Source organism: Halichoeres trimaculatus, unplaced genomic scaffold (assembly GCF_033239565.1).
Source record: "Halichoeres trimaculatus isolate MK-OKI-2021-1 unplaced genomic scaffold, fHalTri1.1 fHalTri1_scaffold_3, whole genome shotgun sequence".
Lineage (NCBI taxonomy): Eukaryota > Metazoa > Chordata > Actinopteri > Labriformes > Labridae > Halichoeres > Halichoeres trimaculatus.
The window spans coordinates 33219275-33281940 of record NW_027437181.1 but is presented as its reverse complement, the minus strand read 5'-3'; the positions used below and the strand labels follow the sequence as shown (position 1 = coordinate 33281940).

Here is a 62666-nt window from a genome sequence, read left to right as displayed (position 1 = left end):
TGAAAGTATGGAGACAACGATACAGGAGCAGGGCACTGAAGAAAGACAGGTTAGTACAGAGGAGACAAGGAGAGAGGACAGGAATCAAGAACAAATGGAGAAGGAGACACCAAGACAGGAGCAGGAGACAGAAGAAAGAAAGGTAAGTATGGAGGAGACAAGGAGAGTAGACAGGAGACTAAAGCAAGAAGAGAAGGAGTCACGTGGACAGAAGAGGAAGACACATGAAAGACAGGTAAGTATGGAGGAGACAAGGAGAGAGGACATGAGACTAGAGCAAGGGGAGAAGCAGAGAGCACAACAGGAGCAGGGGACAAAAGAAAGACAGGTAAGTGTGGAAGGAGAGGGAAGGACAGAAGGAGGAGAGGAGAGAGGCAGGAAAGGCTTGAGGAGAGACATTGAAAGTATGGAGACACCAATACAGGAGCAGGGCACTGAAGAAAGACAGGTAAGTATGGAGGAGACAAGGAGAGAGGACATGAGACTAGAGCAAGAGGAGAAGGAGACACCAAGACAGGAGCAGGAGACAGAAGAAGGACTGGGAAGTAAGGAGGAGACAAGGAGAGAAGACAAGAGAAAGAGACAAGAGCCAAAGGAGCTGGAGGAACCAAAACAGGAGCAGGGCACTGAAGAAAGACAGGTACGCTTGGAGGAGACAAGGAGAGAAAGCAGGGAACAAGACCAAGAGGAAAGGGAGAAACCACTACAGGAGCAGGAGACAGAAGAAAGACACGTAAGTATGGAGGAGACTAGGCCAGAAGACAGGAGACAGAGACTAGAGCAAGAGGAGAGGGACAGACAGGAGATGGAGGAGACATTTAGACAGGACCAAAAGGACAGACAGGAGGATGTGAAAAGACAGAGACAGGAACAAGAGAAAAGACTGACACAGGACAGGGAAGAGGAGGACAGACAGGTGAATGGGGTAGAGGATAGACAACTGAAACTGGAGGAGGACAGAGAGAGACAGGAGATAAAGGAGACACTGATACAGGAGACAGACAAAAGACCAAAACAGGAGGAAGACAAAGGGCTTAGACAGGACAGGGAAGAAGAAAAAAGACAGGAAAAGATGGAGAGGAGAAGAAGGAGAAGGGAGAGAAGACAAAGACAGGAGGAAGAGGAGAGACAGAGACAGGAGAAGATGGAGAGACGAAGAATAAGACAGGAGAGAAGACAAAGAAAGAAGGAGGAGAAGGAGGCAATTAGGCTAGAGATGGAGAGACCAGTCAGTTTAGCAAGGATTAGATGGAGAGAGAAGAGACAAAGACGGGAGCAAGATGAAAGAGAGAGACGAGAGGCAGAGGAAAAGTTAAGACAGGAGCAAAAGAAAAGACAAAGGCAGGAGGAAGAGGAGAGAAAAAGACAGGAGGAAGAGGAGAGACAAACACAGGAAGAGGAGAGCCAAAAACAAAAGGATGAGGAGAGACAAAGACAGGAAAAGATGGAGAGGAGAAGAAGGAGAAAGGAAATACGACAAAGAAAGGAGGAAGAGGAGAGAAAAAGACAGGAGGAAGAGGAAAGAGTTAGACAGGAGAAGATAGAGAGACGAAGAATGAGACAGGAGAGAAGACAAAGAAAGAAGGAGGAGGAGGAGGCAATGAGACTAGAGATGGAGAGACCAGTCAGTTTAGCAAGGATAAGATGGAGGGAGAAGAGACAAAGACGGGAGCGAGAAGAAAGAGAGAGACGAGAGATGGAAGAAAAATTAAGACATGAGCAAAAGAAAAAACAAAGACAGGAGGAAGAGGAAAGAAAAAGACAGGAAAGGGAGGAAGCAGAAAGACAGGTAATGATGGAGAAAGAAAGAATCAGAAAAGAGAGAAGACAGGAGGAGATAGAGAGACTCAGAGAGGAGGATGAGGACTTGGCGAGACAGATAGGAAGACAGAAAGAAGAGGAGAGACAAAGACAGGAGGAAGAGGAGAGACAAAGACAGAAAGAAGAGGAGAGACAAAGACAGGAGGAAGAGGAGAGACAAAGACAGGGGGAAGAGGAGAGACAAAGACAGGAGGAAGAGGAGAGACAGAAACAGGAGGAGGAGGAGAGACAGAGACATGAGGAAGAGGACAGACAAAGACAGGATAAGGAGAGAAGACAAAGACAGATAGAAAAGGAGAGACAAAGACAGGATGATGAGAAGAGACAAAAACAGAAAGAAGAGGAGAGACAAAGACAGGAGGAAGAGGAAAGAAAAATACAGGAGGAAGAGGAGAGACAAAGACAGGAAAAGGAGAAGAGACAAACACAGAAAGAAGAGGAGAGAGAAATACGGGAGGAAGAGGAGAGACAGGAGAGGGAAGAAGCAGAAAAACAGGAGATGATGGAGAAAGAAAAAATCAGAAAAGAGAGAAGACAGGAGGAGATAGAGAGACTCAGAGAGGAGGATGAGGACTTGGCAAGACTTCTAGAGGAGGCAGAGCAGAAAGGAAGACAGAAAGAAGAGGAGAGACAAAGACAGAAAGAAGAGGAGAGACAAAGACAAAAGGAAGAGGAGAGACAAAGACAGAAAGAAGAGGAGAGACAAAGACAGGAGGAAAAGAAGAGACAGAGACAGGAAAAAATGGAAAGGAAAAGAAGGAGAAGGGAAAGAAGACAAAGACAAGAGGAAGAGGAGAGGCAGAGACAGCAGGAAGAGGAGAGACAAAGACAGGAGGAAGAGGAGAGACAGAGACATGAGGAAGAGGAGAGACAGGAGGAAGAGGAGAGACAGGAGGAAGAGGAGAGACAGAGACAGGAGGAAGAGGAGAGACAGAGACAGGAGGAAGAGGAGAGACAGAGACAGGAGGAAGAGGAGAGACAAAGACAGGAGGAAGAGGAAAGACAGAGACAGGAGGAAAAAGAAAAACAAAGACAGGAAGAAGGGGAGAGGGAGAGACAGGAGGAAGAGGAGAGACTAAGACAGGAAAAAATGGAAAGGAGAAGAAGGAGAAGGGAAAGAAGACAAAGACAAGAGGAAGAGGAGAGACAGAGACAGAGACAGAGACAGAGACAGGAAGGAGAGGAGAGACAGAGACAGGAGGAGAAGGAGAAGGAAAAGAAAAGACAAAAACAGGAGGAAGAGGGGAGACTAAGACGGGAGAGAGAAGAAGCAGAAAGACAGGAGATGAAAGAAAAGAGAAGAATTAGACAAGAAAGAAGACAGGAGGAGTTGGACAGAATTAGAGAGGAGGATGATGAGTTAGAGAGACTTCTAGAGGAGGCAGAGCAGATAGTAAAAAAAAAGGACAAGGGGAAACAAAGACAGGCAGAAGAGGAGAGACAAAGACAGGAGGAAAAGGAGAGACAAAGAAAGAGAGAAGAGAAGAGAAAAAGACAGGAGGAAAAGGAGAGACAAAGAAAGAGAGAAGAGGAGAGAAAAAGACTGGAGGAAGAGGAGAGACAAAGACAGGAAGAAGAGGAGAGAAAAAGACAGGAGGAAGAGGAGAGACAAAGACAGGAAGAAGATGAGAGAAAAAGACAGGAGGAAGAGGAGAGACAAAGACAGGAGGAGATGGAAAAACTGAGACAGGAAGAAGAGGAGAGGCTGAGACAAGAACAGGAGGAAGAAAGACGAAGACAGGTGGAGGAAGAAGAAAGACACAAAGTGATGGAGAGGAGAAGGCAGAGAAGGGAGAGGGAGCAGCAGGAGGAGAAACTGGACCAAGAAGTTGAGGAGATGAAGGTTGAAGGAGAGAAGGAAGAGGAAAAGGGAAGTGATCCAGCTTCTCCAAATAGAGGCTTTTTATCAAACCTCAAACTGCGCTTCCTGGAATACCGGAGAGACAAGACGGTCAAAGCCATCTCCAAGACCCACAAGAAGGAGGCCAAGATCAAGGCTGGAGGTAAGAAACCAACTTGAACTCTTTGTCTTGGTCATGAAAAAGGATTTCCACATTCTGTGATGACTTGGTGATTTTTCATGTCTTACTGAGATGGTAGAGATGGTTTTCTAAATCTTTTATCAAACACTGACACAATTTCAGCAAAAATCTGCCCAAATCAAGTCAAAGAAAAGACAATTATTCAACTGCACTCCAAACTTACCTTGAATATTCTCTTTCTTTCAGAGGACACTCCAGAGTGGAAGGAAAGGCTGATATGGAAGCAACAGAGGAACAGAAACAAGCTGGAGAAGAAGCAGCAGGACTTGGAGGAAAGGATCCAACACAAGAGGGAGAAACGGCTGAGGAAAAAAGAAAGGAAGGAAGAAGACAGAAGAGAGCATGCTTTCCAGCGTAGGGAAGTTTTAACCTGGGCACCTCTGATATAGGTGGTTTGAACAGAGCTAGGTTCAGACCTTAGACCCCAGAAGAGCACAGACAAAGACACGACGAAGAGGAGGGGCTAAGACAGGGCAGAGGAGAAATAGAAAGACAGGAGAAGTAGAAAGACAGGAGACTGAGAAAGACAGGAGAAGGAGGAAAAGACAAAGAAGACCAAGACAGGAAGAGGAGAAGACAACAAGACAAGTGATGGAGAACCCAGTAAATTTAGCGAGGATAAGATGGAGGAAGAGGAGACAATGACAGGAGGAAGAGAAAGAGGAGAGAGAAGAGATGAAGACATGGAGGAAAAATTGAGATGGGAAAAGAAAAGACAAAGACAGGTGGAAAAGGAGGAGAGACAGAGACAAGAAAGGGAAGAAGCAGAAAAACAGGAGATGATGGAGAAAGAAAGAATCAGAAAAGAGAGAAGACAGGAGGAGATAGAGAGACTCAGAGAGGAGGATGAGGACTTGGCAAGACTTCCAGAGGAGGCAGAGCAGATAGGAGAAAAAAGAAGGACAAGGGGAAACAAAGACAGGAAGAAGAGGAGAGACAAAGACAGGAGGAAAAGGAGAGACAACGGAAGAGAGAAGAGGAGAAAAAAAGACAGGAAGAAATGGAGAGACAAAGACAGGAGGAGGAGAAGAGACAGACAGGAGGAAGGGGGGAGAAAAAGACAGGGAGAAGAGGAGAGACAAAGACAAGAGGAGGAGAAGACACAAAAGATGCAGAGTTAAAGGAGGAGAAGGGAACAAAAAATTAGACAGGTAAAGGAGGAAGGGCTGAGGATGACAGAGATAAAATTGAAAACAAAAGACAAAAAGAAAATCAAGGGAAAGAGAAAGAAGACCAAGACAGGAAGAGGAGGAGACATCAAGACAAGAGACGGAGACCAGTCAGTTTAGTGAGGATAAGAAGGAGGAATAAGAAACAGAGACAGGAGCAAGGAAAAAGCGAGACAAGAGAAGGAGGAAAAATTGAGACAGGAGCAAAAGGAAAGACAAAGACTGGAGGAAATGGAAAAACTGAGACAGGAAGAAGAGAAGACAGAGAAAAGAGCAGGACGAGCAACACTGACAACTTTTCATGGAGAAGATGAGAAGAAGGAACGAGAAGACTGAGAGGGCCTGTACATCTGAGAAAGACAAAAAAACATAGAAAGGAGAGAAAGGGGTCCTAAAAAAGGAGGAGAAAAAAAGGGACAAAAAATGGAGTGGGGGGGGACAAAGACAGCATGATATATAGAGACAAAGACAAGTTTGATGAAAAAAAAACTTGATTCCAAAAACCCCCCAACACCCCCCCCCCCCCCCCAAAAAAAAAGAAAAAAAAAAAAACAAGAAACAAAACAAAAAACAACAACAAAAACAACAACAAAAAAATAAATAAATAAAAAAAATTAAAAAAAAACAATAACTCCGCCATCGTGCCTTATTGGTCACTTTGCCGGTCCCAAGCCCGGATAAAGGAGGAGGGTTGTTTTTTTTTTTGGTATATAAAGAAAAAATTGCACTTTTTCGTCTACACATCCAACAGGTTTCAACACAATCGTTTTTTCATCTTCATAAAATCAGTAATTTAGACAATTCTTGTCAGAGAGTGATGCTGAGAAACTAGTCCATGCTTTGGTTTCTTCCAGGCTGGACTACTGCACTCTCTTTGAACCGGTCGTCCTAATAAGTCTCCTCAGACTCTTCTGTGCTAATAAGTCTACTCAGACTCTTCTGTCCTAATAAGTCTATTCAGACTCTTCTGTCCTAATAAGTTTATTCAGACTCTTCTTTCCTAATAAGTCTATTCAGACTCTTCTGTCCTAATAAGTCTAATTAGACTATTTTGTCCTAATAAGTCTACTTAGACTCTTCTTTCCTAATAAGTCTACTCAGACTCTTCTGTGCTAACAAGTCTTTTCAGACTCTTCTGCCCTAATAAGTCTATTCAGACTCTTCTGTCCTAATAAGTCTATTCAGACTCTTCTATCCTAATAAGTCTATTTAGACTCTTCTGTCCTAATAAGTCTATTCAGACTCTTCAGTCCTAATAAGTCTAATTAGACTATTTTGTCCTAATAAGTCTATTCAGACTCTTCTTTCCTAATAAGTCTATTCAGACTCTTCTGTCCTAATAAGTCTATTCAGACTCTTCTCTCCTAATAAGTCTATTCAGACTCTTCTGTCCTAATAAGTCTATTCAGACTCTTCTGTCCTAATAAGTCTATTCAGACTCTTCTGTCCTAATAAGTCTATTCAGACTCTTCTGTCCTAATAAGTTTATTCAGACTCTTCTGTCCTAATAAGTCTATTCCGACTCTTCTTTCCTAATAAGTCTTTTCAGACTCTTCTGTCCTAATAAGTCTAATCAGACTCTTCTGTCCTAATAAGTCTATTCACACTCTTCAGCTGGTTCAGAACGCTGAAGCTGAGGTACTGACTTGGACCAGGAGTAGAGAGCACATCTCTCCAGTGTTAGCGTCTCTACACTGGTTACCTTCAAAATCTAGAAAAGAGTTTAAAATTCTTCTCCTGACTCACAAAGCGCTTAATGGCATCGGACCATCCTGTCTTAAAGAGCTCATCGTTCCGTATTATCCGTTCAGGTCACTGTGTTCTCAGCACACAGGTCTGCTCATGGGGTCTCTAAAATAAAAAGTAGTCTGGGAGGTGGAACCTTTAGTTATCAGGCTCCTCTTCTTTGGAACCACCTACCACTTGAGGTCCGGGGGACAGACACGGTCCCCACTCTTAGAGTAGACTTAGAACTTCTCTTTTTGATAAAGCTTTTAGTTAGAGCTGGATCAGGTCAGAACCAGCTCTTAGTTCTGCTGCTATAGGTTTAGACTGTCCAGGGGAAACTAACACACAGAGCTTCTGTTACCCTCCCTCCTTTATCTGTTGGTTTAACTTCTAGTCTTAATGTCCTGCTATAGTTACTAACCATACACCTCTCTGGGCTCTGAGTTTGTCTTGTAGGCTCCTCTGGATCAGTGATGTGGATGGCCTGCTGCTGTGGACCTGTCCGACTCCAGCTGCCAAGGCTTTGGATTGTTGCTGTGGACCGCCTGCTGTCTTGGACCCATAAGTTTCACCTTAACCATCGCCACAACACCAAACTACAGACTGTGTGCTCCTGTGTGTCTCTCTACTTCACTCCCTCTCCCTTCACTTTATTGTCACCAGTGGCGTGGTATGGGGATTTTTTTAAGGAAGCCACATGAGACAAAGCTTCTAATCTGTATGTTTTTTAGGGAGTGGGGTACATAAAAAATTATATTGCAGCTTGTATATGGCTATTTCATCTAATGGAATGATCTGTTAAGAGCGCCCAGAGAGCGCTTCTTTTACTTACGCATGCTTGTTATGTAACTGATACTTTGAACACCGATACATGCCCTTTCTCTCTCCTGCCCTCAGTCACTCATTCACACACCAACATTGTCCTCTTGACTTATCTTAAATATCTTAATTTACTTAACTGCCCACTCGAATGCACAATGTGCCAACCTCCCTGATTTCATTCAGTGGATTGATGATGACAATACTGTGATTTGATTGGTTTGAGGCCAAAGACCAGGTGGCTTGTCTTGATACAGTCTTGGCCAATCACAGGTGAGCAGTGTCATGACTGCAGCCTTATCTGATTGGTTAATCATTTTTGTGTTTTTTTCACCAAGGGACGCCAACTCAGCTTGGCCTCCTTGCGGACAACGGTGTGCAACATCGTATTTTCACCACTCATTCACTACATAACATTTGGGAGGGCGCTGTTTTACACATCGTAAAATGCTTAATAGGTAGAGGAGACAAATAAGGAAGAGATGACAGTGACAAAACACAGAAGAATAATTGAAACTGTTAAAAGGAGTATTTTCATTAAATCACCACTACAGTCTGAAAAAAGAGAGGCAGCATGGCTTCTCTTTGCCTCCGGGAGAAACAGCCACTGGTTTTAACATGCTGTTGCTGTTGAAGCATACATTTTCATAAAACCATATTCTCAGGCTTCATCATTTGCCATGCTAAGACGCTATCTTTGTTATATTTCCAATCAAGTATGAACCTCACAGTCATTGCAAAACATCAAACTCCTTTTATCAACATTTTGCTCAGCAGCAATACACCAGTCAAAACAATACGTAGGTGTCCTAAGGTGAGCTCAGGGAGGACAGAAACCTCCCGCAAAAGCTTGCTTGATCTTGATTTTCAGTATGAACACAGACCGTAAAAGCAGGGCCTCACAATCCTGACTTTTTGGCTTTTAAGTAGGAGGTGCCAGAAAAGTTACTTCTGCAGAAAAAAACAAGAGGTATCATCAATCCATTTCTAACATTTGGAAAGTGGAGAATCTGTTTCTTTTTAAGTCAACTGAAGTGAAAACCATAAAGTCATTACCCTGAAATAGACATTTGCCATCTACTGTTGGTGAAGTTCTGATCTATAATTGTCATTAGTAGGAGATGAAATTAAAAATGTAAGTGTAACTATAATGACAAATGTCTGTGGTTTAGGAAATGATGCAACGTTCCTCAAGGATTGGTTCAAAGTGCCCCAAAATTAAAAACCAATTTGAGTATAAATCCGTTGTGTGAGCTGTCGGTTCCCTGTACGACCGGTGCCAGAGCTTGGTCTGCATCGCTGGCAGTAAGTGGGACTTGTTTCCAGTGAGGGTTGGACTCCGCCAAGGCTGTCCTTTGTCACCGATTCTGTTCATAACTTTTATGGACAGAATTTCTAGGTGCAGCCAGGGTGTCGAGGGGGTCTGGTTTGGTGACCTCAGGATTGGATCGCTGCTTTTTGCAGATGATGTGGTCCTGTTGGCTTCATCAAGCCGTGACCTTCAACTCTCTCTGGATCGGTTCGCAGCCCAGTGTGAAGCGGCTGGGATGAGAATCAGCACCTGAAAATCCAAGTCCATGGTCCTTAGCCGGAAAGGGTGGAGTACCCTTTCCGGGTCGAGGAGGAGATCCTGCCCCAAGTGGAGGAGTTTAAGTATCTCGGGGTCTTGTTCACGAGTGAGGGAAGGCTGGAGCGAGAGATTGGCAGGCAGATCGGTGAGGCGTCCGCAGTAATGCGGACTCTGCACAGATCTGTCGTGGTGAAGAGGGAGCTGAGCCGGAAGGCGAAGCTCTCTTTTTACCGGTCGATCTTCGTTCCCACTCTCACCTATGGTCATGAGCTTTGGGTAGTGACCGAAAGAATAAGATCACGGGTACAAGTGGCCGAAATGAGCTTCCTCCGTAGGGTGGCCGGGCTCTCCCTTAGAGATAGGGTGAGAAGCTCGGCTATCCGGTAGGAGCTCGGAGTAGAGCCGCTGCTCCTCCGCGTTGAGAGGAGCCAGATGAGGTGGCTCGGGCATCTGATGAGGATGCCTCCTGGACGCCTCCCTGGTGAGGTGTTCAGGGCACGTCCCACCGGGAGGAGACCCCGGGGCAGACCCAGAACACGCTGGAGAGACTACATCTCTCGGCTGGCCTGGGAAAGCCTTGGGACCCCCCCGGAAGAGCTGGACGAAGTGGGTAGGGAGAAGGAAGTCTGGGCTTCCCTGCTTAGGCTGCTGCCCCCGTGACCCGACCCCTGATAAGAGGAAGGAAATGGATGGATGGATGGATGGATGGATGAATCTGTTGTGTTGTGTCATATTATGTGCTGAACTTCCCTTAAAACCAAAGCAAACACAAAGATATGAATATGACAAAAGTCTTTATTTACTCAGAATTCAAGTTTAATGTTTTCAAAAATATGTAAGGGAGACATATTCTCATTATTTCAAACATGTAATTTATACACCATTTCTCACATCAAGGTAAGGAGAATATATGATTTCTGCAAAGTGGAAAAGACAAATGTGTTGAACAATCGAGACAAAAAGTTAAAGCACTCCTCTGTCTATGAGACTGATGAAAAATGTAACCAACTCTCAGAGCTAAAGTCAGAGAGGCAGGAGTCAGCAGAATACAAGAGAGTTCTGGCATTACTAACACTTTTGTGTTAGAAAACGGTTGTCCATATGTCAGTCATTGCAAATGAATTTTCATGCAGTGCCTTGTTGCCTCCTCTGGTGTTATGTTACCTAACAAGTTTTGAGAGGTATGCATTGATCACCTGGGGGGAAAGAAAATGACTCATTGAAAATGTAACTTATGGGATACTAAAGTTAAGATACAAAGTTAAAGATGAGCAAAGCAAAGATGCATTCCTGATTGGGACTGGTCCTTTGAATGTCCAAATCAAACAACTTGTTTGGACCAATCCTTGCCAGCAGTACATGGACCTCTTTGCCTTTCCAAGCCTCTTTAATGTCCATCATTTAGAGAAACAAGGTTATGATTTTTTTAAATCGAGGTTTATCATTATAATTCTTAGAGTCAGATATAATAAATAGATTACAATGTGTATTTCGGTGATTTTTTTTTTATTTTTTATTTTTACATTATTCTGCATAGCTGGCAATGCAAGGGGGTTTGGGTGGAACTGAAGGCTGCTTTGGCTGGTGCAAAGGTTACTGTGGAGGTTGCCTTGGCTGGTGTGGAGGCTGCTCTAGAGACTGGCTTGGAGGACAGTGTAAATGTTGCTGTGGGGGGTCACCATGGCTTGTGTGGAGGTCACCATGGCTTGTGTGGAGGTCACTGTGGCTTGTGTGGAGGTGTGCTATGTAGGCTGGTTTGGAGAACAGTGGGGAAGCTGCTGTTGAGGTAGCTGTGGTTGGTGTTGAGGCCACTGTAGAGGTTAGTTTGAGGGCCCTTTGGAGGTCACTGTAAAGCCCCTGTGGAATCACTGTGGTTGGTGTGGAGGCTGGTTTGGAGGTCACTGTGGAGGCTAGTTTGGAGGTGGTTGTGAAGACAGTGTGGAAGCTGCTGATGAGGTCACTGTGATTGGTGTGAAGGCTGGTTTAAAGGTAACTCTGCAGGCTGCTGTGGAGGACAGTGCAAAGGCCCCTGTTGATTGGTGTTGGGACCACTGTAGAGGTAGCAGTTGAGGCTGGAGACAGCACAGAGGAAGCAGTGGAAGCTGGAGGCAGTGTGGAGGATGCAGTAGAGGCTGAAGGTTGAGGGTTGGAGGCTGGTGTGGAGGCTGGTGTGGAGAACAGTGAGGAGGGAGCTGTGGAGGTGGCTTCTGCTGATGTGGAGGTTTCTGTGGCTGGTATGGAAGCAGCTGTGGCTGGATCTGAAGCAGGCAATCCTCTTACTTTACCTGGAATCCTGGGGGTCTCCTCAAGATATTTTTTGAGGTGATCAAGGTTCACATTGCAGAAAGATTTTCCTGCACTGTCCACAAGGTCAACACTTTTCTGGGTCCAGCTTTCCACCTTTTCCATTGCTGGCTTCTAACATTTCTTCTCCACACCATGTCCACCCCTTGCAGGCTTTGGACAGGATTTTTTGCCTCCAGTGTCTTCTTTGTCCTCTGCTGTACTTTGCCCTGTTTTTTTTTCAACAATACTTATTATTTTTCTTGGCACTGGATATCCACCGCCACCTCTTTCTCTGAAAAAAGATCTTCAAAGAATCCATCCACCTGTAATAAGGAAAGATTGAACAGCAAACTTTCTAAGATTTAGATAATAAAAATCTGGAGTTAGCTATTCTTAATATCCAGAATTTCGATGACTGATGAATAAAAATAAAGTTTTCAGGTTGTATATTATTTGAAGTCTATCGGCTATAAGACAGTTTGTAAACAAGAGAACGAATAAGCTGTTTTTAGGCCATCTGTGTCTATCAGTTACGCAAATCTCTACAAAAACTCAGCACAGTCAGCTTTGACAGTTCAGTTAAAGGGCCAGTGGAACTGGCAGCTTTCTGACCCCTGCTGTATAAAAATGGAACCACAGGACACTATCTCACAGCTGACATCTGAAAGACTGATAAAAGATGCAGTGTGCAGTCAGCACCAGTTTGCAGAACCAGATAAGTGTAAATAGGAGACACTGTTTACGTAAGCTATGATGATTAAGCTAAAATAAGTTTACAATCATCCACAAAAAGTTGTCTCCTTTTTTCTTATTTATATTTTTATTTTCCAGAAACCACAAAGACAATGACAGGGTGTATTTGTTGAGCGCAAACTCAAAACTTATATTTTGTATCGATCTTAGACTGCATTTTATTGTATGTTATACATTTATCTTAGGTTAAGATTTTAATATATTTCAAGGCATATTGTTTTCAAAATATTATAGTTACACATTGATCCATTCAACTTTTTGTTTTAAATTAGTTGAGTGCTTTTTTTATTGAGCTATCTGTTATCACCCATCAACACATCTTCATCTTCTTTTTTTCTTTTTTTTAAATTGGAAATAACTATTCTCTTCACTGGTTTTATCTTTTAGTATTTATTGATGTATTTTTTTCAATTGGTTTTTAATTTAGTAACTTGGTTTGATTACTTTCAGTTCTTGTGTTTTTACATTCTAATCTTTTTTTAAAAAATCTGTTTCCTACATCTATCTGGTGCCGTTAAGTCTGATTGATTGACTGATACACCCATCGTCACGTAGGTTGAATGTGATTGTGAGAACTTATTCTGTATGTGTTTACCTTGGCCCAGCTCAGATGTCTGATGATGTGTGACTATTACTGCCAAATTTTTCTCTTGCATGCCATTTTTTTGTGCCTACATTAGGCAAACAAACCTGGTTCCCTCTCTGCATCGTACAGTCTATGGTTCCCGTTCATTTATTTGTTTTTACCACCAGGGGCCGTCCAAACCCCACCAGCACTACAATCCAAGCAGTGCCACGGACAGTACATTTGCCAGGGTGCAAGAATAACGCTCTTCCTCTTTTGCTTTTCCGGTAGCACTTTAGATTACAGCCCGCATCTTACAGTGTAGTTTCCCGTGTCTTACACTGTAGTTTCCTCAACTGTTGAGGTAACTCTCACACATGTACCTTGACATTTTGTGGTATCTATCAGGTAGTTACGCTCTCGTCTTACAGTTTAAGTCCTGGAGTCTTACAGTGTAGTTTCCTCAACTGTAGGTGTAACTTTCACACATGTACCATGATTTTTTGCGGTATCTATGGGGTATTTACGCTCTCGTCTTACAGTGTAAGTCCTGGAGTCTTACAGTGAAGTTTCCCGTGTCTTGCAATGAACTTATCAAAACAGTGCAATTTTCCTGGGCATGAATTGATGAGTATATGTTTCACACAATAATGACGAGACTTGCAGACGTATAAAATATCTTTGTTTTTTTAAACACACAGAGACCCCACATAGTAATTCACCTTTTAGGTAACCCGGCCATTAAGTTTACACTTGTCTTTGCTTACTGTCTAACTGTCCAGTACTTTCACTGCGACAACCCACTACTTCACCTGTAACTACTGGTCAACATCTGGAACCAGGCTGGATTATAAAGTGCACACTTGTTGGCTGTACTTAATGTTTAACTACCCTCTACTAGTGTGCACTCTATAATCTAGTCCAGTTCCAGGTGTTGACCAGTAGTTACAGGTAAACTGCTGGGTTGTTGCAGTGGAACTGTTAAAGCTACTGACATCTGTGTTTCTATGATGAATAATGCTGGGACACTTTATCCACACGATACTACAGTTAGAGAGTAAAGGCAGATACACAGTTCACAGTTCAGTCTTTTATGTATCCTTTCAGTAACAGCATTACAGCAACAGCCTGCCAACTTCCTGAAAGAAGTGGGCCAGTGTACGGGAACTTTCTCCTGTTAATCTGGACTTCATTGTTTTTGTCCAACCACCCGCCCGACGAGTGGATGTGCAAAGGTTTTTACTGTTCCTGATGAATGTAATAAAGTCCTAATTGATGAATAAATGTAAAACTCTGAGCTGTGGATCATTAAGCTGCGTTATAAAGCCTCATACACACTGAACAGTCACTGATGTTAATACTGATGTGTGTGACAACCCCTCCTGCTTCTCCTTCTCCTCCTTTCCTCTCTGCCTGTGTTTTACTCTGCTTTCTGTTGCAGTTCTGGGAGGAGGTGGAGTTTTGAGCTGGGAGGGGCTGTTACCTGAGAGAGGCGTGGCCATCAGGAGGCATAAAGGCCTTGCTGGTGGCAGTAGCTCTCTCTCTTAGCAGGGCCTGGTAGGCCTCTACAGCCACCTTCTCTCTGGGTTTGCTTTTCATTCATCATCCAACACAGACACTACCACATGCACATCTTTGACAATATTGAACTTAAATATTATACATTTCATTATTACATTTTATTTTTGGTTTTGTTGAAAAATAAAATGTAAACAGATTTTGTTGTGTGCTGCCTCCCTTTTTGTTGTCTGCCCTGGCTGGCAGTAACATGTGTTCTGTATGTGTATCATTTGTTCTGCTATGTGTTGTCCTGTTATCAGAGGCTGGAGCTTAAGGCATCACCTGACACACCTGAGCTGTTGCTCATGTTCAATAACATGTTAGCTATCGATAGCATAATTACATGAAAGTAATTAATTTGAGATTTGAAATGTAAAAACATGAAGCATATCTCATGCAGTTAGTGGAGTAAACTGGTCCCAAGTTAATTTTGAGTCAATTGATCACATGACCTGGAAGCTATTGAGCATCAGCATTTTTAAAGCTTCTGGGTCATGTGATCAATGTCCTCCAAATCAGAGTGAGATCAAAGTGCTCCTGTAGCTGCATAAGATACACCTCTTGTTTTCACATGTCAAATCTTAAAATAATCTCTTTCATTTTTTTCTATAAAAATTTTAGCATTTTAGCTCGATAGCTTCCAGGTCAGGTGATCGATAGAGGTGCTTGCATAATGAGGGCAAGCATTAAAACAACAGTCATATAAGAAAACTGGATCTGCAGAATCACATCTCTGTGATAGTTATTCTGCACAGCAGCACAGTGGGATCCGCTCACACACACACACACACACACACACACACACACACACACACACACACACACATCAGGAGAGTTAAAGTAACTGAGAGTTGAAAACAGTGAAATTCAGACTTTGTTTCCACAAAGCATGCAGCCTGCTCTGCTGCATGCTGCTTTGAGACTGACTGCATTAACACAGGATGCAGTGTCATGTTTTGAAGTGGGGTCAGTTACAGTGGTGAACAGTAAAAGCGTATATTTACTAAAGTGCAGAACTTGTTTTTTCAGTATCTATACTCAAATTGAGTATTTATATTTTTTTTGGAAATGAATGACTTTCACTCCACTGCATTTAAAGACAAATACTTCACTGTTGACTCCACTACACCCCCCACCCCCCCATGGCCGCCACCTCATCGTGGTGAAGGGGTTTGAGTGCTTCGGTGACGATGTCGTGGGCATTCGCCCCTGATAGGGTCTCCCAAGGCAAACTGGTCTTAGGTGAGGGGCCAGACAAAGTGTGGTTAAAGACCCCATGTGATGAAAAATAACTGGATTGAGTTCACCCTGGCCGGGGGGTCTCCAGAGCCTTGTCCTAGGGCCAGGCCTGGGGTTGGGGCCCGCAGGTGAGCGCCTGGTGGCCGGGCCTTCAGCCATGGGGCCTGGTCAGGCCAAGCCTGAATGGGTGACATGGGTCCATCCTCCTGTAGACCCACCACCTGCAAGAGGAGCCTATGGGGTCTAGTGTATTGTGTATCAGGCGGTGGTCAAAGATCTAGGTCATGACGGCCTGATCCCCTGATCCCTGGTTACGGTAACCGGCCTTTGTGACACGGAGCTCAGGGTTCGGAGCTCGGACATCCAGGAGAGGCTCGGAGTAGAGCCACTGTCCCCCACATCGAGAGGAGGTTTCAGACATCTGGTGAGGATGCCTCCTGGACACCTCCCTGGGGAGGTCTTTTTGGTCATGTCCAACTGGGAGGAGACTCGGGATAGACCCAGGACACAGTGGAGGGTTTATATCTCTCAACTGGCCTGGGAACACCCTGGTATCCCCTCAGAGGAGCTGGTGGAAGTGGCCGCGGACAGGGGCCATTGGTCTTCTTTGATGGCACTGATGGCACTGCTGCCCCTGCGACCTGGACCTAGATAAGAGGTGAAGAATGAACGAAATGAAAAAAAACAAACCCACTACATTTCTGTGAACTTTTTCTTTACTCTTTCCTCTTAGGCTCAGCATTGATTTGTAGTCAGCTGTTGGTGATTTTTAACTTAAATGCAATTCCACTACTTGCCACAGTAGCTGGTGAGTAAAAGAGTTAATGACAAGCCCTGGATGTGTTTATCTTAATCCTTTCATTTGAACACTGGCTTTGACAACACTTTTTTTTTGTTCAAACTTTATGCTAACAGGGCCTGTGTTGAATTTGAACAATAACAAGCTGTATCAATAAAGTTTAATGGAATGTTTTTGTTCAGAGATGAAGGGCAGTGATGTCATAAGGGGTAGAAGATGAAGGGCAGTGATGTCACAGAGGCAGAATGTTAGACTCCCAGAGAAGCTCTGAGTGAACTTCAGACTGACTTTCACACTGAGAGCGAGCACACCTTTGAAGACGTATTTCCAAAAGATTCATCGATCAAGTAAGATGGAACAAAGAGGAAACAACTTTATCGAAGTGGGTAGCCTACTAGGGCTAACACACAAGGTGGAGGCCAAACTAGGGGAGGGTGCTTTTGGTTTTGTGGCTAAATGTCGCAACATTAACACCAACCAGACTGTGGCCATAAAGGTAAACAAGCCGCACCCTGATGTTTTCCGCCAGGCCAGGAAAGAAATAGACAATTTAAAGGCCCTGAGGTGGTTTAAACCAGAGACCTCACACATCATTCAGTGGCAGGGCTTTTTCTTCCACGGCCCAAACATCTGCCTGACTTTTGAGCTCCTGGATCTCAGTTTATATGACTACATGAGGGAAAGAGAGAGACAAAGACAAGGTCCAGGACTCCCGGTGCCAGAAGTGAGGGCTGTGTTAACCCAGATGTCTTCAGCCCTCTACTTTCTGGGATCTATTGGAATGGCACACGCAGACATCAAGCCAGATAACATCATGGTCGTGGACCGCAACGAGGAGCCGATCAGAGTCAAGTTGATCGACTTCGGCCTGTCTCTCCCGGTGGCCAAATGTGAGCCTGGTTATCGTGTCGGGACCACCTACTACATGGCACCAGAAATGATCCTTTGGATTCATTATACTGAGGCCATTGACATGTGGTCTCTGGGCCTGACGGCTGTAGAGATGATCATGGGATCTCCAATGTACCCAGCAAACACTGAGTATGATTTACTCAGGTTCATCTTGGAGACTCAGGGCCAGCCAGAAGACCATGTGCTGGATCGAGGACAGGCCACAAAGTATTTCTTCCATCCACAGACAGACGGTCCAAGGCGGTGGAAATTAAAAACCCCTGAAGAGTACAGTGAAGAGTACGGTGAAGAGCACAGTATGGATTACAGGAACTATATGTTCGAGACTCTGGATGACCTTGAGAGCATCATGGATGAGGAAAGAGGACCCCATAGAGATCATGGTCTGTTAGTAGACCTGATCAAGAAGATGCTGTTTCTGGACCACACAAAACGCATCAAACCCATAGAGGTGTTCCAGCACCCCTTTATATGTGAGAGCCTCCCTCAGAGGTCCAGCGCCGACACCCCTGATGATACGATCACTGGAGAGGTCGTTTTAGAAGAAGACCAGCAGCCCTCTGAGGACCAGACACCAGATTCACAAGAGGAAGACTTGAGAACTCAAGCAGGAAACAGCTCTCAGCCTGGGGACCCTGAAAACACTGACTTCAGCATCCAGTCAGGAAACACGTCTCAGGCTGAAGAACCACAGGAGGGAGACATTACGATCCCAAGAGAGACTCCCCCTGAGTCTGAAGACAGAGACATCAGGACCCTAAGACAGACTTCCCCCCAGTCTGAAGAAACAGAGGAGGAAGAAATCTGGATCCCAACAGAAACTCCCCCTCACTCTGAAGAACCAGAGGAGGAAGAGATCAGGGTTCAAAGAGAGACTACTCCCCAGGCTGAAGGTCCAGAGGATCAGAGGGGCCCAGATGAAGAGATCCAGCCTGAGAGGCGAGCAAAGAAAGGTGGCGTGTTTAGAAGGTTCCTCAAATTCATGAGAAACGTCTTCAGGATACCAAGACAGCCAAGAAGAAGATCTAGGAGCCCTCCATAGACTGCAGTCTGATCCCTCATTCTGATAACTTTTCAACACTATGTCCGGGTTTTCTCCGGGTGTTCCGGTTTCTCCCAGGATAACTGTTCAATTTTCAAATGTGCTCAAATAAACTAAAAAAATCAACACAAACTCCTGACGTGGGATAAATGATATCAATTCCTGATGAATGTAATTAACAGGAGAAAGCTCCTACACACTGGCTAGCTTCCTGAAAGAAGTGGGCCAGTGTACGGAAACTTTCTCCTGTTAATCTGGACTTCATTGTTTTTGTCCAACCACCCGCCCAACGAGTGGATGTGCAAAGGTTTTTACTGTTCCTGATGAATGTAATAAAGTCCTAATTGATGAATAAATGTAAAACTCTGAGCTGTGGATCATTAGGCTGCGTTATAAAGCCTCATACACACTGAACAGTCACTGATGTTAATACTGATGTGTGTGACAACCCCTCCTGCTTCTCCTTCTCCTCCTTTCCTCTCTACCTGTGTTTTACTCTGCTTTCTGTTGCAGTTCTGGGAGGAGGTGGAGTTTTGAGCTGGGAAGGGCTGTTACCTGAGAGAGGCGTGGCCATCAGGAGGCATAAAGGCCTTCCAGGGGTGCGTCTCAATGCGTTAACTTTGTGCTTCCTCCGTCCTATCTCCTCCACGACACCGGAAGTACTTTCCCAGTCGCCATTTTGAAGACTGTCCCAAAGCAATAATTGCGCTCAGAGGAGAGAGGAGAGAGGATGGAGGAGACTGATCGGAGGAGCTATGATCGAGGAGACACGAGAGCCGGCTTTGCGGAAGTCTTTTCACTGACAGACACGCCTCCATATAGAATATCACTCTTTGATTGGACGCTGCAGCAGCTCAGACTTCACATGAAACTTCACAAACACAGCGGAGTTTAATGAGAGAAAAGACGAGCTGAGGACAGGCACAGAGGATCGTTCAGAAACTGATCATAAATCTGGTAATGAAGTGTTCGCTGTGAGTTTAAAGCACAAAACACTGAACACAACCATCATCAAATCAATATAACAGAGGATTAATACAGAAAACTGACTGATAAATAATATCTTCCTGAGACACAATAAGGTGGATTATATAAATATATTAATATAACCCACCTTATCTGATCGTGAACTCTGAAGCTTCAGAGTTCACGATCAGATGGGCTCAAGATAAAGGATAAATAATTCATAAATAATCTCACAATTACGCATTTTACCGGAAAAGTGATCCATATGAGCTTCTAAACAGCACACAGAATAAACAGAGAGCCAGTTTTCTTCATGGTAACGTGTGTGTTTAACTGGTTAAAGGAACAGACAAATCTCTGTTACTGTTTCTGTTTGATCAGAATACAGCGCACATGCCCAGACGCACAAACAGCTGTTAGAGCTGACTGACAGGTGATCCAGAGGTGATCAGCTGATGCTGTCATCACTGAAACACGTCACTTCATGTGACGCTCCGAAGGAGAGAATGTCCCGTTTCTCTTAAAACCAATCTCCTCCGTTCCTCTCTCCTCACTTTATTTCCTCGCGTCTCTCTCATGCATCTCTGGTGGGAGGAGCTAAGACGCAAGAGAACGACGCAAGTGGAGGAAGGAAGGATGGAACTTAGGAGCTTTGAGACGCACCCCAGGTTGGAGCTGGCGAGCTTTCAGCGCGCTTTTTTGGCACGAAATTGTCACTACGCCAACATGAATCTGCTGACACCTCCCCCTGGTACGCCGTCAACTCCCCCTGGCGCGCAGTCACACCCATCTCTGCGCAGACGGTCTACCAAATTGTTAAATTGGCAGCGCACGGTGGTGCGCTGCACGAAATTAGCACTGCGCAGGCTGCGCCAGGCTTGCGCCACCTGCGCTGTGCCACGAAATTAGAGCCCCAGGACTTAAACTGTAAGACGAGAGCGTAACTACCCGATAGATACTGCAAAACTTCATGGTACATGTGTGAGAGTTACCCCAACAGTTGAGGAAACTACACTGTAAGAGACGGGAAACTACACTGTAAGACGCGGGCTGTAATCTAAAGTGCTACCGCTTTCCCCCACTTTTTTATGAAATACTGTAAAGGATGGGAACTCGAACACACTTTCCATTCAGCACTTTTATGATGTATTATCAGTGTTACTCTAATATGAACACTTTTTTTCAGGACCGTTTAGTCTAACACGTTACTATCTCCTAACTGGTAATCAGAATTAAGTTACTTAGCCAAGTCGCTGTTTGTTACTATTTATGTATTTATTTATGTATTTTACCATTTTTCATTGGTAAAAAAATGTATTTGCTTTCTTCCTGCATTTTGGGGAGTGATTGGTATGCGTCAAGTCACGCTCAACTTGCGTGTAACATGTATGGCCATAAAAGCTTGAGAAGTTGTTTGATTTCTACCTGGGGGAAAGTTGAGCCCCGTCTTTGCTGTAACTACCTCTTCCATAAGCTGATCTCTCCCTTAAGCATTAATCCATCCATTGATGAGCAGAACAAGGCACACGTTGACGAGCAGGGGCGTGTTTAGACATTTAAAGACTTGGGTGCCCTAACCTAGGGCAATGGGCAGAGGTATTAAGAGTACTGAAATATTTTACCCAAGTACAAGTACTGTTACTTTAATGGAATTTTACTGAAGCAAAAGTACCTATTAAAAATTTACTCAAAAAGTAAAAAGTAGCTGGTTTAAGATGTACTGAGTTACTTTTATTATAACAACAGATCTCTCCTTGGGAATTTAAGGACACAAGGATTTTAATTTCAAAGTTGTCATTGTTAAATTAAGGGAAATCTTTACAAGTAAAAATGTATGAACAACATAAAACATATCAACATGACAAAATATTTCCTGCCGAAGCACACCCTTTGCCTTACCTCGTCAAACTAAACTATGAAGCATAACTCAACTTCCATTACAATGGCAGAAATATTTAAATTTATCTTAGCTTTATGTATTTGTGCAGGTTTTATGTAGACTTTTTATAGGCTGCTAACTCGGTCACTCTAAACAAACACAGCTTACAGTGCACAATGATGCTGTTGCCTTTCTTGCACCTGAAGCCAAAGTGTTACCTCAAATGTGGCCAGGGGTTTACTTCGTTTTCTGTCACGGGATTAGACGTTTCACCTCAACCCAGGTCTGAGTCACTGTTGTCTTCATCTTCATCATTCTTGTGATTTAGCACCAGGTAGTTGTTCTGCCCGTCATTCACTCCTGGTTTTCAATTCTCCCTCTGTGGTGCTTATTTGTGGTGGCCATAGTTGTCTCTTGAGCAATGTGTTTCTGATTGTTTTGTTTGTTTGTTTGTTTTTATTATTGTTTTTATCTTTTTGAATTTATTTTTAGCCTATTGTTTTTACTCAGTTAAGTTTTTTTTTTTTATTGTAGCAAGTTACATAACTAAAAAAAATCTACTTCGGTTACAGATTTTAAAAATTACTGAAAAAGTATTAAGTACACAAAAAAATCAACCAATAGCGCACAGTAACGTAAGTAAATGTGATGTATTACTTTCACTTCTGGCAATGGGGATAGTGTGAGCCCACAAACCAATATCATTTATTTTTGCTTCTTTGTATTACAGATACAGGATCAACCGGCTACAGTGTGAACAAACAAACAAAAAATCTGATAAAAAAGTAATTCAAATCCAAAAGTTAACTGAACAGTGCTGTAGTAGTGTGCCAAAAATAGTTCAATACAAGCCTTCTTTAGTCGTATTTCAAACTTAAAAATGTATAAAATTAAAGTTTTTTTGTTGTTTTGAATTGTGAAGTGCATATTTTAAACTACCAATTATCTCTGCATGGTAATAACAAAGCATGTAGACTTAATTTATTATATAAATGCCAAATAGTGCAGCTCTATGAGGCTGTGGAGGGTAAGTAAGTAAGTAAGTAAGTAAGTAAGTAACCTTTATTTGTATAGCACTTTTCACAGACAGGCATCACAAAGTGCTTCACATTAAAAAACATTTGATTTAAATACAATAAAAATTAAAAATTAACATCGATATTACTGGCTCTGAAAGCCTGCTTAAAAAAGAAAGTTCTTAAATGCTTTTTAAATGCTACATGTAACTAAAAAAGTAACTTGTAATCTATCGAAGTTGCTTTTAAAATCAAGTAATCTGTTAAGTAAATCATTTACTTTTAAAATATGTAATCAGTAATCAGGTTACTTTTTCAAGGTAACTATAGCAACACTGTATGTAATATATGAAACAACCAATATGAAGAACAAATCACCTCGAGACACAGAATCAGTTGCTGCATGACAGGCCACAAAGGAAATAGTAAACTATTTTTATTGACATGTTCAAATTCTGCTATTTACAAGTTTTCATAGTGGGCAACAAAACACCTCACACCATTACAGTTTGAATAGATAAAACAAACATTGTTTGTACAGAGAGGAATCTGGCATCTCTCAAGAGCCAGTCAGAGAAGACACTCACATGTTCAGAACATCAGTCTGGTAGACAGATAGTACAGGAAAACACAGATTTGACCGCTGTTTGTTCTTTAAATTCACCTTTGCACCAGAGTTACGGAAAAATCTCAGTACCTGCCTCAGGTGTGATTTGGCACAGTGATGAAGACAATGACTTTTAGCTGTTGAATGATTTCATTTATTCACCACAAATCACAAAAAGTATGTTTACAATACTGCTGACTTTATCCAAAGCTTAATGACCAAACACTGTATCTGTTCCTCAAAAGAGAGTTACACATTTTTCCACAAGATGGCGGTAAAGTATATAAAGTGGTCTTGCAAGAGAACAGAAGCTAATATGAGCAACTGTAAAAAGCTCCTTTTGGGAATTTGTTCCGTTTTTAATGACCAAGTTCAGAAAGCACACAGAAAACAGAGTCACTTGTTATGCTATTATTTAAGCATTACATAGTGAAATTATTTATCCATTTGACTAAAAATCATTCTGGGGCAGCAGGAGGGTCTCCTGAACAAGAGCTTTCGTAAAAGAGAAGGAGATTCGCCTCAAAATGCAGAGTAAAATGTTTTCATAAGGTAAAACCCCAAAGAATTAGGCTGGTTAAGACTTATTACAGGGCGGCCTGATCACTGAGAGACATTTCTTTTTTTTATCTGAATCAAAAAGTTTCAAAATAATAAATGTATTTTTTGTGTCTTTGCAAAGACACATGAATTGTTGCTTCTCTTAAGTGAGTCTCTCACCGTTTTCAGACAGAAAGTGGAGCAGGTTTTTGTCTTGATGTACTGACATATGAGCATCATTTGTGTTTATCAGTTTTGGCTGAACACAATCAAACATTTTTCACTCAGGGATTGTGATAAACTATACTACCGTTTCTATGTACTTAAAGTGGTTTGACTTTTTATGCTGGATACCCACACTCAGATTGACCCAGCACTAGTGACCTACCCAAAATATAACTTTTTTTCCCCTATGATTTACATTCAATACACATGTAGCAATGAGGCCTAATAGACCCTGTACAGAGGTAAATCAACCAAAAGATTTCCTCTGTCTGAAATCAACAAGGCTTTAAATTTGATTATACTTTGAGGGGTATCTTAAAATCAGCCATTTCTGATGCTGTCTTAGAACTCCAGGATAAAGTCAAGGCAAGCAAGCTTTTTGAGGCAGTGTCATGAACATTGTTGCCCCTCAAACAGTTGACTTGGTTTGTAATTTTGCCCTGCAAAACAACTACTTCACTTTCAGTCTGAAAACCTCATCAGGTCATGGGCTCACCTTTCACTCTTTTCACACTCAACTTTGGTGACATCATTTAAAGTTTGACATGTTGGTGACTGGAATACGAAACAAGATCATCCAAAATACATCAAGAATTTCTCCTATGCCAGTGTTGTAAAGGTGCACTCCGCTAAACTTCATTCTGTTGGGTGAGATCCTCTGACACACTGTTGAACTCAGTGGCCCGAGTGCTCATACCCAGGTACTGCTTCAGGAACTCGCTGAAACGTTTTTGGTTGTTCCACTTGCGGGCAGACTTCCGGATGCCGATGAATCCACCGTACCGCTTCTGGTAAGACCTTCCTGGAGACATCAGCTTCCTGTAGCCGTGCCTTCCTTTCACAAAGCCGCCAAACCTCTTAGACAGGCTCAGCCCCAGATCCCCCTGTCCCCTTGCTGCTACATCAGTGGCTCCTTCCTCCTGCCCTGCCTCTTCTTCATACTCATCCTCAAGAGACAGAGCATTCTGGGAGTTGTAGGCAGTGTTCAGCTGGCTGCCCTTGATGCCTAGAGCCCTCTCATCCACGCCAAGTGCCCGGGTCATGTGATCCAGCCTCTGCATTGCAATGGGCAGCAACAGACCTCTCTCTGCCTGCTCATCCTCGTCCTCCTCCTCAGGAAACAACGCCTCTGCCTCCTCCTCAGATCTTTTGCGCAGTGAAGCGCTGAGCGACGACAGGGGAGACAACAGCACTTTACGGCAGAAGTCACGGTAGAAGGCAGGAGAGATGTTGCTTTCACACTCAGTGAGACACACCTGTAGAAAGGGACACAGAAGACAAATTCATTTACTATCCTGACTTAAAGAGCTAAAGTTATAGACAATAAAATGACCCAACACATTTCAAAGTACAAGGACTGCAGAGACTGAAGTATGTGGCTATTTTTAAGGTCAATGTGAATGTGTTAAGTCCAGGTAAAATAAAGGTGAACTGAAATTAAATAAATTAAGTTAAAGCAAAACAAACACAACAAACAAAAACTCAGACCAGATCATCTTACTCAGTTTGTTATATCGGGGGGAACTGGCCTATCAGATAGAAAAAAAACCTTTGTGTGGACACTTTTTTTCGGTCCAATGCTTTGACTGTATCAACATTTAAAATGTTCAGATTAAAATTTGTTTATTTTTTCACATAGTTTAAATAAACTGCACACACTCTCACTTAAATTAAACAATCATAAACATTATGATGATCTTCTACAGAGCGACCATTTAGTCGGTCCTGCGCTTTGGGATGACTAATTGGTTTGGGAATCTGACAGTTGAACATAAAGCTCAAATATCCACCTTGGTTAAGGCAGCAGGGAAGGTTATAGGGGAGCCCCCACCCCTGCCCCCCAGGACATATATGACCAGTCTGTTATTTGACAGGCAACCAACATCATAGATGATCCTTCCCATGTGCTGCACTCCCAATTTGAGCTCCTAAACTCAGGAAGGATGTATAGAACCCCTTTCTGTGCACTTAACCGGTACAAAACTCATTTATCCTACATGCTACAGGCTTAATTAACAAGCAACTAAAGGAACGTAGACAGACAAGCCGGAGGACTTGAGGGGTCACACTACAGAAACCATGTAATATCCAGGGATGGGCAGTGTGGGGTGTGCATATGCCTGTAAGTGTTGTGTGGGTGTTGTGTTTGTCTGCACTGTACTGAACTCGAGTCCGACCATGTTGGAGGCACTCTCACAACAGAACTCGCAAATATATAGGTTCGTTGTTGCACAAAATGGTAAATTACTGCCGTGTTTTTTGCTGTATTCATAGATTGGACTGAGAGAAAACATTTCATATGCTTTTCACTACTAAAAATTATCCCAGATCAGGGCAAGGAGTGTTGTTTGAAGAACAGAGAACATTGTGGTTAGCTTAAATCCATCAGCATTTCCAAGGCAATAATCTGTCATTAATCTCAACACTTGAGTCTGTTTATAGCATTTCCTGTCAGGTAGGTCATGTTCTCTGTCCATCACACTTTAATAACATTAAATATACTGTGACAGAGTATAACTTTGATCAGAGGTAATTCACGGCAATAAAAAGTACATAAATAAAAACTCAGTGTCTTTTAGAGGCTTTTCAAAATTTAGCCTCTCCCAAAAGAATATCATTTATTCCATGGACCTTCTCCTCCATGAAAATAATAATGGTAACACCTTTGTTTTCATACCTTTGGGTAGATGATGATAAGGATGCTGGCTCCTGGTATGGGTCGCTCCTGCTTATTAGGCATAATCTTTCAAATTATATTTCTTTTTCTTGCTTGCTGAGTCCTTCACAAAGGGTTTTACTGTACTCTGTGCATTTTTTTCCACACTTTTTGCCGGATGAGACATCTTAAAGTCATATTTTACCATGCACTTCTATCTCCGTCCATTCAATGGTTACGTTCGTGTACCTCCAATGCAGCAGTACATCCGGATAACTACCTGAATCGTGACGTCAGTGCAAACACTCTATACTCTATTTTGTTGCAACATCAGATCAACCCCTTTACAGTCTTTAAAGACTTCAAACAAATCTGCCAGAACCTTGCTTTTGTGTCACTTTAAAGACCACAAATTGAAGGCTCTGTGAATACAATCTCTTTGGAATTGACTGCAGTGATGCCTTTGGCTGGAATTGTTAGTGTTTTTATGGTTTAAAGACACCATTTCCCATGAGCACCATCACCTACCGTCATTAAACGTGAAACCTGGCTATGTCCTACCAGTGCTCATTTACCAACTCCAACCTCACCAAGCAGCGCTAACGTAACCTCACTCTTCATTTTATTGATAGACTCAAGTTTGAACAGACCACTGCAGAATAACTGCTGACTGTGGGTTGGAATGAACATTACCACTAACAACTTAGCTCGTGTTTTAGCCTGTGCTCTATCACTCTCCTGTTTAGCTTTCTTCTGCTGTGACGTACAATTCAAGAAATCCTGTGTAAGTGTCATCTAGCAATGTAAAGTGAGATTGTTTTGAATATTAGGCCTGAAATTTATAATAAATATGCAATTTAATCACTCTGCCACTGATTTACTGGAGATTATAGAGTGCAATGGCCTAAACTTAGTTCAAGAGTGATGTTAAAATCAACCATACAACTGACTCTGGATTAGTTTTTTATTTCCTATTCCCTGTACTTTAATGGTTCAATGGCTATGTATGCATGCATGCATTTTTGAGGGAGGACAAGCTACATCTCATGACAAACATAACTGGTTTGATGAAGCTCTCTCATCATGGAAGCCTTCTTCTGTCATTGATCAGCACATAAAACCCCTTTCAGGCATGGAGGAGGAGGGAAAATGCGTCATGAAAATATTGACAAATGCCTTTAAAATGTCAAATATTTTACAATGAATACTCGGTCAATATGCTTACATAAGGGTTTAAACCCTTACCGTAAACAGCTCACTCTTAGAAATAAAACAAACACTTAAATGTCTTCATGTCCTCACTAAAAGTCTAAGGAGCTTACATGTCATTAACTAGAGAGGAACATTCACACAGAGAAGAAACACACACATCTATCCTCAGGAATCAATTAGCCACAACAAATTAAAACTCAAATGGCAAAAGGGTAATTTGATGAGTCAGATTCAGTGAGGGAGAGGGGAAGAGAGGACAAGATGAATGGAGGGAAGGAAGGTAGGTTAGAGGCCACTATTTATTTCATTACTAAATCTAAAGAGCCCTGTGGAGTGGGTTGCTATTTCTGTGTGAGAGTGTTGTCTGTTGTTTGTTTATTTTCCAGATGTTGAATTTGTTAGCTAATTTCAGGGCAGTGGCGTATTAATGATGCTAAAAGAGAAGAAATACTCATAGCTTCTGTCAAGGTAGAGTGAGGTAAAGAGGTGGAGTTGTAGCTTGAAAATGCCAACCCTTTGTACAGAGGGATTTTTTTTTAACAACACCTGATGTGCATGCAACTTGGGTGCAAAAGCACTGTAAAGTATAGTGCTTTGTCAATTGACATGGGGGAGTTAACCGCCAAAAATCCCATTTTTAAACTAAATATCAGCACTCATACGGATTGTAAACGGCTCCCAGGTTTGTGAAATAGCAGTGAGTGGACAGAAGAGATCAGCAATTGGACAGATATTAGGTGGACAGAGGTTTTTAGCTGAGAAATCTAGCATGTACCCAGAGAGCAATTTAAACACACAACTGTCGCTCAATGCTCATGGCTGCATTATCTGTGGACACTTACCAGACTGTGACATACCAGAGCGTAAATGTGTGTCATCAATTCAGAAAGCCTCCCAAACCAAAAAGAGCACACAGGTTCATAATACAGCAACCAGAAAACTACATCCAGAGAACTGCACCAAATCACAATATTAATGGTTCTAATTAACAGACTGCTTAATCATTTCATTTCATCCCATAATTTGACTTTGGTCATAGGATCCGTTTCTGTTAATCATGTAGGTTCACCCATCTTTTTCATTAAATAGGCAAAGTCAAATCTGTATTTTGAGTATCAGCAGTAAATACTGCTTGCATGTGGTCAAACCTGGTTAACCAAGGTTGGATAAAGAAGACACAATTTAAGTAAACACCCTCAGACGTCGCTGGTGTTTCAGTGCAAAGTGTGACCCTGTTAACTTGTGACTCTAGGCTGTTAATCACTAATACTGTCGGCTGAGAGTCACCAGTTAGCATGGTCGCTTTTAGCTCCAAAACACAGTTGTGCTGTAACAGTCAAAACTTGTCAGAACATGCCTCTGTTGTATAGTAATGTTTCTGATAAGTGACCACAGAACAAGCGTACATTTTGATGCTTCTAACAGCTTTAATTTAGTGTTTAAAAAACGCTAACTCGTCTAAATGAATGGAGCTAAATGCTGCTTCTGCAGTCAGGATGTGTGCGCAGCTTTATGACGTAGACTGATAACCCCTTTGTAGGGGTGAGCTGTTAGAGAAATGGGCTATTTGGAGTGCAGTTGTTTTTTTTTATGTCAAGCTTGTTTATAGTTTATTTTGGCTGTAAAAATAACATTTATTTTCGAAATTGGTGTTTGTGTGGTTTCCTTTATTTCGACAGCTATAAGCTGCAACAAACAGCAGGCTGGAAGTTTTCCCTTAGAGAAAACTGAATTTATATTACACTGACAGAAATTTGTTCATTTCAGCCACTCAAGGCTGTGTTTTGGCTGGTAATTTTTAAAGTTAGATCTAATTTTAGGAATCATCGGCTGTTTGTGTCTAATTGAATTTTGAAAAATTAGGTTTTCAATTTTAGCTGTGAGTTTTTGCAGCCCATTATGGTGTGTGTGTGTGTGTGTGTGTGTGTGTGTGTGTGTGTGTGTGTGTGTGTGTGTGTGTGTGTGTGTGTGTGTGTGTGTGTGTGTGTGTGTGTGTGTGTGTGTGATTCAAATTGCTCACCATGGTGTTGAAACTGAGCTGTTTGGGCAGGATGTTGCTGCAGGACAGGCAGTCTGCCTGGCAGTCACTCTGGACAGGATGACACAGACAGAGCAGCAGCAGAGCCACAACAGTCTTCATGGTCCCACCGGCTGCTGCAGGACACAGAGCAGAGCACATCAGACACACACGTCACTGCAAATAGTTTGTCATAAGCATAAATGCTTTATCTTCTCTTTCTGTAATGCAGTTTTGCAGTTTGAAGGGAGAAGGCTGTTGCCTGAGCATACAGTACTGAACCAGTCTGTCTTGGGCCAACTATACATCAAAGCTGCTTCATGTTGAACCGCTTTGCCATGGCAGCGATAGTGTTGGATGAAACCAACAAAGACAAAGATTTCAGGACGATAGGAAACAAGACGCAATGGGAAAGCAAATGTTTCAACTACTTGTTATTTCATAGCTAACTCAAGCCTCCAAATTTTAGCTTGGCTTAGCAAAAAGTCACAAAGGTATAGTAAAAGTATGTGAAACACTAAGTTGGAATAAATTAGATAAAGTCAGAGAGTACACGTTTGGTGTAAGGGGGTGTTAAAATGCAGCACAGACTGTTTGAGGTAGTCTTTTTCCCCTCTTAGGGTTATGGAATCAAACATTTAATATTACTGCAGGTGAAAGGTGTCAATAACAGTGGGTGTCAATGACCAGCAAGTAAAACATGGCTGCCTCTCCTAGAGGCCAGAAAAGGATTGGGTTGTGAAGAAAAGGAAAATGGCTTTCTGACTTGTCTTCCCACTTGTACCTGGAGAGTGGAGAAGAAGAAAAAAGAAACTGGTCTACTTGTTAGGGCCTGAGCCCGCCAACCGCAGGTGCTGGGAATGCCCTCTTGAAACCCTCAGGATTTCTTTCTTTCTTTCTTTCTTTCTTTCTTTCTTTCTTTCTTTCTTTCTTTCTTTCTTTCTTTCTTTCTTTCTTTCTTTCTTTCTTAAGAGACTTTAGCCCCAAACTGCATGCCTTTTATTTGAGATAAACACGAACGCACCTAGCCACAAAATTTAGTCATGGTGAAAAAATGTATGATTCCACTGTTTGCAAAAAAAAAAATGCCCCATAGTGCCCCCTAGGGGTTTGAGACTGCAGCCCCTCAGGCTACTTTGAGCTAGAGCCCTGAAATTTTTTGGCTAGAACTATTATATCTAGACCTACAAAAAAAGTCTCTGATGACCATGCTGAACTTCCAACAGGCATTTCGCTGTTTGGACATAAACTTTGGTTTTTGACCATTTGCATGGCTGTAATCTAAAAGTACAATTTCACTGACAGCTGACACCATGGGGTCTCCAAGAGAATAATGTAAAGAGGTATTCTTTAAAAAAAATTTCCCGTTGTGCCAACAGCACCCTCATGACAAACTGATGGGCTCTGCAATTAGGTCCAAGAGAAAACCACAGGAATAAAATGTGAAAAAGAGACATGAAGGATGTAAAGAAGAGGGAAAATAAAAATGATTTGACCTTATTCTGCTGGGAACAGCCCAGTCTGGTGAGTCTGACGTCAGAAACACGACCAGAGTTTTCATCTCATTAAACAAACTCGTTAACTCCTTTAATTGATGCCTCAATTATCGCCGCTGGCAACAAACTGAGTCATTGTTTGTTTCTGACACACACACACACACACACAAACACACATACACACATACACACACACACACACACACACACACACACACACACACACACACACACACACACACACACACACACACACACACACACACACACACACACTATTCAGACACAGAAAAAGAGCACACAAATAAATCCACACATGCCTCATCTAGACACTTCATGCCCTCTAATCGGTACATTAACAGACACACACGTTTACACTGCTGCGTTACCTTTAGGTTTTTATCATTTCTTCAGCTAATTTGGCAGAGAGTACATCTAATTTGTCTTCAATCACACTCTTCTTTGTAATGTCTTGGAAATTTGGATTTGTTCAGAGTAATTAAAAACTGATAAAAGTGTTTTTGCTCTGCAGTTCTTTCCAATCTCTTAAATAGCAGCTCTGGTAAAATTAATCAAAATTAATCATTATTTATCTTAATTAATTAGTTTAAAGCATTCAAACAATAAAAGAGCGTGTCGATCTTGTTCAGTTTGTCTGTGGAAACACCACAGCAGGAGTATTATGGGACAGCTCCGGGCGGGACCAGATTAGCAGATGGACGTAGATTTAGTTAGACAGCTTGGGCGTGTTTATTTAGTCAAAATGTGTCTCATTTCTCCATCCTCCTGTCATTGACTCTCTGCTAACTTGGCTTTAAAACATTATCTGCCATCATTAAGGATCATGCATGAAGGAGACTTTGCATCATTTCCCCTCTGTTATCTAATGAGGCGTGGTCAGAGGACGTGCACACATGCTGCGGCTTTGTTTAGGAATGAGTGGGGACAAACAAGAGGGGGAAAGAGATCTGTCGTCTTACTGCAGATGTTTCAAAAAAAACTTCAGAAAGCTGATGACATATACAGGCAAAATTTTAACTGTGTTAGACCAGAGCTAATGGGTATTAAACAAGTTTTTGTTGTTGTTGTTGTTGTTGTTTGAAGATATTGTTCAGAGTCAAAGTCTATCCTGGGTGCAGTCAGATATTTTCAGTCTCCTCCTGTTGATTGGCTGCACGGTCCTGCCTACCCCTCCTCCATGAAAACAGAATTAATAAAAAATTATGAATTCTGTTGAACAATAATCCAACTGTCCTCAACACAGCAGTGCTTGGCCAATATGTCTGTTAGCCCGATTTAGTCATCTAATTATCACATAACCAACTGTTGACTGTTGGATGTCAGACTGGATTTCAAACTTACTGGCTGGAGTCTAAATGACAGGTCACTCTTAGGGATGTTGTCAGCAGTGCGCACACCTCTGTTACCTTGAATATTTACTCATTTGCTCTCCTTCACAGTGCTGTACTGTTTTCTGCTCCCTTTTCAATAACCTCTCCTGTCCTCTTTTTTTCTACAGCTTCTGTACATTTGAAATGCAACTCACACTTTCTGTATTGATTTTGTCATTTAACCTTTCCCCACTTCAGGCCATCGCCTCATCAATAAACCAATTTTTGTTACGGGCAAACAATCAGGTTCCTCTCTCAATCTAATGGAGCAGGCAGGATCAACCTCACTTCCGACCAAGTTAGGCAAGAGGCTGGGGGTGTCTGTGGTGGATGAAGAGCAGACGCTTCCAGCTGTGTGAGCTCTGGTAATGTTGCCTGTTGTAGTTGATTTGTTTGCCTCAAAATAACAAGGAAACACCTTGTTGGCTAGCCGCTTGCAGTCTTAAAGAGTTATTGTCAACTTGCTCTTTCTTCTGGAGTATGTGATGCATGGACCAAAGTCCAACAGGAAGTTCAAATAAGACGTTTACCCCCCCAGAAATAAAAACTGACCAGAGGGGGCAGTAATGTGTCTGGTGTCTGACAAGGCAAATGGTTGATTGTAGCTAAGGCCAATCAGATTTCAAGTGGTGATATGGGAAGATGAGTTAGCCACCCCTCTAGACATGGCCCCCACATCAGACAGATGGCCACAGCACATGTCTTGGCAGTGAAGGGGGCAATAAAGTCAATACACACTTTGGGGACATTTGCCCCAGATCTTGATCAAATGTAATTCCAGTTTATCCAATAGTTTGAAGACATTTCAGTAAAAGTGGCAAAAAATTATTTTGGGACAAACTTTTCATGGCTTTTGTAACCAGTTCGAAAGGAGTTGGCCATTCTGTTGTTCTTCAAATAAGGGTTGTTAAGATGTGGAAAATTTCCAATAAATTTCAGGAAACCATGGATATTTTAGCTTGGGAATGTTGTAAATTTTCAGGGTTTTGTTGTGGTCAACTTAAATATATTTTCCCCAAAATTTCCTGGAAATATTAGCATGGAATTTTTTAAATTTCTTGTTATGTGCAAACAATTCCAAGCACTTTTCATTAGCATCAATCAATACTTTACCACAGCATTTCCACTGAGATCACATGTCTGGATTTATACTGAGGTAAAGATATTTGATGATATTGTTTAACATTAAGAAATGGACACATTTAAGTTAAACTAATAAAGGTTAATCAAAATGTGCACACTTTTAAGGTGCTAGCTAGCCAGCTAGCTAGCCAGTTTTCTGTCAGCTTAGCCAGATTTGACCACCAACTGACTGACATGAATGATTTGCATTGTAGTGAGCTGGCATAGTTAACACGTGAATTGTAATGCTGGCAAGCTAAATTAGCAACTTGTAATGAATTATGTTGGCTCTACTAATTTAGCTAGCTAAAAAGAAAAATTGTCAGTCCCTAATCTTGAGGTAAATATATTGTCTATGTTTCTAGCTAGATAGCTAGCTTAGCTTATGAATACCAGCTCTCATCTACCCTTCTGTTTATATGTCCATAAAATAGTGAATAATGGACTGCTCATTTTGCTAATCCTCTACTGTTTGGCAATAGGGTAAACCATTAACGTTTTACAGTTCTTATGACTAATTAGTGTCATTTGTAAATGTTGTGTCAGGCATCTGTGTGCGCTTGCTTATGAGAAATATTTATGCCTATATTCATAACAACTAGATGGAAAATACCTAAAAATTTGGTCATAATGCCATTAAAAATATTGCATTGGACATGTTTGCATGCGTAAAAATCCAAAATGTTAAATATTAATGCATGTGTATGATCAGGTAAGATCAGTCCATATAAATTCCAGAAAATTCTCATGAATTTCCCAAAAACCCCACGGAGAGTTTCTGATGAAAAATGTTGCAAACCTACTTCAAACATTATTAGAACTGATAATAATAATAATAGTAAAAAAAAAATCTGTTATAATTCATTTGTTAAGAGCGGGTGAAATGAGGTCAGACTCTGGATAAATACAACCCAGCAGCAGTCACCAAAGCTTGTCTCAGGTTATGACTGGCGTCCACACACGGATGCTCACGCACACATTCACACCCTCATCTGTTTCTTGTCTGCATACTTCTCTGTGTATTAAAAAAGCTCTTTAAAATGAACGGGGACTCTTACTGACGTCTGCCAGGTTCTCTCAAGAGCCCTTAAAACTCAATTACTCTGCTTTTAATTAACTGATTAACCACCAAATAAACCAGTTAATTAAGTCATTACTGTCTGGTGCTGCACTGAGGCGCTGCTGATGATGGAGGTCTTACAGTCCAGGAGATAATGAATGAGGAGCTGCTTTCAAATGGAGGGAGCCCCCAGTCCAACAAATATTTCAAATATTTCTCAGTGGTATCAGGGTCATCCTGTTTTCTCTGAGCAGTATGTGTATGAGAGCTGTTCTTTTATCTAAAAGTCCAGCCTCAGCAAAGGAGTGCACAATGCTGACAAAAGCTAAAGTAATAGGTGTAAAACTTAAGACAGATTAAAAAAAAAACAACTCATGAAATTAGACCAACAGCATTGATTCTGTCACTCATGGAAAGCATTAAACATTGTGACCACCTCATGCTGTAGATTAAAAGGCATTCTAAGTCATGAATGTATCCTAAAATTAAGAAACGTTCAACTGTAAATTCAAGTCTGAGTCGTGTCATCCAGCAGCTCACGACTCACTCGAGTTCAAACCCCTCGAACTCCTCATGCTGGCTTATCAACTGTGTCCACCATTATTTTCCTCCATTAAAACCATTTCCCCATCAAGAGAAGGAAGCAAAAAATAAATTACTCCGGGGCTGGAGAGCGACTTAAAGCTGGATTATTCACGCGTGGTTGAACGAAAGAAGGAGTGTGCATCCGTCTTAGCGGTTATTCTTTATTTTTCAAAGCTGAACTGGAGATTATTACGTCACTTAAATGTAATCACCACAACACTGTCAGCGTCACAGCAGCACATTGGGTACCTGGATCCAACTTTTTTGACTTTGTGGGTGTTTTTTTTACTCTGGACATCTGGACATAACAAAGCCATACATGTACAGGAAACCAGAAAGTATCCTAAATATTAAATAGTCAGTCAGTTTTCTCTTACTTTACATATATTTTATTTAACTTTACACTTTTTGTTCTGCAATCAAGCCCTAATAACGAGCAGCATGTTTTGTTGTGTTTGTCTTTTTCCTGCTCAGTTGTCAGTGTTTACTTCAGGAGACAGAGGTTGTGAATTCAGTCCCATTCAATCACTGCTTTATTAAACCCAGAGTGAATGTCACTCACCTGTCCCACTGGACGCCAGTGATGACGTTGTTGCTGTCGTACATTTATAGCCTGCATCAGAAGGAGCACTGGTCATGCTCCACTTTGTCTGCTCATTATTTCCTTTACACAGCATTCATGGTGGTCTGTGTGCCAAGGCTTTGGTGGAATACAACTCATCCTTCATAGAGAGAGTGACATTTCCTCCTCTGCATTCAGAGAGCACTATATCTAGGGATAGGTACTGAATTAGGTACTTTTATAGGTACTGACCGAATTCTGTCAAAAGTGCCGTGTACCGATTCACGGAAAATCAAAAGGTACCATGTTTAGGTACCTAAATGCATCCTTGTGACTGTGACGGAGTGGAAGAGTAGGTGATTTAGTAGAATAAATATGTAAATTGATTTTTTTTATCTTCTATTATTGAACGAATTGATATTTTGTACCACAAGAACACAAAAAAGTATCGAAAATTTGGAACCATTAAGCAATGGTACCGATTGCCAGGTACCCGTCCCTAATTACATCATGGTAAATTGTCTTAATGTAATACTTTGAGGGTGGTAGAGATGGGTGGATTTAGCCACAGACAGAAAAACTGAGTGAAAACAGCTGCCTTTTTGCTTTTCAGAAGAAATAGAATATTTTCTGTAAAGTGTGTTGTGAGTGTTGAGGGTATTTTACTCTACTGTAGTGAATTAGCTAGTTTATAGCTCCATAGAAACTGTTTGGTTACACTGGATACAAAAATTTCATCCTCTCAAATGTCAAATAAAATCCAAACTCAGTGAAATATTAGACTTCCTCTGGCCAATCTCTAGAAAGTTTTTTTTTTTGTGTCGTTGCAGTGTTGTCGTTCATGCCTGATAGTTTCTGAGCAGGTTAGCAGAAACTATGACTCCTGTACAAGCAGCAAGCTCCGGTCTTAAACTATGAAGCCTTCATTCAGAAATTTTCATCATCAAAACACAGCTGTGGTCTGAATTTCTCTATCAGCACACACTGGTGGTGGGGGTGAATTTTTTTCTAACACAGTAGTTTAGAAGATATTAAGATCATGAGTTTGTCCAATCAGAGCCACAGCTCACATGACTGACAGGTCTGGTGCCTTGTAGCTGTTAGTGTGGAGACTTGAGGCCAATATGGCCCCTGACGACGATCGGCTTCATTACTCTGTATCAGGAACAGATGGATGACGTTAAACTATGTCTACATATGATACAGTCTAAGCTCCTGTTTTGTACAAGCATGAATTCTGATTTTGTACAATGATCACTGACGCCTGTATCCCCAATCTTAGGCTAGCATCTAACATTGACTCTGAATGGTAAAGTTGTCACCATGACACAGGGTTATTCTGACACAAGCACATCATAATTAAAGTCATTACAGATTCTTAAGGTAAAGAGAGCAGAGAACACTCTGCGGATGGCTTTTTCAGCCCACAAGATGATGTGCTCTTTGTCATCCTTCAAGTTATCACATCTATCAAAGCAAAGCATCATGATAAACAGACGTGGTGGGGGCCGCTTAAGCTATTGCAATCACAAAAACACAATTAGTGAGTGGGGGCGGTTCTAAATTATTCACATCTACCTTTAAACCTGCTGCAACCCAGTTCAGTGCGATAACAGAAGAAATAAGAGCCTGAAAAGCAACTCTAAAATCTTAAATACAACATCCAAGGCTTTGGCTTGGACTCAGTTCTGAGATCTATTTGTCTTTACAAACCAAGATACATTCCTTTAAGGGGGTCATGGCCTGGTGGTTTTACCTGATCCCGGCCAGGACCCTTTGCTATACATGTCTGTCCCCCACTCTCTATCCCTTCTTTTTGGCATGTTGTGGTATTCTGTTTATTAATTGTGTCTTTATCTGAAGTGTTTAATGCTAGTTTTTGGAAAAGTTAATCTTTTAAATAAACTTCCCATTTAAAAAAGCCAAATTGTAGTCAACAGTTAAACATGGGAAAAATCAGTTGATTTATTCTGCAAAACCTGAGTTTAATGCTTCATTCATTTTGATTAATCATTAAGTTGCATTTAAGCCATCAGTTAGAATAAAAATCTTTTGAATAATACATTTCGACTACAGTGTTGGGTATTTCTAAACTAAAACAGGATCTAAATCAAAAGGTCAGCATGGCTAAATCTCTTTGTGTCTCTTTAGATAAAATAACTCAAGGGATCTCAAGACAGCATGATGAATGTGAACTGATACAGCTGATGATTTGATAAAGCGTTGTAGTGAAATGACGGCATGACTGCATAATCATCAAATAAAGGGCAGGTTTTAATTAGGTAGCTGTATATTAAAGTGCAGAACAATGACTTCCTACTGTTAAGAGGAAGAGTGCCCAGCATATCAAAGACGACCAATCAAATGTTGACTGATTAGAGTGTATTCATGATGTTGGCTTTGTTAGTGGATGAGTCACTTTGACAGGTAATTAAATGTTATTTAGTCTTCTGCCTAGAGCCTCACAGAGGACTACTTTATCTGTCAGAAAAGTCATTTTGACTGACAGCTTGTCCCAGGCCCACTCAAAATACATTGCGCTCTTTGTTTTAATATTGATGGCTAACTAGCAGAACGGCAGAGTGGACACAGATGTGACACATTCCAAGTCAGTAGATCCTTAATCAGTTTGTAAAAATATATAATCTATATTTTACTGTCGATCTTCTGATTTATATGTATGTGCATTTATTTCTCACTCCTTACATCTCATTTGCACCCACTGAGCCTTTTTCTTCCTTATTTCTTTGTCGCAGACTTTCACACTCTTTGTCTCATGAACAAAACGTGACAAAATAAGTACTTAAGCATGCACAAGAGGCTCAACGTTATTGGTTTTTGATAACAAAAGAGATTTCACATTGATTATTAAACCTCTTTCTCAGGAGGCTCAAATTGCGCAGTTAGCAGAAGTCTAAGGTTGTGTCTCAAATCGTGTACTGCTGCTCTTCCACTTACTGTTTTGAGTGTATATGTGCGTCCACACTGACAGTACGGTAAAATGTAGTGCACTTTGGTTTCTCAGCCGGCGCACTCAAAATGGTCCAAAAATTGAGGGTGAAACGAAGCACAAGGAGCAGAGAGAAGTCAATGTGAGACGCAGCCTTTGTGTTTTATTTTTAGCCTTTTAATCTTCCCAGAAAGCAACACAACATCTGCACGGCGTCTTATATGTGTGCTTTTTTTATGATTCTGGTTGTCATCCCCTGGTCACAGGTTGTGGGTGGGCATCATGACCAATGTGAAGAACCATCAGTGCTCTCACAAGATGTTCCCTGTCAATCAGACTGTGTGTGACGTTACTGCAGGGTCATTACAGGCAGACACGCTAAGCTAAATCAATTTACTCTCTCAATACATCTAATCACCTAAAGTCCATTAATGGATTGGAGGGGTGCACCATAAGGCCAGGGGTCATAACAGACTCTTATTTAAATGAAATATTTGTGTATAATTAGAGATGAGAAAACACTCTGATATATATTTCTGTCTACCCTTTGGTCCCACCTGAACAAACTTGCCATTTATCTGTGTCTCACTCATGATTTTCTGCTATATGACTCATATCCACAAGGCCTCACAGGTGACTCAAACAACGGGGCTAATGGCTGCGTTTCCTAAAGATGTGGCAGTGACATACAAATTGGTGCCATCATTGCTGTTGTTACATCCTCCTGCTCCCTCTAGTCAAAACAAAATAATGGTTTTTTTAACTTTATGGGAGAAAAGGATTCTGTTTTCCCATTTTTCTTCCGAGGTTTTCTTTCTGACCTCTGCGCTTGCTGAGACAAAAGTCAAAAGATATCTCTGACCCTGTCAGCGACGGGCAGTTTAATAGAAAGGCTTTTTCCAAATTTCTGTGTTTTCAGGCTGTGACTCAGAAGAATTCACAAAACCTTTTAGTCTGGGTATCACACTCTGAAATAAAAGCAGCAGATTTTACTGAGTCACTTTTTTAAAAAACATCATCTTACAGCCATTTTCAGAGTTAAGGGATGGGGAGCCAAACCGCAAAAAATGAAATCACAGCAAGCAATCCTACACTGTTTTTAAAGGCTGCAAAAGATTGGTTACGTTTTTTTTTTTCAACAAGAGATCATTTTCTTTTCAAGAAACCTTTTAAGCAAAACTTCTTTTATGTTTTTTTTTTCATTTGTTTTCTCTACATTCAGAACATTTTTTAAAATCTCAATTTGGATATTTTTCTGGACTGCTCAGAGGAATCTGGCTCACATTGAGTCTGATAAAATGTCTGTACAACAAATAAGCCAGTTTTTGCGGTGTAAAACTATAATTCAGAATCAGACTCAGAAATACTTCATCGATCCCCGAGGGGAAAATGTAGTTTTGCTACAGTGACTCCCAATCAAAAAGTGTAAAAAACAGAGTACAAAATATACAGGTACGTACATTTACTGAGGATATATGTTATAAGGTAATGACACAAGTTATGGGTTATTGCATAAACACTGACATTTTATTGCTATTGCACAGAAGTAATTATTATATATTCTGGTGTGTGATGGATGGAGATACTCAAATCAACATCCTTAAGTCAAGATTTTTGATAACCAATCAGCAAACACGAGAGAAAGGGTGAAGTTAGCATTCAAGCTACTTCTGATTTATTAAAATGACTGATCTATACAACAATGGTTTTGACTGACTTTGAGAATGAAGTCCGACTTTTTTTCCCCCTATGTATCAGACTCTGTCAAACCATGATTTGATACTATTTTGATTGCATTTTTTTTGTTTGTTTTATCCATTATTAGGACTTCAGACCACATTTATAATTGTAAGAACATCAGGACTGTATTGGATCAAGACCAAAGACCAAGATTAATTAGATTACGACCAAAACATTAACAATTTATTATGTATTCACTTGATTTCTTCTGTTGAAGTCTGAGCTTTGCAGTATGTATTGTACGCTTTTTTCTCACCTCTGAAGGACTTTCTTTTAAAATGTCTTGGGACAGCTTTGTAAAGTTTACACATCATGTAATAAGCTGTAGATTTATTCTAAAAGAAAGACATGAGCAAATTAGGTGAAAAATTCATCTTGGACTTTGGATGGGTACTTTCAAAACGATAATTTCCATCTTTTCCCTCCTTGATAAAAGCCCTGTTGTTATCATAAAGGTGTGTAAGCCAGGTGACAAAATAACTGTCTTTAATATTCAGATCTGGTGTCATCCTGTGTTTAACCGCATTTAAAATCTTAGAAGAGATGACTGGGCTACGATACACTGGCGCACTACTCATTGTGTTTGAGAATCCTCAAAAGGACAGCTGGCTACTTTTACACAATAGACTGCACCTTTCTGTGTTTTGCAACCAACATTTGAATGTTGATGACAAAGATGTACAGATGTTTTTCTCAATTCTTTTATCAGCAGGATTGCAAGACAACAAATCAAGAAGCTTGCAGAAAGATAAAACCCTCCCTGCTCTGATTTTTCTCATTTCATCATCAAAACAGCACAAGTATTGAAATGAATCAGCTCCATGAGTCAGGGGTCATTTCTCTTTTGATATTGAAACAAAGGCAGAAAAGAGGATCACACATGGGTCAGCAAAGACTGGAGGGACCGTCTGTGAAACCTCCCAGCGTGAAGGATGGACAGACACCCTGCAGTGTGAGGAACATTGTATCCTTGGATTAACTCCACATGTACAGTTCAATGCAGCCAGCAGAGCCGTACACGCCAGCAGAGTAACCTGTGATCCAGCTCTCCTCCCATCCATCATTTCCCCCAAACAGCCTCTGAATGAGAACTGATTCCCAGGGTGAGGGGAGTTTGTCCAAAGGCTTGTGTGTGCTGTGGGTGAAAACAGCAAGGTCACTGGTGATAAAACGGAATAAAAGGCTTTCCAGGCCAGAGACACGTGCTGTTCTTCTTTTTATTACTTGTATTTATTCATGTTGTGTACAACCAGAACATGTGCAGTACGGGTAATGAGCTGTATGTATTGTTTGGGGTTATCATCAGCGCCAGCTTCTCTGTGTGTATCTGTGTGTGGGTGAGTGTGAGAGAATTATTCAGTGTTGTAAGATTTTATTGCTTTTTAATTAGTACAACTGATGAAGCAGCTAAATGTGTGCAGCACTGGACTCTAAGGCTAATTCTCCTAAAGAAAAAAAGGAGTGTATGCAGTGTTTTGTTGCTGGTGTTGCACTGAGTCCAACCTGAGTGTTGCACTGAGTCAACCTGAGTCCTGATTTTCAGCGCTGATGACTCAGATTTGGACTTGAGCATTGACTTAAGTCCGATTCAGAAGATGGAGAGACAGTTACTGATATGTTTCTGACTCTGATAGAGCAGAGGCTGGTACACCTGCATAAACCTTTACATGCAGTCTTGTTCTGTGACAGTTTGTGCTAGGACTCCTTTACGGCAGAGGTCAGTCAGTAGTATCTTTCTGTCTGTTAAGGCAGTTCCTGTGACACAGGTATTAATTAATTCAGGCCGTAACTTGACTCACAGACATGACAGACTACTTGGTAATGCAATGATGTTGGAAGAAAGAGGGGCTAAGCTGCAAAAGTTGTTCCAAGAGAAGGGGTCGGGATCCCCCTGCTGGGTCACAAAACACTACGCATACTTCATCATGACTGTAAAAATATAAACAAACTAGATAAGAACTCAGAGAGAGCAGACCTCCACCAAGCATAGTGTGATAGTCAATTTGGTGTTAGTTGCAGGTTTGTACAATAATTTGATACCTGACAGTGTTGAAAATTATGATGACCCAGTAAATATTTCATATTCCAGATCTTAGTATCCAGAATATTGCCAGGATCTGGATCGTACTTCTACATCTGTCTGAAATTATGGTGACCTTGTCTTGTATCATTTTGCAAAGCAATCTGACCATTTATCGTGGAGTTATATATACGTGTGGTGAAAATGACCCTATCTCATAATGATAAAGAATTCTTAAAAAAAAAATTAACATTTCCTGAAAATTTAATCAAGCTCAGTTTGTTACTTTTTGAGTTATGTTGTTCACAGACAAACAAACAAAGTCTCTCAAAAACAAAACCTTCTTGGTGGTGGTAAAAAAAGGTTAGAGTTAAACAAAACCATGCAAACACACCTGAGGTGACTAAGCCAGACAACACTTCTATCAGTTCGCAGCTGATAAATTCAGAAAACACAGCAATATGTGCACAAAAGCAGTTTAATTTTCCACTGATCAACTAAATCCAAGTTTATTCTGTTGTTTAATTTATTGGTATCCATCACCACTGTTTTGTGGTTGTGAACTGAAGACTCTGAGAATCCCTGAGCTAGGCGACACCCAGACTTAACAAACCGTGGCGTCAGAAGCAGCGTGTATGACAGAGGCAGCAATGTTGACGCCAGACCTTAAAAAAGGTCCTCCTTCTCTTTGTACCCTCTCATGTTTTTTCCCACGTTATTTTTCCATTTTGTTTGCACTTTTGACTTTTGAAATGCAACTCCATCAGTGTGAAAGAGCACATCACAGAAGACCAAAAGAAAGATGAAAAAGTCTATCTGTCAGAAGGTCATGAGGAGACTTAGGCTTTGATCGTTACTCACTGTAACACTACATGCAATAAAATGATTGAGTTTTCAGGGCTGATGGGTCACAAAACATCTAAATCAACGAGATCAGGCTACAAACCTGCTTCTTGCTGTGCTGTAGTCTGACTTCAATAAAAGACCTTATAAAAAGAACTGTGGGGTCAAACCTGAATAAAAAAAAGAGTCCATAAAGTTACCCAGGCCATCACTGTAAGGAGGCTGATAACTGCTGCTTAAGATCCAAAACACATGCACTGTAAACCCCAAATTTCAAATTACTTCATTGGATTGATCTATGGAAACTTAAAATGGGTTAGCAAGTTCAATTTACTCAAATGTCTGGGTTTTCAGTGTTGAAAGTGTTTCTGAGTAGATTAAACTTTTGTTACTGTTTAGGTCAGCACAATTTAAAATCATTAGTTTGTGACTGCTTTTTGGAACCGTGAGTAAGGAGGGGACGCGGTAGATATGAGACCCTGCTGTAGTTTCAGATGTGCAACAGCAGCACAAGGTGTCTGTGCTCCACATAACACGGACTGCCTGCACGTCACAGCATGGACCAGCTGTCTGTGCTCCTTGCGGCAATGATCAGCTGTCTATTCTTAACGTGGTGTGGACTGACTGTGTCAAGAATAAATATATCTTTTAAAATTTTCAAAATTGGCCTGATTTGCATGATAGTCCAGTCAAAATTTCATTTAGAAATTTATTACCCATTAGACGCACTGCAAAAGTCAGTAGGTACAAGACCTTGTGCCATGGAGCACAGACCACCAGTCAGGGCTGTGGGGCTTAGACAAACTGTTTCCCCTGAAGAACAATGTTTCAATGTACAGCAGGGTCTCTTATCTACTCCCTACCCTCCTCACTCATGGTTACTAAAGTTATGACATTAAAGCTGATTTTTGTTGTGACGGCTTTTATAACCATGAGTGAGAAGGGAACCGTTTGAATATAAGACCCAGCTGTACTTCAGGCTGTTGTTTAATTTAGTTCAGATCTGCTTCAATTTTTATTAATACATGCACTTAATTCAAAAGGTGAATTTATTGATATCACATCTCAGTTTCAAGTAAGGTCAACCTCTTACGTTATGTGATATGCAACCTTTTTTTAAAAAAAATACTACTTAATATTTTCATTTGTAAAAAATAAGCATCAGGTTTATTTGATGAAAGACATTCATTAGAATTCAGTAGCGTTAAATTAATTTAAGTTTCATGCTTCATTACTTAGCTTTTTAAAGGTAACCGGTTTATAAGCATTTTTCAAGTAAACTCAACTTCTCCGGGTTTACAGTGCGGTAAGATACATAAGTGACAGTTATTGGGAAGCCGGACACATCTACACATAATAATTAGAGCTTTTCCTGGTTTATTGATCATTTGAATCTTTAGATTAGCTGACAGGATCAGTCAAAATATCACGTCATTGATTGTAACATGTTTTCTACACATTCAGCAGGTCAAACATAGTGAGGTTAGGTCCATACAGGCAGGGGGAGCTTGTGAAGGATGGATTTCTGCCTCTTATTGCTGCATCATTTTCCCAGCTAACTGCTCTCTGTGTAAAAAGTCTTTGACACAGCTCAGTAATTGGAAAGAAAACAGCGTAATAAGGTATTGTACTGTGTGATTAGTGTCCTATCATATCATGCTGTGGCATACGGTATCCTGTGTTCACACTCCTTTATATTGTGTTATGTTGTGTTGCTAAAGGCCATTATCATTGTATCATACCTTTTTTAAGTTTTATGTTTATTCTATAGTAAGATATCATACTCAGTCATATCCAAATGGAAAAAAAATGCAATCTTTTTTTTTTTGTTTCGTTTGTTTTGCTTAATTTCTTATGCACAATTTTAATGAAATAAAGCAGTTTGGTGTTTGTAAGCCTGACAACCACTGGACCTCCTTACACAACTTATCTTGTTTCTTCATTAAGTCTCTGTCCTCTGCACTGAGTAAGAGAAAGAATACACTGGCTTCATCCTAGGGAATTAAACCAATGACTTTTAAGACTGTAGTTGGATTGTTCAAAAATGTTCTGCATGAAATCTTATCAAAGTATGCTTTAACAATATCTCCTCTCTTTCTGCGTCCTGTGTGTCACTGCCTCAAATGTTTGTGTGTCTTTGTGTGACTTTAGTTTTGTAATCCAGCCAAAATGCACAAACCATGTCATGATTACTGACATCGTTTCGGATATATTTATCCCTGACAAGTGGAGTCATCATGACAGATATAAATTCATTGCTTCTAAAATTTTGCACATCTTAGAGGTTCCACTTGAATCTGCTTCACGTCACAGGAAGAGTTTAAACGGAGTTACTTTAAAACAACGCTGTTTCATCATAAGCACTATCGAGAGATATTCATCAGCTTCTTTCTGCAGACATCAAAATCCAGTTAACTTGCAATAATCCATTTCAGATGGAGCTTTATTTCGCAGAGTTTATTTCAAGGTTAGATCCAAATTGAGCCTGAGGCTAAACATAAACACAGTGCTGATTATGAAACCTATAAGAAAAGCGTGACAGCTAATCTAAAAGTTTATTAACTCCATCAGTGTTTCACATACATGCCTGAAGGCAGATTGAATGGATATTCGCAGGTGGTTCCTAAACAGAAAAACAAACACTACAACTGACCTGACATGGAACTGTAGACGTAAATACATACAATGCTAACACTTATTCATCCATTCATTTATGCATCACACTGCAACATGAAAAACATGAAATAAATCAATCTACAATTACACTTTTTTTCTTTTTGTAAATAAACACCTTATAATTTTAGTTAAAAATATCAAGACTTGATTTTTTTTTTATTTCTGTCATTGAATGGTCAAATACTACCGGGGAGCTTAAAACAGTCAAGATGTAACCTGATAACACAAGAGCTCACCATTCAACAAACTCAGTTACACACAGTCACTGACACCCCAAGACTGAGGCATCACTCCACAAAATACTCTTTTTTAAAATTATTTCAATATCACTTCTTCAATCAGTTTAAGATCAAATGTATGTAAGCTTGAAATATTTAAACTGTCCTTTTTTAATGCAATCATTCAAGGTTTTTTCATTTTTCTGCATAAACAGGTATTTCCTGTCAATGCACATGAAAACCTTCAAAACTATCTTGGTGCAAAGTGAGCCTAACCCTGACACACCAACATGCACTCAGCCTAATCACTCCTCATCGCTCTCTGTCTCAAACTACAAACACAAACACCCAGCAGCTCTCTGCAAAGACTCTTCTCTCATTCAGGGAGCCCATGAGAGCACGGCGGTAAATCAGGCCTTAATGATCGACAACTAATCACACTGAACGATTTATCACCTCTGTTACACCTATTCACTGCAAAAACAAAACACATTGGCGAAGTTTAGTCCTCACAGAGAGGCTTCACCTCCCGCTCTCTGTGGTGTGAACGTTATAGCTGCTTTTATCCACTCGAGCATGCTCCATTAAAGCCCTGTTGTAAGTCTGATGGTGTCTCTTTGGAGGTCTTACATTGATTTGAGAATCAGTGACTGATCAGTAAGAAGATTGACCTGGGACATTAACCGGGAAACGCTTGGTTTGTCACAGAGGTCAACAAGAGAAAAAGCTGCAATCCAGTTGAATCTCTCAGACGTAAGAAGGGTCAGAGGGTCAGAGTGTTACAACAGCTGCAGAATTCAACCCAAAAGTAGATATCACAGACAAAAGATGCAGACTGCAGAGTCAAAAATCACGTGTTTCTTAAAAAGTGTGATTATGTGATAATTCTTGACTTTTTGAAACATTTTCAGTCAACATAAGATTTTGCGTTTGAATTTTAAGCCACAAACTGGCTCAGCTCAAATGCTAAAACAGCAACCTTAGAAGCAACCAATGAGAAGAAGTGAAAATAAAATTCACTTCCAGGCAGGTGGTCACTATGACAGAAACATGCAATGATCCTGTATCAAAGGTCAGAGGTCACCTGTATCTCCCTCCATCTCTGCAGGGTCTTCTTACCTGTGTTAGGGTGAGATCGTGGGGGTCCCTCGGGTGCAGGCTGATGTTTGTCAACGTACGTTTCCTTCCCTCAGTCTCAGCGTGGTTTTTCTGGCTACGTGGAGGCTGGAGGCAGCTGCTCTTATAGAGACCCACCCCCTCCCCTTCAACCTCCCCCTCTGATTCCCTCTCCCTCTCTTTCAAAACTCCCTTCTTCATCACAGAGAGGGAGGGAGGGAGGGAGGGAGGGATGGAGAGCAGAGGGAAGGAAGGAAGAGAATGAAGATGAGGGGGCAGAGAGAAGGTGTGATGGATAGGAAAAGAGGGATATGAGGCAAAGCAGATGTGAGAGAAAGAAGTATAGGGGCAAAAAGATGAAGGGAGCAGAACTGAGGGAGTAATTCTGAGAAAGAGAAAACACGGCTGAGGAGGAAAGATAAGGATAGGGACAGGAAGGGAGGAGTGGAGGCGTCTTCTCTGAGTTAGTTTGGGTCCTGCTTTGTTTCACATCTTTTAAAAAACATCTTCTGAATGTAAGATCAAAACACAACGATACTTTGAATAAAAGGAAACATGTAATAACCAAAAAAAATATCTTCAGTCATGGAAAACTGTAAAGAAATCAGGGGCAGAAATAATGATTGAAAGGAAATTCTGACAGTAATGCAGGGAGATGAAATTTATGGCATTAATTTTAAAATTAAAATAATGAGATTGATAACCCCCCAAACCCCCCCCCCCCAAAAAAAAAAAAAAAAAAAAAGTATTCTACAGTTCTCTTCTTCACAATCAAATCTTAAGCTCTGCTGTCTCAATCTGTGGCTCTGCTTATTGTTTTCTTTACTGTACTTTAATATCCACATTTCAACACACGGTTTACTGAGTTTAACTTGCACCAGTCAAATATTTAACATATTCTTTTTTTTTAATCAAAAAACACAACAAATCAAACGAGCTAATAAAAACAGAAAAAAAATGCAACCAACAATGTTTCAATAAACAATTTCAACCCTTTTCTTGTAGCTGTGAAGACTTTTCAAACTATATTCAAATTTGTGACCTCTTGGGATAAAAGCAGCAGTGTGCTGCAAAAACTGCAATTCAAGCAAGTTCTTTTCCTATCAAAAAATGACAAAAAAAAAACTTCATTAAATAAATATACACCAGAAATGGTCATATCTTTAAAAAGTGTGCTTGTTGAAATATTTAAATACAACCCATCAACAGATTTTTCTACTCCTTACAAACAAATTAGGCTTCACCTCTGTCTTTAAAGGGGCTGTGAGGAGTTTAAAAGTGATCTTGAAAAAGTCTCCCTTCTAGATATATGCCTGATTATAATTCACTCTTTAAAATGAGATTATAAATAGATTATAAAGTGCTAATAAAGGTTATTTAGGAATGCTTCTTTGTAGCTTCCTGATCGGGTCAGGCAACACTGAATTGATTTACAGCCCGTCCAAGTGTCTATGACAACACCACGCTACCTGACGAAGTTTAGAAGTCAGAAGAGAGATCTGTTTTTTTTAACGATTTCTTTGAGTAATTTTGTAGTGATGGTGGACACAGGAGCCTAACTGTCAGACAGAAAAAGGACAGAGGAACAGAAGAAAGCTAAACAGGAGAGTAATACAGCCCGAGCTAAAAGCTAACACAGGGGCTAAACTGTCAGGGATAATGGTTATTCAAACCCACAGTCAGCAGTTATTCTTCAGTGGTCTGCTCAAACTTTAGAGTCTATCAATAAAATGAAGAGTGAGGTTACGTGGCAGGACGTAACCAGGATTCACTAACGTGAACACATTATCAACACGCCTAACAGCATCAGGCTGTCAGTAGTGCTATATATGGACTGCTACTAAACTACAGTACAAACTGACAGTTTGCTTGTTGTCACGTTGGCCTACGTATACGCTGATGATAGCGCTACATATAGCCGGCTACTGATGCATAGTACAAACTCACGATGTTTGCTTATTGTCAAGCTTCAAACGACAATGCTTTGTAACTGTACTGGTAAATACCTAAGTTTAGCCTTCTACAACAAAAAGTTTGTCTTATCTGTTAATCCTGCTCCAGTTTCAGCTGGAGGTACAAAACATTACATCAAAGGAAAACTATCTACAGATAAAACTCAAACTATTTCTACTTCACAACCTGACTCTAACCACCAGACTGTACCAGTGGAGCTCTCAACACGTCATTTGGCTGACGAATACAAACCAAAATTTCTTTCTGAACTCCAGTGCAGAATCATTTCAGTATTTTTGTTATAAAAGCATGATTCATGGGTTGAAGGTCTTCACCTTCATATGTATCTGTTCGTCACAGTCTAAGCTTTTCTGAACCTTTCGTCTGAATAGTTATCTATAAACACTTCATGGTATTAGTTCCCACATGACTAATGTAACATGTACCTTCTTGTTAAAAGCAGAGAAAATGTCCTCTCTGTGTTCAGGGTGTTTTGAGGAGAGGCTGGGGGACGTCTGACTGTCACTCCTCCGCTGTGATGTGGGAGTGACAGTCACATGTCCTCCAACCTCTCTTTAGGCATTGGCAGGACTGTATTACTGTCACTCTGTTCACAGATAAGTAAATAAATAAATAAATCATTGCTGGAAACAAAAGAATCACGACGAGCTCCGGAGCTTCTTATTATGCATCTCCGTCCGGCCTTCATTATCAGGAGGATGCCTTCTGTTTTACTCTGATTAGGGTTACTTCACATTTCCCATGCACCGGTCTGTGGCATGGTAAAACCCAGAATAAACACAAGAGTTAAAAAAACATATAGTAAATAAAGCATTAAGGAACAGGATATACTTGGGATGCAGATTTCACACTCGTGTGGCTGTAATATCACAAATCAATCAGTTCAATATCTGTTCATACTGGATCACAGAGCCTTGAGGGTAAAACCAAACAGGATCGAGCTGTTAGCACATAGGAATGAGTGGTGCTAATGCTATATTAACCAACCTTAAAGATAATTATCTGAAGGAGTAAGCCTTGCTAGTTCATTATAATCCTTATTGTGCAATTGCATATTTGGTGTTTCTGGTTATAATGTTGACAGGAGGAAGATATGCTGTGTAGCTTTCTTGCACTTTTGCCTTATATCAGCAGAAACATTGACCATGAAGATAAAGAAACAGTAATTATGGGGATAAGTATGAAGTAATAACAGCGGTAAGCAAATAAGAGCATGAGGAATGCAAGGAGAGAGGAGATATTCCATTCGGTAATAAAAAAAAGTGAGTTATCACAGAAAGGTATTATCCATGCTGCCAGACATTCATTTTTAGTATCATTGGATTCCCATAGTTAATTCGATTAATCACATTTTAATGGCATGTGCAAAATTTCATTAGTTCATGTTTTGTAAAAGCTTTGAAATCCTCATTAAAACTATAAAACAAGCCCTGCAATGTGTTTCTGTCCATTTAGCAGGCTCTGTAGTGAACGTCTTTGACTCATTTTTATCTAAAGTAGTGCAAATCCGTCTGTGATGCTGCTGCCTGCTGACTTTAGTCTAATCAACTCCACCTTCAGTGGAGAAAATAAGTATTGAACGCATCAACTTTTTTCTCATCACATTAATTTCCAAAGATGCAATTCAAACAAAATTTCTACCAGACATTGGTATTAACTCAAATAATCCACACATGAAAAGAAATCACAACGTTCAGGTCCATAAATAATGATTATGTGGAATTAAGAGCGATAACACGGGAAAAAAGTACTGAACACACCATGGAAAGGCTGTTTACTTTGGCAAGGAAATGCACCATACCACCTGAAATCTGTAAGGAATTATTACTTGAATTTCCAATTAGTGCAAACCAACATCAGCTGGGCTAGAGCAAATTGATGGTCCTATAAAAAAGGTTGTTTTTTTCACCAAGCAGTTAAATACCACACACCTCATGATGGGTAAAGGCAAAGAGCTCTCTGAAGACATTCACAACCTGATTGTTGCTCAGCATCGGAATGGAACTGGTTACAGACTTATATCAAAGCACCTGTATATACCAGTCAGCACCGCTGGGGCCATTATTCGCAAGTAGAAGAAGCACCACCTTACCATCAACAGGCTATGCACAGGAGCTCCTTGCAAGATTTCTGACCAGGAAGTCAGAAAAATAGTCAGAAGAGTACTCAATGAGCCAAGGACCACCCTGAAAGTGCTCCAGAGGTAGCAGGTACAATGGTAGACTTGGAGGCAGCAGGTACAATTGTTACAGAGAAAACAATAGGCGATGCACTCCACCGCCATGGCCTCTATGGACGCTCATCCTGCGCGACTCCATTCCTCAAGAAAAGGCATGTTGAAGCTGGTTTAAAGTTTGCTAAACAGCGTCTTGACAAGCCTGTAGAATACTGGGAGAATGTTGTCTGGTCAGATGAGACCAAAATTGAACTTTTCGGCTGTCATACTACATACCATGTTTGGAGGAGAAATGGCACTGCACATCACCCAAAAAACACTACACCAACAGTGAAGTTTGGAGGTGGAAGCATCATGGCATGGGGTTGTTTCTTATCTCATGGTATTGGCAAACTTCATATAATTGACGGAGCAATGAATGGAGCCATGTATAGGGAAATTCTTGATATGAATCTGCTGCCATCCACCAGGATGATAAGGATGAGATGTGTCTGGACCTTCCAGCAGGACAACGATCCAAAGCAGACGGCAAAGTTGACTCTCAAATGGTTTAAAAAAAAAAAAGAAAATCAATCTGTTAGAACGTCCTGGTCAATCACCTGACTTAAATCCAATTGAACATTTGTGGAAAGAACTAAAGAAAAGGGTTCACCCGAGGGCACCAAAGAATATTCAAGGTTTAAAGACAATCTGTGCAGAGGAATGGGCCAAAATCACACCTGAGCAGTGTGGGAGATTAGTTAAAACATACAAGAAGCATCTGGAAGCTGTCATTGCAAACAAAGGCTTCTCCACTAAGTATTAGATGAGTCTCAGTTAGCGTGTTCAACACTTTTTTCCTGTGTTACAGCACTTAATTCTATATAACCATTATTTATGGACCTGAACGTTGTGATTTCTCTTCACGAGTGGATTATTTAAGTTAATACCAATGTCTGGTAGAAACTTAGTTTGAATTGCATCTTTAGAAATTAATGTGATGAGAAAAAAGTTGACGCGTTCAAAACTTATTTCCCTCTCTATATATGCTTAGCTCTAAGGTGTGAAATCAAACTCAACTTACTTTGGTGACATTGTACCTTAATCAGGTTAAAATTGATTGACTGTACTAAAAATACACGGTATAATAATAAGTGTATGTCCTCTGAATCAGTATCATGTGTTGAGTCACAGTATATGAGTCACTTTGGGGAAGCTGAAGCGACCTAAAATCGGTTTGGTGAAGTGGTCATCCCTCATGAGGATTCATGTCGAGCTGGAGGGATGTTTCCCTCTTCCTGGAGTATTTCCTGTCTCAGTTAAAGAACGTCATGTTTAGTCTCTCAAAGTCAACAGAGGTTTTCTAAGATGGGACCTAAATTCAGCTAAAGGGATGCCTCTTCAGTCAGCAAACACTCTCAGTAACAAACAAGTTCCTTTGTCAGGCAGCCCCACAGACATTTCTTATTTGAAAGAGAAAGTTTGACAAAAGACCAGAGGTTACAACCACTGTCCTGTTTGTGTTAAAGACGACACTGGAGCCAGGAGTTCATCTGAATGGAGACAGAAACAGACAGCTTGGCTCAACATATAAATACTATACACAAAGTATAATGGTTCCTTATTAAAGATGTTATGAGGAGTATCTGTTGTAATTGGACAGCCTCGCCACCTTCTGGCCCGGAGTCTTACCCACACTGTCGTAAAAATGTGACATTTAACCAGGCATGTGTTTGTTTTGGAAATAATTTTCTTTGTTCAAGACAACTTTTTACTGGATACATCACGACCAGGTAAGGTATTTATCAGAACACTTGTTAGTAGCAGTAGTAGCGCTGTTTTTTTAAACGTGACAACAAGCAAATGTAAGTTTGTACCATATGTTTTCAAGATCACTTAGAAAGCCCTCACAGTCCCTTTGAGAAGAAAAACATAATAATGGCACTGTGCTGTTGTCTGTTCCACAGACTGTGGACAGCAACCGTGACATTTTCTCTGCAGATTATCTGTTTCTTAGAAACAGCTGTGTCCTCTACCATCCTCTGTTAAGTGCTAACTTTATGGAAACCTTCAGTTCTAGTTGTAGCCATCAGTCCTTTTCAGTACTTTATGTACCTCCAAATTAAATGTACATGTACCTTCAAATTAAATGTCTAAACTAGCTGGGCTTCTTTCTGAACTAATATGACTGCAGTTAAGGGAAAACTTGCTAGCAGATTGCAAACCAATAGCTGGACTGAAGTGACTATCGCTTTACTACTTACTGGACAATACAACCACCTCACACACTCACCTCAAAGCTAGCTCCTTATTAAAATACAGGTCACAGAGATCAGGGAACACAACAATCAAAAACTGGTGTTCAGACAAAATGGTTGTTCAGCAGTGACGACGGTGCTCCAGAGGTCAATAGGCCATTATTGTGTTTGTCTCTTCTGGTCAGTGGTTCATTAGCAGATAGCCATCAGAGGAGAGACAGCAGCTTTGTCCAGTAATCCAAAAGACTGCTCCGTAATGAAGACGTCACAGGTTCAGGCCATTACTCTTCATTCCTGTCCAGCAGAGTCTGAGTCAGTGGGAGACAAAGTACCAGAGCAATGTACTTCAGTAAAAGTTCAAATACTAGAAAGAACTCTGGGAGGAGTGAAAGCTCATCTAATATTACTCATGTGAGCACTCAGAGGAATTCTTATATTCTGCACAATGTTGCTTTTTACTTATTGGGGAAGTCAACACTCTCCAACACAATATGTGATAGACTCCTCCATGGTCACCACCTTATCGTGGTGGAGGAGTTTCAGTGTCTCGATGATCCTAGCTAGGAGCTATGTTGTCAGGGGCAATTGTCCCTGGTAGGGTCTCCCAAGGCAAAGTGGTCCTAGGTGGGGTGCCAGATGAAGTGTGGCCAAAGACATCATATGAAGATAAAAAACAGGAATATGTTCACCCTGGCAGGAGGGTCTGGGGTTGGGGCTCGCAGCCGAGCGCCTGGTGGCCGGGCCTTTACCTATGGGGCCTGGTCGGGCCAAGCCCGAATGGGTGACATGGGTCCATCGTCCTGTGGATCCACCACCTGCAAGAGGAGCCATAGGGGTCTAGAGCAGTGTGAATTGGGCAGCAGTCAAAGGCAGAGGCCTTGGCAGCCTGATCCCTGGTTACAGAAACTGGCTTTTGGGATCCTGGACGCCTCCCTGGGGAGATGTTCTGGGCAAGTCCAACTGGAAGGAGACGCTCGGGTAGACCCAGGACAAGGTGGAGAGATTGTATCTCAGGACTGGCTGAGGAACACCTTGGTATCCCCTTAGAGGAGCTGGTGGAAGTGGCCAGGGACAGGGGCCATTGGTCTTCACTGATGACACTGCTGCCCCTGTGACCTGGACCAGGATAAGCGGTGGAAAATTAGATGAAATGAGATTTAATACACCAGTACATGCAAAGGACATGTATGGCTGCATCAAGCTAAAGAGAGTCAAAATAGTGTTACATATGTGGGTGTGTTAGACACCGTTCCTCAGGAGGATGACAGAACCGAAACTTTAAACATAAAAGAATTAACTCCTTAATTTCAAATTGGAAAAAAATCAACTTTAAGTGGTCTGAAAACTCATCACTCGAAATAAAGATTTAATACATATAAAATTCAAAGCAGCAGCAGCCACAACTAGCATTAGCACAAAATAGATAAACAAATAAATGGATTGAACTGTCACAGGGGTGGTGGTTTGCAGAAGGCAGGGTTGGTGATGAGGGACAGAGTGAGAGACAGAGATCCACCTGAGATAAACCCTGCACAGCAAGGTGAACATTTTGTAACTCTATTTTGGTTTGCAGGATTACTTCCCAAATATGTTACACATTTCACTCCACCAACGCCGACCCAATCAAACACAGTCCGCAACCCACTCAAAGTCATGACCTCATAGTTTGGAAAAGGCTGGCATAAAGTACTGTCATTGGTATCAGCCATTAGAGGATGGTTATTATGGGTTATTCAATTAATAAAAATCCTTACTGTGCACTCTTAAAAATAAAGTTGCTGAACACACTGCACTGCTTCTTTTCCTTTTCCTGTGAGGTCTTCTCGCCAGTTGGCACCCACAATGTTTCTTTACTGCCACCATCCCTAACTACTTTTTGAAGCAATTTTTTTAAAGAAAAAAAAATAGGAGACAAATATTACTGCATACTGCAAATATTTACAGGGGATATTTTTGGGGAAAAAATAAATATAATTTATTCATTGGAGGACAAGGTTAATATAGACACTCATTACAAAAATACATATTCCAAGACAACAGAAGTACCTCAGTGAAGTACTACTAATAGTTATCAGGATATGATAGATGTCAAAGTAAATACTGAATATTGGTTCAGGGCTATATTGGAACTCTAAAAGCGACAACTAAACATAAACATCAATGTTTTATGCAGTACAACCTCTCCAAGGACAAATGTTTGAGGTCTGCTGTGCTTTAAACAGCAGCAGCAAAGAGTTGCTTTGATGCCTTATCAGTGCTTGCATAATGATTTTTTTAAGCACCAAGAAACGAAATGACAAAATTTCCTTAGCTGTTCTAAAAAAAGATGAAAAACAGTGTTGTAATTAACACTGACAAGCAGCGGTGGTGGCTTGGTTTTCAGAAATGGGCTGGAAGGATTACATAATTGGACTTGACTCATCTCAGTCAAACTCAGATCAGCTAATATGGCATCAACTCACAGACAGATTAAATTAACAGGAGCAGATAGTGGTCAGTAATGAGTGCAGGGACAGTCATCAGATGCATATCTCCTTCATTTCAAAGTTACAGTCTCCTCCATCCTCTGAGACCAGACAAAACTAAGAAACACAAAACTGTGAGAAATAACAGACGCCAGTGATGATGGTCCGTGCTGCGGACGTATTCCCCTCGCCTCATCCCGTGCCCACCCCTGATTGCACATTCTGGTATTTTGGCAGTTTGCAAAGAAACACAAGATGCTAAATGAGCAATTAGTTTGTATTGTGAAGCTGACTGCAGCTACTTGATTGCTAATTGAGCCCCCCCCCCCCCCCCCCCAAAAAAAAAACACAGAGCAGCTGAGGTGACGACTCAGAGACAATGACAGACATCACTTTCTCTAACTGTCTGATCCATGATACAGATTTCCCCCCACCAAATGAACCAATGTCATCAATTAAACACTCGTTAGGACTTTTCCTGTGGGAAATAGCTGATAGCTTAACAGTCAATTAGACAGAACCAAATCAGAGGCTAATTTTAGCCTGCTTCAAAACAACCAGGAGACAAACACAAATATTATTTCACAGCACCATTGTGATTTTCATTTGAGCTGAAGAATAAAACCGACAGTCTATCTTGCTGTTCGTTGTTGAGGCTTAAATCACTTGTAAAAATTATTTTAAATCACCAAAGTCTCCAGCCTGATGCTAACTGAACATCATTAGTAGATAAATGCTCAGTTTATCATGCAGGTTACATCAGTTTGACTTGTTAGTTTGCATTTAATATTCACTGGCAGCTGCTTGTGGAAACATTATTAATCCTGTGATATTTGGTCATAGTACATATTGTCACCCTATAAAAATAACGGCCTAAGTCATTTTTTGACGAAAATTAGTTTTTTGCTTAAATCATCACTTGATAATGCTGGCCATCTTTGGTAAAATCACTTAAAGCTTTAGCTAAAAGGATTGTGCGCTTCATGCCCTATAGGACAATGGCCTATGTCAAGAGGCTGACTTAAGGCATTTTGTTTCTGGCCTAAGTCAGAATTTTGGATTGTGATTAGGTTCACTATCATAAAGGCTAGCATATAATGTTGAATATTAAAGGTCCCATATTATGCTCCTTTTCTGCAGTTTAATATGGATCATTGATGTCTTCATGAAATGGTAGTAACATGTTTTGGTCCAAAAAGCCAATAAATCAAGCACAGCAGCATTGTTTCCAGGTTCTCATAGCCCCTCTGTTCAGAACGCTCTGATTTAGTGGGCGTGACCTTCATATGTAAATGAGCCACTGCTGACACCGCCCCGCTCTTCAGCGTCACTGAGAGCAGCACCACGAGCTCCGAGTGTGCAATGTTTAGAAAACAGTGAAGCTAGTTTACCGTAACATTACAGGCTAAAACAACAGGCTAACCGCAGATAAAGTTAGCATCCTGAAGCTAACACAGAGACAGGGGGAACACTGAGGAAAAGCTCTTACATCTGCTCCACAGCACACAGCATTTAAAATACTCACATTTCCAGGGTTCAAGGTTTGTTGGTGGATGGTTGGTAATGTGCCTGGATTCAGGACCAGTCTATTTGCTGGCCCTCTGTTGTACTGACCAAAGTTGGAAAAGCAGTCAGGCGTGAAGTGACTAGCACACACATGCACAGTTTTACTGAGTGTAGCTGGCACATTTCATTGATGAATGAACTCTAGCCATTTAGACTTGTCTTCTTCAGAGATGGGAAGCTTGAGCATGGAACTATGTGGCTGTTTACAGCCAAAAAAAAGCAGTGATGGCTCTTCAACCTTGGCATTCTCATCCCTGCTGCTGTAGAGATTTCTCAGACTCAGACTTGCTCCTGATTGGTCAAAAAAGGGACTCGCTGACGTTGGCAAATCCTCAAAGTCCAAACAGCTCGTTCTAGGTCAGGATTTTACATTCACAAGCACTACTAAGTACAGGTTTTGTCATTAAATATCAAATTTTGTGGGCTGGGAGGAAAGCCAAAGACCCACAAATTTAACTAAAAGACTTAATAAAGTGATAATGGGACCTTTAATTTAGTCTAAATTTCACTAGTTATGGTTTAACTACAAATTTAGCTACTTCTAGCTAGCTACCTATTCCTGGCTAGCCGACCTATTTCTGTAACCAAAGATAACTGAGCACAAGGCATAATACCCCTCAAAGTGTTCTACAGTTCTACAGTTTCATTTCGCAGACACTTTTGTCCAAAGTGAAGTACGACACAAGCAAGTACACAAGGGAAAACCTAGTTACAACAAAGAGTAACAAGTTATTTGGCTACGGGTGCTGCCATCAAGTGCAAGACGATTTTTTTTTCATTTTTTATTCATTTATTTATTTTATGTAGAATAGTGTAGCCAACTAACAAAAAATAGTTGCTGCAACAATATACTTCAACCTTCAACAACATTCAGTAATTGGAGCTGAAAATTCAGTAGGAGCTGGATCTGAGACCTTCTGACTCATTCTACCCCTGAGGATAAAGAGGAGAAGGGTCAGACTAAGGGCTTAAGTGTCCCCTGAACAGATGAGTCTTCAGACATCTCTTAAAAATAGAAAGGGACTCTGTAGATCGTATAGAGTTAGGTAATTTATTCCACCATTTGGGCACAACAGAGGAGAAGAGTCTGGCTAGAGATTCAGAGCCGCACAAGCAGAGTGTAATGGGCAAGGAGTGTAGACCTGGATGAGGGACCCCAGGTAGGCAGGAGCTGTTCTTGTCAATGTTTTGTAAGCCAGAAGAAGAGCTTTGAATTTAATTGGAGCTGCCACTGGAAGCCAGTGAAGAGAGATTAACAGGGGGTGACATGTTCTGTGCAGTTTCAAAATTGAAGAAATGTTTTTGCTTTTTGTCAGGAGGTGTATGAGAATGCCTACTCAGCATATGATTGACCTGACAATTGTCCAAGGTTGGAGTTATTTAAGTTTTGAGTTTGCTTAATGGAATAAATGGACAGTTAATGGGCAGGTTTCAAAAAGTTGTCAAAACTGGATGTTGTAAATGGGTTAAGTTCAATTAAAAAAAACAACAACAAAGAAGACCTGGAGAAGTGAGGAAAGGGATTGCCGCCAATTTGATTTACCTGACATTTGTTTAATTTAACTCAGGGTAATTTCAGTTTTGAGTTTGCACTGAAAAATGAAAGGGCAGTTTAAGCCAGGTTTAAAGTTGCCTAAGTCACATTTGAATGTTAGATAAATTGGCTTTAGTCACTTTAATCTTTAATGTTACATGATTGACACACAATGTTCTATGTACAACCACAGTCCCCCACTGTGAAGGCCTTTTTGATTGAAATGATTAATAAATATCATGTGCTCTGTATTTGGTCAAGTTTTTTTGTGTTGTTCCAAAAACTTGGAAATTGACATAGGCCATATTTTAATAGGATGACTTTTCCTGTGCTGCTTGTTTCTGGCAGAGAAGTTAACAAAACATTTCACTCACCAACATTACAATGTTACTGGTCCTGTTGGTGTGTCCGGAGGTTTATGTTATCCTTTAAGTTACAACGTGTAATATCATGTCTCACGTGTAAATTCACTTTCACGTGGGGAGACGTAGTCATTGTTTCTGCTTGAGGGAAGAAACTTCACAACACCCCACATCAATCAAAATTTTAACCTCTTGAACCCAACAGTTGAACCATTTTACACGTTAGCTGGCAGTGCCCTATTTTTCTCTGTTTTTTTGCTACACTGCTCATGTCGTGAAAGCAAATACTAAAAGCAAAACACAATTTATTTCAAGAGCTGGCAGGTGAACACACAGACAATAAAACAATCTTTGTCAATAAGTATATTTCAGCACTCCTTTCCATCTTTCAAGTCCGATTGCAGTCAGTAATCAAGTCCAAGTCATCAGTGCAAGAGCCCAAGTGAAAGCCAGGACTCAACTTGCGTCTGTGAAGGTTCTCGGTCATCCGGGTCATTTTAATTCAGAGCTTTATACCAAATGAGTTTCATAACTGAAGAAGTCTGTCAGAGAAGATGTGAAACGTCTAACATAATTCAACCAAAGTCCATTTGCCATTTTCAGATCAAGCTCAGGACCCAATTACATTTTTTCTAAGTTGCTTTGGTTCATTTCTCGGATCAGAATTGAAATTCTCAAAACTACTTATTCAGTCTTCACATCATTGTGTCACTTGTGCTCATCAGAAAAGCAGTTTCTCATTTCTTTGAACAAGCTGCAAATATTTTTGTACATCCATGCAAATGATTGTGTTCAATTCTCTGCTATTTCCTACATCATCAGTTGTTTATGTCATGTTGATCAAAGTGAATTATCATGGGTCCCAGTTGAATAGTCTCACCCCCACAACATTTAGTCATGAGTTCATAGCATAAGTCATCGCATGCAAAAAGGTTGAAAAAGTTATTATAATATGACAAAAATATTTCAACATATTTCCATTGGACTTTTTTTCCTAAATCTGTCTGGATTGGTGAATTACTCCCTGGTCAATCTGGATTTTCTCTAACAAATGGAAATGTGTGAAATACTAGATCAACCAATGATCAACCAGTTTTCTGAAACAGCTCAAAGGTTCATCTCATTAACCATCAACTCCCAGGTATGTATGTGTACTTTCCTCTGTACAGACAGTGGCAACAAATTTCCTGTCAGTGTGGTGGAGGTCGATAAAGATCTGTCACACTTGTGGACGATGTTCTCAACCATAAGCTTACAGTGTCTGAGGTTGGTTGAAGAATGCAGCCAAAACTGGGGGAACAACTGTGGCCTCAGTCTTTCAGGAACACAAGAAGGGGTACTTCACTGCTCTGTGATTCCCACAGCACTGCATGAACAGTTTTCCCGAAGGAGACTGATCTTTGTTCACATTTCTACTTTTGTTTTTTTCTTTGTGCTGTGCAGCACCTTCTTCTCCTTTCTGTATCAGTGAGGGGGTCAGTCAACAAATTACAGCTCAAACAGTAAAAGAGAAAATGTGAACATTGTCCAGTCTTTTGTAATCAATCTCCCGGATACACTGAGAAGTAACTTAGAATTTACAAAAACTGTTATCAGAACATCCTTCCAAAATTAACTGTAATAATGACAACATGACTAAGCACTTTGTCAAGTCAACTTTGTCATACACACTGACACCATGGCTGGTCATTCTGATGCACTGACACATTCACTGACACAGAAATTTACTTTCGAGGGTTGAAAGAAGGATTATATGAAAGAGACTGGCTTTTGTAGGCAATCTATGGTGTTTTGATATTTGTACAAACTACTTTGAGAAATGCACTTACTGTGTTGCAAATTGCGAGGATGATTCAATAAATGTACTAAAGCAACTGAGAAAAGCTGTAGTCTTTGGTCAAGTCATAGACTCAAGCATTGTCATGGATGTTTGTGTTATTTCTCTTTTTTTCCCCTTTTGTTTTGTTTGTTTTCATTTTGCCACAGATCCCAGCCAGAAGACACAAAATATTAATACATACATAAATAATTTTTCTATCAACTAAATTAAAGATTGAGTCCCTTTGTGCATTTTCTAAATGATCTTGACAATTTCTCACTTCTAGATATATGCCTGATTATAATCTACATTTTAAAATAATATTATCAGTGCCAAAGTAGATTACTTCAAAATGCTTTTTCTCAGCTTCCCCATTGGTTCATCGAGTACCAGACGGATTTACAGCACTAGTCCTTCTGACAACACCATGCTGGCACACTAAGTCTTTCAGCGAGAAGAGAAATTGTGCTTTTTTCCACTCAAAATTGTTTCTTGGATTAATCTTGTAGTGATGTTAGAGACTGACAAAAAGAAGAAGGACAGAGGAGTAGAAGACAGCTAAAAGAGGAGAGTGCTAGAGCACCGGCTAAAGCAGGGGTCCCCAAACTTTTTCCCGTCAGGGCCAAACAACTTTTCCCTTCTCTGACGGGGGGCCAGGGTCAGTTTGTAAAAAAAAAGTGTGATGATCGCAGAGGTGTCCAAACATAAATAGTTATTGTTTCCCAAAAAGCCACACATAGCCAAATATTAATAACCTTTTCTGGGATCTTGACTGAAAAAAAATCAGAAAATAAATAATAACACTATAAATGCAATATATAATACTAGTTATGAAATAAATAGTAACTAAATAACCCTTTTCAGGTTTTTCACAGTAAAAAAGACCATGAAATATTAACTTTCTTGTAGGCACTACTGTTTGCAGCTAACTCTCATTAACTTCACTGTGAAAACCAGAAAGCTAGCAGGCTAAGAAACTGAACTAAGTGATACAACACCTACCAGCACAATACATTTTACTACCAGTATGGTTGTAAAACAGGATTTTTTTTTAAAGGGAGGGGTTTCAGATATGGCACAAACTGCAGAAGGGCGGAATAGAAAGTTACGTTCTATGCATGTGTAAGTCTCGATCATGTGGCCAGACTGAAAAAAAAAAAATCATAATGCACCTCTGGTATTGTTCCGGGGGCCGGGCAAAACAAGGAGGCCGCATCTGGCCCCCGGGCCGTAGTTTGGGGACCACTGGGCTAAAGCAATCTGTGATAATGTTTATCCCAACACACGTGCAGCAGTAACTGTCAGTGAATACATTACCTCGCCACTTTGTA

At 40.8% G+C, this 62666-nt stretch overlaps 1 protein-coding gene across 2 annotated transcripts; it reads right to left on the bottom strand.

The window, feature by feature from the left end:
* Nucleotides 1–22577: 22577 nt before the first annotated feature.
* On the bottom strand, nt 22578–47297 carry pnoca (prepronociceptin a). Of its 2 annotated transcripts, none has more exons than XM_074666753.1 (3): nt 47206–47287; nt 29427–29557; nt 22578–24794 (listed from the first exon to the last, which is right to left on the bottom strand). In XM_074666753.1, the coding sequence occupies exons 2-3, from the start codon at nt 29544–29546 to the stop codon at nt 24168–24170; spliced, it is 747 nt and encodes a 248-aa protein (XP_074522854.1). In that variant the 5' UTR covers nt 29547–29557; nt 47206–47287; the 3' UTR covers nt 22578–24167. The 2 variants fall into 2 exon arrangements, with proteins under 2 accessions (XP_074522854.1, XP_074522853.1); XM_074666752.1 differs by having other exon boundaries at nt 22580–24794; nt 29427–29560; nt 47206–47297.
* Nucleotides 47298–62666: the final 15369 nt, after the last annotated feature.

Bases quoted from the DNA above. Each gene is read 5' to 3' on its own strand.
- pnoca (XM_074666752.1), bottom strand. From the start codon at position 29,546: ATGAAGACTGTTGTGGCTCTGCTGCTGCTCTGTCTGTGTCATCCTGTC. The intron at 24,795-29,426 runs GTGAGCAATTTG...CCCTTTCTACAG, and splicing joins AGCTCAGTTTCAACACCATG to GTGTGTCTCACTGAGTGTGA.